The sequence below is a fragment of the Chlorocebus sabaeus genome, chromosome 7, assembly GCF_047675955.1.
Source record: "Chlorocebus sabaeus isolate Y175 chromosome 7, mChlSab1.0.hap1, whole genome shotgun sequence".
In the NCBI taxonomy this organism is placed as follows: domain Eukaryota; kingdom Metazoa; phylum Chordata; class Mammalia; order Primates; family Cercopithecidae; genus Chlorocebus; species Chlorocebus sabaeus.
Genome location: NC_132910.1, coordinates 16,942,634 through 17,014,722, shown reverse-complemented (window position 1 = coordinate 17,014,722; position 72,089 = coordinate 16,942,634).

The window sequence follows — 72,089 nt, the reverse complement described above, 5'->3', positions numbered from 1 at the left end:
GTATACTTTGGCTGTGCTGGTCTCATTCCACCTCTCACTGACTCTATAGACCTTTCTGGATCTAGGTGATTCACATTTTGCCTCTGCTGTGAAAGTCACTTCACCCCTACTTATGGTGCCTGAGGGCAAATCCATGGCTCTCAAACCCATGGCTGCTTTCAAAGACTCTTTTATGTGCACACAGGGCCCTATCTATGACACTAGGTGTGGAGGAGATTGCTGGTGGGCAACCAAAACCTGTTCTCCCTTTGTTCTATGATAATAGAATTGCTATTGTTGGGCAAATATGGCTCCCCAGTGATATTGCATTTCCCCACATTCTTTGTGGTTAGGTTTGCTCATGTGACCAAGTTCTGGCCAATAAAATATGAGAAGAGTTCATGTCTGCCACTTTTGGGCCAGAGTCTCATGATATTGGGTGTACTTCCTCCAGCCTCTTTTCCCTTACTACCAAATGGAACCCAGATATAGCAGTCCTGTATGGTTGATGACAAAGGCCCTCGGACTTATAGCAGAGAAACTACTAGGAAAAGAATCTGAGTTGCTTAATTAAGAAGAGCTCACCACCAGCCTGGAAAATCACCTCAGATTATTTTAGGAGAGAATTTCTTTGTTCTCCAAACTACTGTGTTTATAGCAGTAGTTTTCTAACAGCAGCTATAAGAAACTAAATGCAATCAGGGAAATCCACACCTGCCTTAAGCTAAGTAACCCAGATGCCTCACTTGGCCAGAAGTCCTCGATCCTTGGGTTCCTTTCATCCTATCTGACATATGCCACTGTCTCAGGGCAGGGAGGGTGAGCTCTGCCCATCCTTATCTTGCCTCTTTCTCTCTCCATAATTTATATGTATATGAATGTGAGAGATTTGGATTTTTTCTCCCCTATCCTGTATCTCCCTCCTTCTCTCAGTAGCAAGCCTGAGAATTATCATAGGAAAAAGGAATAGCTTCTCTATCTTTATGGAAAGAACTCTATAATCTGAGTTTTTAGGCTTGTTCTTGATAGCTAAAATAATTTAGAAAATCCTCCCTCTCTGGACAGAACCTAGCTTTCAGGCTTACTGTCTGAAAAATCCTATTTTGATTCATGAACATGGAAATGCAAAAGAGAAATGCTCATTAATAATTTTTGAAGAATTACCTCTCATTACATAGACCAAAAAAAAAAAAAAAAAAAAGATTTACACCAAGATGTTTGCAGTGGTTATAACTATATGATAAAATTATGTAATTTTTTTCAGCCTGGTGCAGTGGCTCATGCCCATAATCACAGTACTCTGGGAGGCAGAAGTGGGCAGATCGCTTGAGGTCAGGAATTCGAGACCAGCCTGGCTAACATGGTGACACCGTGTCTCTACTAAAAATGCTAAAATAATTTAGCTGGGTATCGTGGTACATGCTTGTACTCCTAGCTACTCAGGGTACTGAGGCAGGAGAATTGCTGGAACCCAGGAAGTGGAGGCTGTGATGACCCAGGATGGTGCCACTGCACTCCAGCCTGGGTGACAGAGTGAGAATCTGTCTCAAAAAAAAAAAAAAAAAAAAAAAAAAAAAAAAAATATGTGACTTTAAAAAAAATATTCTTGTTTTGATTTTATTTTCTGACTTTTCTACAATGAACATGTACCACTCGACTAAAATTTACAAAACAAATCAATAAAAGTTATTTTTAAAATATATCTGTAGTGCTATCAGTTGGGAGTTACTGATCCGTAGTAGGTAAGAACTCAATGCAAATTACAGTCTCTGTGGGAGCTAATTTAAACTTGTCAGACCAGTTAAATTATTAGGTCTTAACTGACATTTAGCAGCAAGGGTGGCAGACCTGACATCACACAGCAAGGACTTAGAAAATTAGGGATAATGACACACAGATTGTATTTCCGCAAAGCATGCTCAATTCAAAGTGCATGGAGTACTGTTCATAAAAAATGCCTCTGTATTTTAGGTTATTCTTTTCCACGAGAGTTGCATGGGTGGAAATATCTAAGGTGAAACACAAGCCTATTTTTGTTGGCATTTCTCCTTTGTATATTTTGACAAGGGAAGTATTTTAGGCTTTACTGGAACTCATTTGCATATGGATCATTGTTAATAAATCTTGCAGAACTTTCCCCCTGTGACAAAGAGGGATAAAGAGCTCTCTTCTTTGGTAAGTAAATGTTCTTTAAAAAAAATAATAAGTTACAAGAGTTATATTTGTAATGTCCAGGAGAAAAGATGAACTTCAGAGTTTCCAGGGAAGTGTGAAACAAACTTCCAGACTAGAAGGCAAGAGAGAAGCTTAGTTACCATCACAGCTGTTCACTTGGCCTGGCCTGGAACAAAGCTGGGTGAAGGGAGGAAGTGAGAGGAGACCAAGGAAAGGAACCACAACATACCTTGAAGAGTCAAGAACAGTGCAGCTGACTGTCCCAAGCAAGAAACTCAAACCCCAGCCTTCAGGAAAAGAAAAAGTTTAGCAGGAAATTCTAGACTCTGTATTTTTGCTTCAGGTAGGTCTGGAGGGAGCATCTACCCCTTGCATATATGAGGCAAAAAGAAAGAGCTCCCATCTCCAGAGTCCAAAGAAACTAGCCAAGCAGTTTTCATTTTTTACGTGGAAACCTCCACAGCCATGTCAGACACTGAATCAAAGTATAACAGAGGGGGTTCGCCAAACACTTCTAGGGCAAAGGTTTCTTTCTGCAGCTCTACCAATCCCAGACTATTACCTGTCTGCGGCCTCCCAGGCTGGGCCTTAATCACTTCCAGCTGTGCTGGCTCTTTACAGTCCCTTTAGCCCCTTCCCATCTGGCCTCCCTGCACTCTGCCTCTCATGTAGGAAAAATTAAGTGTTGCACCTAAATCCCCCCTTAGGACTTAGGGGGTCCCAATCAGGCGCCTCACCACAGTATCCATCACCAGCCACAGAGGACGGGCTGGCTTGCCTCATGTAGGGGTGTTTCCATTCTGCCCTGAAGCTGAGCTCTTCTCCTGGCTCCCCGCTAATCAGTTACAGCTATGCACACAAAGTAAAGGAGGCAGAGCACAGCTCCATTGGAGAGAACCTCTCCCCTCAAACCCCATCCTGGAACCCACATACCCCAAATTCCTAGCCAGTGGTGTCCTGATGGCCCCAGCTGCAGGGATTGGTTCCTTAGGACTAAATTTGTTCCCTAGGGCTAAACCCTCTCCAGGCAGTCATCTTCTGAAATATACATCTTTCTGCCTGGGTGGCATCTGCATTATATCAGTTTAAGCCTTGGTGATTTGCAGGGAATGAAAATCTCTGGCTAGAATTAGAACAGAAAGTGCCTGACACCAGGCAGCCATTACCCTATCTCTTACATGTTATTAATCAATTATGGGGCAAGTTATCCTGATAACTAAGACTGAGGCTTCATTATCTTCAACACATCATGTCAGGTAGCCACTAAACTCTGAAAAGAATTGGGGAATTCAGTGAAATCTCTTTGCCATCTCTGGGCTAAACCCTAGCCTGCATCTTGGGTTTAGTGGGCAAATGAATCTGGGCCAGCAGGCAGGGATTGCCTATAGCAGTGTTTCCTAACTTGACCTTACATCAGATTCATCTAGAGGGTGTTTTAAAACACAGATTTCTGGACCCCAGCCCCAGAGTTTCTGACTCAGTAAGTCTCAGATGAGGGCCTAGAATTTACATTTCTACCTTGTTCCCCAGTAATGCTGCTCCAGGCCTGGGGACCACATTTGAGAACCATTGTTTTACATCACAGCAAGGAAGTTGAACTTTATTCATCAGGCAATATAGGATCCTTGGAGGGTTTTAATCTAGGTGGGAGAAGGTCATGGGATCCAGTTTACACTTCTGAAAGCTCAGGTGGCCACAATATGGAGTATTGACTTGCAGGGACTGCAGCTGGGAGAGGATGGCTAACCAGAGGCTATTGGCAGAATCCAGATAATTTTCACTATGAGGTGTTTCATATAATGTTACAGTGTGAGATCCTGGCAACAAAATTGCACTGATTAGCCTCCAGGAGCCTGAGAAATGTACAAAGTTGAGAGAGATGATTTAGAAGAAAGATGAAGACCGGGCATGGAGGCTCACACCTATAATCCCAGCACTTTGGGAGGCTGAGGCAGGCAAATCACTTGAGGTCAAGAGTTCAAGACCAGCCTGGCCAACATGGTGAAACCCCATCTCTACTAAAAATACAAAAATTAGCCAAGTGTGGTGGTACACATCTGTAATCCCAGCTACTCAGGAAGCTGAAGCAGGAGAATCACTTGAACCTGGGATGCGGAAGTTGCAGTGAACCCAGATTGTGCCACTGCACTTCAGCCTAGGAGACAGAGCGAGACTCTGTCAAAAAAACAAAAAAAAAAAAGAAAAAAGAAAAGAAAAACTCTCTAAAAGGAGATATAGGAGGCCTGAAAGATAAATGTTGGCCATTTCACAATTTTGCCAACAGCCAATCTGGTTCCCAGTGGGCATGAGAGACTGAGACCTTGCAGAGAGGTCCACAGAAGTGACACTCACCAGGTGGATCCCCTAAATAGGTACAGCTGGCTCTCTCCCTTCCTTCCTCCCTCTCTTTCCTGTGGGGTAATATTATTAGGGGGAAGAGGGTGTAGAGTACAGATCGTGATAATTACTAGGAGACAAGCAGTTTCCCAGCTTCATTTTTCAAAGTCTCAAAAACACAGACTTGGAGTGCAGGCTTTCCTGGTTCAGTTCAACAATGTTTGGCTAAGCCTGGTCTTTCTGGCTGAGTGTCTGAGGTATAATTTTAGAAGAACATTAAAAATAATCTATATTCTACCAATAGTGCTTTTCTAAGGAGGATAGGCCTATGGTTATTAGCATACACATGATAAAAGAGAATTCAGAATTTTACTATACATTCTGGATATGTAAGTGAAGCTACTGTAAGGTTTGGACAAATCATCATAACACCCACAAACGGCATCATGGAAGACCTTACTTATCAACTTTCAGTGGATTCATGTGGCTTCCAACATCCCTTGACTCAGCTACAGGCCACAAAATTGGTTAGATTGGCCTTCTCTGAATCTGCTTTGCTTGTTTTCATCTTTGCTTCTGCCCAGAAAATTCTTCAGCTATAAGATTCCTGTCTCTTACCTCTCTAAGTTCCAACCTAACCTTAAGGTCTCTCTCAAATTTACTTTCCTTCCTCACTTTCTTAGAACACACCAACCCATCATCATCCCTCTCCACTCTGAAACCTTATGGCACTTAGAGGCTAAGCTTATCCTTTGGTCCTTGGATATTAGTTCCCTTTTTAGGAGTAAAAGTCTTGTCTTCCCAGACTGATAGTAAATTCTTTGGAGCCTGGAGTAGTTGAGTCCCATCTGTCTAAAAATGAGCCATTATACTCAATTATACTTGCATGGGTGACATGGGGAATGTATTGGCTCAGTTCCTAAATCCTTGGGCAATGAGGCCTGCAGTTGGGCCTCAGGCACAGCTAGAAGCAGGGACATAAACACTGCCAGCTCACGCTGTCTTCCTTTCCAGCTCTTGTTTCTGAAACCTGTTCTGTTTTCTTAAAATGTATCCTCAGCAGTGGGTGGGGAATTTGGCCATTGGCAGCTCTCCGACTCACATTTGACAGTCAAGCCACCAGAGAAGGGATGGCTCCCTTCCCTATTTACAAGTTCAAAAAAAATCAGACTGGTCTGGCTTTGGCACATTCCTATCCTTGGATCAATTAATGAATGACGGCTAGTGGGGAGGGGGAGAGTCCATTTCATGCCCCATTCTCCTTTCCAAAGAAGACCAATTTTGTTATCCTCCCTTTGGTGTATGGCTTCAAGGGGACCAGCTCCTGCTGTAGCCTCGAGGGTGAGTCTGAAAAGTCCAAGCCGAGGGTCAGCAAACTTTTTCTGGAAAGCACCAAATAGCAAATATTTAGGCTTTGCAGGCCATATCTCTATTGAAACTGCTCAACTCTGCCATTGTAGTCTGAAAGAAGCCATAAACAATATGTAAATAAATGACAGTGTACTGGTGTTCCAATAATATGTAATTTACTTTTGGACACTGAAATTTGAATTTCATATAATTTTCACATGCAATGAACTATTCTTCTTTTGATATTTTTAACCATTTAAAAATGTAAAAACCATTCTGACCTCTGGTTTAAGCTCATCTCCTGCCAATGTCTTGAATTGGACCACAAGATGTGATACAACTTGGGTCAGTAGTGTTACTTACTGGTGGTGGATCCTTACGGCTGTGCAGCAACCTCAATTTTTGCCTCTTCAGAAGAAAGAATTTGACCTAGGGACAGCCCGAGAGTGAGAGACCAAGGCAAGGTATAAGGCAGGAGTAAAAGTTTATTGAAAAGTTTTAGGGCAGGAATGAAAGGAGGTAAAGTACACTTGGAAGGGGACCAAGTGGGCATCTTGAGAGATCAAGTGTGTGGTTTGACCTTTTGACTTGGGGTTTTATACGTTGGCCTGCTCCCAAGGTCTTGTTACTTCCCCCCTGATTCTTCCCTTGGGGTGGGCTGTCTGCATGAGCAGTGGTCTGCTAGCACTCGGGAGGGGCCTCATGCGCAGTGTGTTTACCAAAATTGTGCGCATGATCACTTGAGGCTTTCACTTACCCGTCGAGTGTTCCCAAAGGAAGGTCATAGACCAGTTAAAAGCTACCATTTTGCCTCTTAGTGTGCATGCTCAAGTCCACTTGCCCACCTCCTGAGATCTTATTGGGAAGCTACTGATCACCAGTTTCAGATTTTTCTATTGGGAGACTGCCTTTCCCTGTCACTGGCTGTGGCCAAATACTATTTTGGAGAGATAGTTTAATACCACCTGACTATTACCTGATGGTTGCCTGACATTCCTGGTCAGGTGGGGGTCATCTCCTGCACTGTTCATGTCTGACTAGTTACCTACTGGAACAGCAGGATGTGAAGAGAAGTCTGCTGGGACGGTTTAGGGAAATATTTTCTCACACTCAAAAAGAAGCATGGGCTGGGCACAGTGGCTTGTGGCTGTAATCCCAACACTTTGGGAGGCTGAGGTTGGAGGAAGAGATAATCTCCTTTCTGCTTCTCAACCCTGCCTAGTCTAGATATGGCTGCTGCAAATCCTGGTCCATCCTTTCACCAGCAAGGGAGCTGGGCTGAGAGCAAAGCCCTCACACTGATGCTGGGAGAGCTGAGAGACAGGAAGAACCCGGTCTGTCATGGAGTCTGAGCCACTGAATTAACCACCTTGACACAGCCTTCCCTGCAGTCTTCTTGTGTGAGTTTATAAATATCTCTGTTATTTCAGCAGTTGAGTTGAAGTTTCCTGTTAATTGGCTGCAGAGTGAGTGTGGAGCAAAACACTCAAAGAATAGTCTGGAAGCCCATTTTATATGTCCTCATACCTTTATATACTACATCTTCAATATACCACCTGACTGACTGATCTTCACTCTCTCCCTCAAACCCCATCTCTTTCACATTCTTCTTAGTGTCTGACTACTACAACACTTGTGTTTCTAGTTCCTTCTAAGGACTAAAATATTCCCTGAAATTGCACCAAGTGCACATCTGAAGAAGCTTCAGGGAGAGGCTCATTGCGACCTTGGGTCTCTCCTCTGCTCACTCACCAAAGTACAGCTTAGAGTGTTTCCTCATATAATCTGTGGCTTGAATCATCATTCCCTCTGCCCTTCCTGATTCCAGCCTCACACCCGTGATGAATTCACCTATTGAGATAAACTTCTCTTCCCACAGTTCTGGCCACCTTCCCACCACATTCCTCCCACTGTACCCAGTGTCTGACCACAATAGATGGCACAGGCTCACAGCCCAAGAAAACACCCTGCTTTGCCCTCAGACACAGATTTGGCTAGCAGGTTACCTCCCTGTTTGCATTTCAGGCAGCTATGCAGCCCAGTCAGCTGCCTGAATTTTTCCACCAGCAGCTGCAAACGCCTATTCCTTTCTCTACTTGCTGCTTTTGTCTCTTTCTTCTCCGTATTTATTTTCTTTGCTTGCACACCTTGTTTTTCTTTCAGGGGACCTGCCATATGGTTCTCCTTTACACAAAGTGTGGAGTGTGCAGAGGCAGCTGGTGGGGTCCCTGAACATGCTGGTCTATGCAGGGGTCCCTTGGAGCTCAAGCTGCCACCCAGCAGAGAGAGGCTAAGCCCCAAATGTGGACAGGAGAAGAGAGGAGGAAACCAGAAAAAGGCCAAGGCAGGCCACACAGCTCATTAGTTCATTTTGATTAGTTGCTTTTATCCAGTTGTGAGGAATGGTGAACAGTGATAAATGAAGACAGTCCTGAGATTTTTATCCCCTGAATTACTTACAACTTGGCAATATTAGATAAACCGTGGAGACAGCAGATGGAAGTTGATGTGTGTATGACCAAATTGGCTTGTAAGATTTATAGAAGATGGTACGAAATCCTGATTCTACAGCCTGGAAGGTCTTCTAGGGGGCTTACACTTTGATAGTTTTCTTTGTCTTTTGCCTCCTTGTTCATTTATGCTGTTTTTTTGCTCATCAACTTGCACTGAGAGCCAGGACAGCTGTTCACCTGGACACAGAACCAGGTTAGACTCTGGGCAAGGTGACAACTAAATCCAGCTTCAGATCAGCTCTCCAAGGAGAGTTTAGAGAAAGGGGTGTTTTAGGTGATTCCTCCACCCAGAGGATGGGGTTGCCTTTTCTAATTTGTACAAAGATATCACATAGACTAGTTGAGGGTCAGACCTTAGTCCCTCACTGACTCCTAGGAGGGAGTATCTGCTCATACCAGACACAAGTGAGTTTCTTGTAAACTAAAGACTTGAGGGGTCTTGGGCAGAAGGTCACTTTGCACAATGTACAATCTCTCTCTCACTCTCTTGTTCTGTTCCTTTGTCCCCATCTCCTTCCCCAGAAGCTTAGTGTCATCCTTGTTGCTTAAATAGGCCATTGGAAGTCTTGTTCTCCATCTCCAGTGAGTTATCAAAGTATTTATTTCAAATAAGTGCAAAGCTCTCCCTACAGGGGTGTCTAGTGAATGATATTACCCCTACCTCAATATGTTGTTGATGACCAAAACAAAACAGTTTGTCTTTGCTAAGCACTAAATTGTTAAACATTATTGGTTGCAGAAGTAGAGCTCGTGAAGTCAAGAGCAGAAAGCAACTCAGTTATTCTCCCTTTACCCCCTCCCCTGACTCACCATTCAAACTTGTTTTATGGAATTATGCTTTCCTCAGGTCTCGCAATGTATCTGCTTATTTTCATTATAGTCTTCCTTCTGTAATTAAACTGTCTAGTCACATGAAATAGTAAAAACTTCAAATTTCCTTTAAAATGAAGGCTCCCCAACCCTACCAGCTCAGGTCTGCATGATGGTTTCACCTGCCCATGATTCCCTTTCCTCCCTGACTCTCTCCGGGTTGAAGCAGAAGAGGCCAGAGAACCAGGGACAGGAGACGTGTGTGTGCCTGGTACCCATGACAGGAGACGTGTGTGTGCCTGGTGTTGATTCTTTCAGACCCTGACAGAAGCTTAAAGCTGAGTTTCTTTGAGCTTGATGAGTGTTCAGATCTCTTCCTTTTACTTGAAGTGTATTTGTGGGCTCTCTGGAGTTTCTCTTGGTGGACCCCTTTGACCATCACTTCAGCTGGCTCCTTTTTTTTTTTTTTTTTTGACCAAGTCTTGCCCTGTTGCCCAGGGACTACAGGCACATGCCACAACACATGGCTAATTTTCACCTGGCTAATTTTTGTATTTTTAGTAGATATGGATTTTTGCCATGTTGGCCACGCTGGTCTCAAACTCCTGGCCTCATGTGATCTGCCTGCATTGGCATCCCAAAGTGCTGGGATTACAGACTTGAACCACCGCACCCTGCCAGCTGGCTGCTTTTGATCCCGCCTCAGCTTTGCTTCATATGAGACCTCTCCATCCTTTTTGTTGCGATTTCCCTGCTTTGGATAGGATCCATTTTAAGATGACTGCAGGTCTGCTGTGTCCTCTAGGCAGCCAAGACTGGTCCAAGGGAATGCCATCTTTGGCTCTGATAGTAGCCTGGGCACAGTTCTCATCACTGCTGTTCTCAGCTGCCTCAGCCAGCTTTTCCTGGAGAGTCATTTTTCCCGCATGGATCCACTGTGTCTCTTAAACGGTCTTGATGCTGTTCAATCAATCTTTGTCCAAATCATACTAACTTCAGCTGTTTAGTTTTTAACTTTTATTATGGAAAATTTCAAAATGCAGAAAAATTGAGAGATTATTATACTAAACTATAATAAACCCATGACCCAATCACCCAATTTAACAGTGATTAACTCAGGGCCAATCTTGTTTCATCTTTACACAGATGCACTACCCATTCCACTTCCCTACAAACACTGGATTATTCCCAAGCAAGTTTACTTTTCATGTGAAATTCTTTAGTAAATATCTCTAAAATTTAAGAACCCTGTTTATAAAGACAAAAGCACATACACCTAATATACCAAACCAACAATAATTTCCCAAAAGCATCAAATAAACAGTCTTCAAATTTCCTTTTCTCATCATTTTTTAAAACAGTTGGCTTATTCAACTATGCAGCCATAAAAAAGGATGAGTTCATGTCCTTTGTAGGGACATGGATGAAGTTGGAAACCCTCATTCTCAGCAAACTATCGCAAGGACAGAAAACCAAACACCACATGTTCTTACTTATAGGTGGAAATTGAACAATGAGAACACTTGGACACAGAATGGGGAACATCACACACCGGCACCTCTCGTGGGGTAGGGGGAGTGGGGAGGGATAGCATTAGGAGATATACCTAATGTAAATGACGAGTTAATGGGTGCAGCACACCAACATGACACATGTATATATATGTAACACACCTGTATGTTGTGCACATGCACCCTAGAACTTAAAGTGTAGTAATAATAATAAAAAAATAAAGATCCATTTTTTAATTTGGTCTAAAAAAAAAAAAACAGTTGCCTTATTCAAATCAGAACTTTGAAAGTTCATACTTGAAGTTGGTTGACATATTTCTTTTAATCTGTAGATTTCCCTACCCTCTTTTTTTCCCCCTTTGAGATCTATTTCTTGAAGGAACAGTGTCATTTGTTCTATAGAATTTTCTACAATCTGGATTGTTACTGATCGCATTCCTGTTTAACCAGTATTCTTATCAACATTTAATACGTTTTCTTTCTTCTATATTTCCTGTAAAATAGTATGGTACATAGAGTTAAAAGATTAATCAGAATCAGTTTCCGTTTTTTATAAGATTAGTTCTTGGAGATGTTGCAGACTTTCTATTGCATCATGTAATGTGTGGTTGTGTTTCTTTTCATGAGGCCAAGATTGATCACTGGGTTCAGGTGCTATCAGCTTGATCTAGACATCTGCCTTGGACCTAATAATGCTAGCAGTTATTAATGGTTACTTCCTAGATCCATTATTTCATTAGACTATTAGCCTTTATATCCACTAATTTTAAAAAATTGCATTCTAAATCTAGCATCCTTATGCATTCATTGGCTCAATTTCTCCTATAAAGAGAACTTTTCCTCACTAATTATGGGATATAATCTATACAGGAAAGGGAGGTTAGGTGTGAGGACTAAGCTCTGATTTTTTAACTTTCCCCAATTCCCCTCAAGCTGTCTCTTGTGGGGAAAATCTACATTCTATAGAGAATCCCCTTCCCTTTCTAAGTTTTCTTGATCCAGAAGATAATTAACAGAGTTTGGCATCTTTTAAGTCTGATAAGAAACATTTACACTCTATTCTGTCTGAAGTGTGCTATCTGAGGCTTCATCCACATAATAATAACCTTGGCTTCCACAGCTCTTTATCTTGATCTAGACACTCTCTTCTATTGATTCCAAGTCTTTAGATAAACTCTTTTAACCAACCGCCAATCTGAAAATCTTTGAATCCACCTACAACCTGGAAGCCCACTAATTCAAGTTGTCCTGCCTTTCTGGACCAAACCAGTGTACATCTTCCATGTATCAATTGATGTCTTATGCCTCCCTAAAATGTTTAAAACCAAGCTGTAACCTGACCACAGGATCTCCAGGGGCTGTGTCACAAGACATGGTCACTCATATTTGGCTCAGAATAAATCTCTTCAAATATTTCACAGAGTTTGACTCTTTTCATCAACAGAATCAATATTTCAAATATTATTAAAAGATTAAGAGTAATAATGGCTCCCAGTCAGAGAGGGAAGAATAAATTGGGAGGTGGCAACTCAGTAGGTCAACACCAGCAACTTTGCTGTCCTGGTTATTTTACTGAGGACTAAGCTCTGATTTTTTTAATCTTGCCCTAATTCCTATCTAAGAGGTCTAGGGAGTCATGCCCTACAATCCATAAATTCTCATCAGATGGATTTTATTTAGCCCTATATATCATGACTTACTTTCTAATTGGTCTCTGGCACAACATTATGTGACAAAGAAGAAAGTCAAAGTATTTTACCCTAAAACATACTTTTTTGCCATATTTTGAAACGGTCCTGCAAAGCTCTCCTTTGTGGGGGAAAATCTGCATCTGTAAGAATCTCTATTAACATACCTAGCTATTTTTCTTCCAGGCCTCCCCAGTCCTGAAAAGATTAAGTAAGAGTCTAGCACCTTTTAAAAGTCTGAATAGGAAACATTTGCCATCTATTGTCTCTAAGGGCAGCCACTATAAGACTTCAAAATAAACTTGCTCTCTATAATCTTTTATCTTAATCTGAACATATCATTTCTATTGATCCCAGGTCTTTAGACAAACTCAACCAATTGTCAGCCAGAAAATGTTTAAATTTACCTATAGCCTGGAAGCTCCCACCTACCTCCCTACCCCAGCTTTGAGTTGTCCCACCTTTCTGAGTTAAACCGATGTATTTCTTAAATGTATTTGATTGATGTCTCATGCCTCCCTAAAATGTATAAAACCAAGCTGTACCCTGACCACCTTGGGCACATGGTCTCAGGACCTCCTGAGGTCTGTGTCATGGTCCATGATCTTGGCACAGAATAAATCTCTTCAAATATTTTACAGAGTTTGACTCTTTTCACGACATTACAATGCCTTGGTTTCATATTTGAAAATAGTTTGCTCATTAACCACTTTGAGCTTCATTCAAGTTTTTAAAAAGGGAGTTATGCAAAGTCCTGTGGAAATTAGTGTATCCTCTACTGCTACAAAAGATAGAAGACACAAATATAGGGTCGGCTTTAAATATGAAAGTAATTCAATCAGCCCCAGTGCTCATTTGCCATAAATGTAGACATCAAGCAATGGAAACAGTGCTGTTTCCTCTTAGTTTTAATGTGTATTGCAGGTGCACATATCAGAAGATAATGAAATTCTAAAAGCCCCATGAGAGCCTAAAACCACACTGGATGGGCTGCATAACAATTCAAAATTGGAATAAGGGACAGATGAACTATAAAACTGACAGGATTCATTTTCGATATGAGGTTTAAAAGAAACATTCTTGCAACTCAAAGTTTGCAAGCTCTGCAATTTTTATACATTTTAGAATCAGTGTGTGAAGTTACAGACATTTTCATTCAATAAGGCACACCAGGAAAGGTGCAATAAAGCTAAAAATGCACAAACGCTTGCCCAGGGGCTCTGGACACTCCAGTCACTCACTGTATACCAGCCACCTATACTTTAAGACATCTCTGAAAACCCTGATCACCAGTAGAGGGGACTGTCTTACAAAGGAGAGTTCTCTTTCTCTCTAATTCTTTCACATATATACGTATCACTTCTCTTTTCCAGTTCTGTGTGCTTCCTTGCTGTCCCTGGGATCCCCCTGCACAATATGGACAAAGAACTCAGTACCTCTTTGAGTTACCCCAAAAGAATCCACTCACCCAAAAGCCTTAAATAAGTAAGGCAGTCTTTGCTAAACACTTTGCAAGAGAGACGAAGGAAAGTGTTTAAATTACTATCCTACAGTAAGCAACTTCAAAATTTCTTTATGCTGTGTAGGCTCTCTGGAGTCCTGTTTCAACATTACTCTTCACTCTGAATGACCTTTTCTCTCTCTCTCTCTGCTTCTCTTCCATGAACTGCCTGCCTATGCAAACGCCTGCCTATCCTATCTTGTTACTCTCTCACTCAGATTTCCTCAGGAACTTCAAATATTTGTAACCTTTATTATTAGACAGATCAACCTAGCTTTCTCTGTTCCTGCCCTCAAATTTACCTATGAAAACTCCTTGCAATGATTCAGTAAAGTAACAGATTCTCCAGTTAATACAGCCAATACTCCACAGTTCACACATTTAACAAATATTTCCTGTGTGTCTGCCATTTGCCAATGGTTGTCTTAGGAGGTTAGGATATGGCAGTCAGCGACCATCTTTTTCTGTTTGAGCATGCTTATGATGTCTCATCTCTACCCCAATTTTCTCATGAAAACATTTCTTCCAAACACACATAGTATTCTCTGAAGGGAATTCTGATGAATAAAGTTGTCTACACCTTGTTAAATTTATTAATGTAATACATATACAATGTTACATATATTCAAGTGACAAGTATTATGTATGAGTATTTATTAATGTTTCATATGTGAATCAGGAAGGAATTAAAAACCTGAACTGACCTATAACTAATAATATTGAATCAGTGATCAAAAACCTCCCAACAGAGAAAAGCTCAGGATCAGTTGGCCTCACTGGAGAATTCCACCAAACATTTAAGAAGAATTAACAATAATCCTTCTCAAACTCTCAAAAAATAAAAATTAAAGAGTACAGCTGGGTGCAGAGGCTCATGCCTATAATCCCACCACTTAGAGAGGCTGAAGCAGGAGGATTGCTTGAGCCTAGGAGTTCAAGGCTAGCCTAGGCAACATAGAGAGATCCTGTCTCTATGAAGGAAAAAAAAAAAAAAGAAAAATTGAACTGGAGATAACTTCCAAATTCATTATATTAGTTCATCCTTACCCTGTATTCAAAATCAAAGATACTATAACTAAACTATAGGCCAATATCCTTGATCAATGTAATATACCGCATTAATAGAATGAAGGACAAATACCAGGTAAATCATCTCAACTGACAGAGAAAAAGCATTTGACAAAAATCAGCACCCTTTCATGACAAAAACACTCAACACTAGGAATAGAAGGAATTTACCTCAACATAATAAAGCTCATATGTGAAATGCCCACAGCTAAAATCATACTCAATGGTGAAAACTAAAAGCCTTTTCTTTAAGGTTAGGGACAAGGTAAGCATGCCCAGTCCTACCACTGCTACTCAACGTAGTTCTAGAAGTCTTAGCCAGACAATTGGGCAAGAAAAATAAATAAAAAACATCTAGATATAAAAGGAAGAAGTAAACCTTTATGACATTGAGTTTATGTCAATGGGGAAAAGCTTTATGACATTGAATTTGTCGGTAATTTATTGGATATGACACCAAAAGCATAGCAATGAAAGCAAAAATAGACTAATGGACTTAGATAAAACTTCAAAACTTTGGTGCAGCAAAGGAATAATTTAACCCCTTTTCCCATTTTTCCTGAGAATACTTACCAGTGGTGCTTGCAGCAGCAGCGTTTACCATGAGATAACATTGCCACGAACTATCTTGCTTTTATTATTATTTTCTCATCACTCTAGCTATCGACTTTGGAAACAAAAGACATCATTCAATTTACAGTATTCTGTTGTTAGTAGTGGTATTTCTATTTACAAAATATAGTCATTCTCAACTGCCAAAAATGTCAAATCCTAGAAAATGTAGCATTCCTACAAATAATGTTAACATTGTTGTCAAATAGTTATAGGCCAAAGAGTCAATTAATGAATCTGATTTTCCTGAAAGAGATGATTCTGATGATTCAGATGATTCTTATGTGAGTTCTGTTTATAAATAACTCTAAAAGGTTTTTTTATTTTATTTTCACATTGAAAATCAGTCAGATTTGCATCACCCTCAAAGAGTGTGTTTATATAAAATTAAATAAGTGCTGGCAGTGAGCTATGCTTTCTTTTCCAAACAGAAAAAAGGTTAAAAAGTGGAAAGGCAACCTACAGAATGGGAGAAAATATCTGCCAATCATATATATCATAAGGGTTTCATATCCAGAATATAATCCCTATAAAGAACTCCTACAACTCAACAACAACAAAACAAATAATCCAACTAGGAAATGAACAAAATACCTGAATAGACATTTATTCAAAGAAGATATACAATTGGCCAAAAAGCCATAAAAATCTGCTCAACATCACTAATCATTAGGGACATGCAAATCAAAATTCCAATTAGATAATCACCTCACACCCACCTGATGGCCATTATAAAAAACACAGAAAATAATGTGTTGACAAGGATGTGGAGAAATTGGAACCCTTGTGTATTATTGGTGAGGATGTAAAATGGTACAACCACTATAGAAAACAGTATGAGGTTTCCTCAAAATTTAAAAATTAAAATACAGTTACTAGGAGCAGGTTGTATGTGGCCAAGATGGTCAAATAGAAGCAGCTAGTATGCACTACTCTCACAGAGAGGAATGGAAAGGTTGAGTAAATACAGCACCTTCAACTGAAACATGCAAGTACACCCACTGGGACTAATTAAGGAAACAACTTGACCCATGGAGAATTGAGAAAAGCAAGGCAAGACGACAGCCCACTCAGGAGCAACATGAAACCAGAGGAACCTCACCTGCCCAGGGAAGTGGTACTGAAAAATCCAAGGTGACTAGGGACTGGAGCAGACCCCCAGCATACTGCAGTAGCCCTGTGGAAAATTGGCCAGACTATTACGTGGGTGCCCATTCCTTTATCGTCTTGCTGGATAGGTCCTCCAGGCTTGGGCCTCCAGCCACTTCTTTCTGGGGCTATCGAGCCATTAGAAGCTCTATAACTTCCTAGCCAAAGCCCCAAGGCACAACTGAAAACCTTTTTTCTCAAGCCTTTGCAGTGGAACTGCCCTTGCTACCCTTGGACTAATGAAGGAGCACAGTTCCTAAGTGCCTCATACACACCTCCAACAAGCTGCAGTCACACTAAGGAGGCTGTCCATCTCGCATGGGTCCCACCCACCCCCTACTGCTCATCACCAAAGAGAGAACCCTCAGCTTGGGCCCACAGCACAGACCCTCCCTCCTTGGCTGATTGCACTGAATGATTGCTAACTTACATCTCTCAAGCAAAAGACCCTTGGCCACAACCACTACTAATGTCCCTTCTTCTGCTCCAGGTTGGGGAAGGAGCAAATACACTGATATCACCTCAGAGTTGCAGTGGGCAGCCCAGGAGTGCCAAGCTGTGAACTACAGCCAGCACTCAAGGGGGAGAAGAGCCCACACCTTCAGAGCATTGAGAGGGAACGTGGCCACAACTATGAGGAAACATAGGGGAGCCACACAATTGAGCAAGAATCTAGCATTTGACCAATAAGCCTAAGTGCCATCTACTTGATCACACTCCAAAACATCAACACTAACAATACCTTCCTAACATACTCCACTCTGAAACCAAAGAAGTCAGCTTCAAATAAAAGCATTGGCACAAAGCATTGGCTTTGTGAAAACATCCAGAAAAGAAGTCTGTTGATTGCACTCAATCTACTTTGCAGTTAAAGGAACACTCACATGCATAGATGAGAAAGAATCACCACTGCACTACAGCCTGGGCAACAAGAGTGAAACACCATCTCAAAAAAAAAAAAAAAAAAAAAAAAAAAAAAAAATTAAATTAAAAAGAATCAGCGCAAGAATTCCACTAACTCAAATGACCAGAATGTTGTGTGTCTTCCAAACAACTGCACCAGGTCTCCAACAAGAGTTCTTAACCAAGCTGAGCTGGCTGAAATGACAGAAATAGAATTCAGAATATGGATACAAACAAAAACCATCAAGATTCAGAAGAATGGCAAAACCCAATCCAAGGAAACTAAGAATCATAATAAAATGATACAGGAGCTGGAGTAAAAATATCAGGTATATAAAAGAACCTAATGAGTCTGACAGAGCTGAAAAATGCAATACAAGAATTTCACAATGCAATCACAAGTATTAACAGCAGAATAGGCCAAACTGAGGAAAAATCTCAGAACTTGAAGACTGGCTCCCTTAAATAAGACAGTCAGACAAAAATAAAGAAAAAAAGGATAAAAAGGAATGAACAAAACCTCTGAGAAGTATGAGATTATATAAAGGGCCAAATCTATGAATCATTGACATCCCTGAAAGGGAGGAGGAGAAATCAAACAACTTGGAAAACGTATTTCAGGATATCATCCATGATAACTTCCCCAACCTTGCTAGAGAGGCCAACAGTCAAATTCAGGAAATAGAGAGAACTCCTGCAAGATTCTACACAAGAAGATCATCCCCAAGACACATCATCCTCAGATTTTCCAAGGTCAAAATGAAAGAAAGAATGTTGAAGTCGGCTACAGAGAAAGGGCAGGTTACCTACAAAGGGATATCCATCAGACTAAAAGAGGACCTTCCAGCTGAAACCCTGCAAGCCAGAAGAGATTGGGGGCCTGTATTCAACATTCTTAAAGAAAAAAAAATCTTCAGCCAAGAATTTCACATCCAGCCAAGCTAAGCTTCTTAAGTGAAGGAGGAATAAGATCCATTTCAGATAAGCAGATAATTGAGGGAGTTTGTTACCACCAGACCTGCCTTACAAGAGATCCTTGAAAGGAGCACTAAATTCAGAAAGACAACTACCAGTTAATACAAAAACACACTTAAACACACAGACCAGTGACACTATAAAGCAACCACACAAACAAGCCAGCATAATAATCAGCTAACAACACAATGACAGAATCAAATCCACACATGACAATACTAACCTTGACTGTACATAGGCTAAATGCCCCCACTTAAAAGGCACAGACTGGAAAGCTGGATAAAAAAGCAAGACCCAATGGCATGCTGTCTTTAAGAGACCCATTTTACACATAATGACACCCATAGGCTCAAAATAAGGGGATGGAAGAAAATCTACTAAGCAAATGAAAACAGAAAGGAAAAAAAAAAAGGCAGGGGTTGCAATGCTAATTTCAGACACATAAGAATTTAAACCAACAAGGATCAAAAAAGGCAAAGAATGGCATTACATAATGGCAACAATTTCAATTCAACAAGACCTAACTATCCTAAATATATATGTACCCAACACAGGAGCATCCAGATTCATAAAGCAAGTGTTTTGAGACCTACAAAGAGATGAAGACTCCCACACAATTATAATGAGAAATTTCAACAATCCACTGACAGTATTAGATCATCAAAGCAGAAAATTAACAAAGATATTCAGGGCCTGAACTCAACATTGGGCCAAATGGATCTGATAGACCTTTATAGAACACTTCACCCCAAAACAACAGAATATACATTCTTCTTATTGCCACATGACATATACTCTAAAATTGACCAAATAATTGTATATAAAACAAACCTCAGCAAATGCAGAAGAACCGAAATCATACCAGACACATTTTCAGACTACAGTGCAACAAAAATAGAAGTCAAGACTGGGAGACTAACTCAAAACCATGCAATTACATGGAACTTAAACCACCTGATACTGAATGACTTTTGGGTAAATAATGAGATTAAGGCAGAAATCAAGAAGCTTTTTTAAATGGATGAGAATAAAGACACACCATACCAGAATCTCTGGGACACAGCTAAGACAGCATTAAGAGGGAATTTTGTAGCACTAAATGCTCATGTCAAAAAGCTGAAAAGATCTCAAATTAATAACCTAATATCACAACTGAAAGAATTAAAGAAGCAAGAACAAATCAACTCCAAAACTAACAGAAGACTAGAAATAACCAAAATCAGAGCTGAACTGAAAGAAATTGAGACATGAAAAACTATTCAAAAGATCAACGAATCCAGGAGTTTATTTTTGAAAAAAATAATAAGATTCATAGGCTGCTAGCAAGACTAATGAAGAAGAAAAGAGAAGATCCAAATAAACACAATTAGAAATGATGAAGGAGATTTTAACTCTGAAGGCACAGAGATAAAAATAAACATCAGAAACTACTATGAAAACCTCTATGGAAAACAAACTAGAAAACTAGAAGAGATTGATTAATTCCTGGACATGTACACCCTCCCAAGACTGAACCAGGAAGAAATTGATTCCCTGAACAGACCAATAATGAACTCTGAATATGAATCAGTAATAAATAGCCTATCAACCAATAGAAGCACAGGACCTGATGGATTCACAGCCAAATTCTGCCAGATGTACAAAGAAGAGCTGGTACCATTCCTACTGAAACTATTTCAAAAAATTAAGGGGTAGTGACTCCTCCCTAAATCATTCTATGAGGCCAACATCATCCTGATACCAAAACCTGGCAGAAACACAACAAATAAAGAAAACTTCATGCCAGTTATCCTTGATGAACATTGATGCCAAAATCCTCAACAAAATACTGGCAAACTGAATCCTGCAGCACATCACAAAGCTAATCCACCATGATCAAGTAGGCTTCATCCCCAGCATTCAAGGTTGGTTCAACATATGCAAGTCAATAAATGGAATTCACACAAAAACAGAACTAAGGACAAAAAATGCATGATCATCTCAACAGATGATGCAGGATAGACTTTTGATAAAATTCTACACCTCACCATGTGAAACACTCTCAGGAAACTAGGTATTGAAGGAACATCGCTCAAAATAGTAAGATCCATCTATGACAAACCCACGGCCAACATCATACTGAATGGGCAAAAGCTCGAAGCATTCCCCTTGAAAGGCACAAGAGAGGGAATGCCCTCTTCCTCCACTCCTATTTAACATAGTGTTGGAAGTCCTAGCCAGAGCAATAAGATAAGAGAAAGAAATAAAGGGCATTCAACTAGGAAGCGAAGAAGCCAAACTATCCCTGTTTACAGAAAACATAATTCTATATCTAGAAAACCCCATAATTTCAGGCTAAAATCTCTTTCAGCTGATAACTTCAGCAGTTTCAGGACACAAAATCAATGTACAAAAGTCACTAGCATTCCTATACACCAACAGCAGTCAAGTTGAAAGTCAAATCTGGAATGCAATCCCACTCACAATTGCCACAAAAAAAGAATAAAATACATAGGAATACAGCAAACCAGAGAGGTGAAAGACCTCTACAGTGAGGATTACAAAACACTACTCAAGGAAATCAGAAAAGATGCAAATGGAAAAGCATTCATGTTCATGGATAGGAAGAATCAATATCATTAAAATGACCATAGTGCCCAAAGCAATGTAGAGATTCAATGCTATTCCTATCAAACTACCAATGACATTCTTCACAGAACTAGGAAAACTATTTTAAAATTCATGTGGAACCATAAAAGAGCCTGAATAACCAAGGCAATCCTAAGCAAAAGAATAAAGTTGGAGGCACCCATGACCTGACTTCAAACTATACTATAGGGCTACAGTAACCAAAGCAGCATGGTACTGGTACGAAAACAGGTACATAGACCAATGAATTGGAAAAGAGAACACAGAAATAACACTGCACACCTATGACCATCTGGTCTTCAACAAAGCTGGCAAAAACAAGCAATGGGAAAAGACTCCCTATTCAATAAATGGTGCTGGAATAACTGGCTTACCATATGCAGAAGATTGAAGCTGTACACCTTCCTTACATCATGTACAAAAATTAACTCAAGATGGATTAAAGACTTAAATGTAAAACCCAAAACTACAAAAACTCTGGAAGACAACATAGGCAATATCATCCTGGATATAAGGATGGGCAAAAATTTCATGACAGACACAAAAGCAATTGCAACAAAAGCAAAAATTGACAAATGGAATCAAATTCAACTTTAGAGATTCTACACAGCAAAAGTACTATTAGTAGAGTAAACAGACAGCCTACAGAATGGAAGAAAATATTTGCAAACTATACATCTGACAGAGGTCTAATATCACTCATCTATAAGGAATTTAAACAAATTTACAAAAACAAACTATGTTAAATAGCGGAGAAAGGACATGAACAGACACTTTTCAAAAGAAGATATACATGCAGCCAACAAGCATATGAAAAAAGGCTCAATATCATTGATCATTAGAGAAATGCAAGTCAAAACCACAATGAAATACCATCTCACACCGGTCAGAATGGCTATTACTAAAAAGTCAAAAAATAACAGATACTGGTGAGGTTATGGATAAAAAGGATACTTACGTGCTGTTGATGGAAGTGTAAATTAGTTCAACCATTGTGAAAAGCAGTAAGGCAATTCATCAAAGGGGTAAAAGCATAACTACCATTGGACCCAGCAATCCCATTACTGGTTATATACCCAGAGGAAAATAAGTCATTCTTCCATAAAGACACATGCATGAGAATGTTCATCACAGTACTTCACAATAACAAAGACCTGGAATCAACCTAAATGCACATCAATGACAGACTGCATAAGGCAAATGTGCTACATATATACTATGGAATACTATGCAGCCATAAAAAAAGAATGAGGTTATGTCTTTTGTGGGAACATGGATGGAGTTGAAGGCTGTTGTCCTTAGCAAGCTACCTTAGGAACAGAAAACCAAATGCCACATGTTCTCACTTATAAGTGGGAGCTAAATTATGAGAATACATGGACACATGGCAGGGAACAATGGGCACTGGGGCCTACTGGAGGATGGAGGGTAGGAGGAGGACCCCTCGATAGGATCAGAAAAAAATAACTATTGGGTACTAGGCTTAACATCTGGGTGATAAAATAAACTGTATAACAAACCCCTATGATACGAGTTTACCCATAGAACAAACTTTCACATGTACCCCCAACGCTAAAATACAAGTTAAAAAATAAAATAAAATAAAATAAACCAGAATTATCACATGATCCAGCACTCACACTTCTGAGTAACTATCCAAAACAATTGAAAACAGGGACTCAAAGCGATATTTACACACCCAAGTTCATTGTATCTTTATTCACAATCGCCAAGAGGTAAAATAAACCTAAATGTCCATCGCCAGATGATTGGATTAACCAGATATACGTACAACGGAATATTATTGTCTTTAAATAGAGGAAACTCCTATTATATGCTACATTGAGGGGGAAACTTAATGTCATGTTAAGTGAAATAAGTCACAAAAACAGTTGACCTTTGAACAACACAAGTTTGAACTTCATAGGTCTACTTATACTTGAATTTGTTTTCAATAAAATTTACACTAAGTATGCCTGCCTCTCCTGCCTCTCCTTCCACTTCCTCTACCTCTTCTGCCTCTGACACTCCGAAACGGGAAGATCAGCCCCTCCCATTCCTCCTCCTTATTCAGTGTGAAGGCAATGAAGATAAAAACTTTTATGATGATCCTTTTCTTTTTTTTCTTTTTTTTTTTTTTTTAATTTATTTATTATTATTAAACTTCAAGTTGTAGGGTACATGTGCACAATGTGCAGGTTTGCTACATATGTATACTTGTGCCATGTTGGTGTGCTGCATCCATCAACTCGTCATTTACATCAGGTATAACTCCCAATGCAATCCCTCCCCCCTCCCCCCTCCCCATGATAGGCCCCGGTGTGTGATGTTCCCCTTCCCGAGTCCACGTGATCTCATTGTTCAGTTCCCGCCTATGAGTGAGAACATGCGGTGTTTGGTTTTCTGTTCTTGTGATAGTTTGCTATGAATGATGGTTTCCAGCTGCATCCATGTCCCTACAAAGGACACAAACTCATCCTTTTTTATGGCTGCATAGTATTCCATGGTGTATATGTGCCACATTTTCTTAATCCAATCTGTCACTGATGGACATCTGGGTTGATTCCAAGTCTTTGCTATTGTGAATAGTGCTGCAATAAACATACGTGTGCATGTGTCTTTATAGCAGCATAATTTATAATCCTTTGGGTATATACCCAGTAATGGGATGGCTGGGTCATATGGTACATCTAGTTCTAGATCCTTGAGGAATCGCCATACTGTTTTCCATAATGGTTGAACTAGTTTACAATCCCACCAACAGTGTAAAAGTGTTCCTATTTCTCCACATCCTCTCCAGCACCTGTTGTTTCCTGACTTTTGAATGATCGCCATTCTAACTGGTGTGAGATGGTATCTCATTGTGGTTTTGATTTGCATTTCTCTGATGGCCAGTGATGATGAGCATTTTTTCATGTGTCTGTTGGCTGTATGAATGTCTTCTTTTGAGAAATATCTGTTCATATCCATTGCCCACTTTTTGATGGGGTTGTTTGCTTTTTTCTTGTAAATTTGTTTGAGTTCTTTGTAGGTTCTGGATATTAGCCCTTTGTCAGATGAGTAGATTGCAAAAATTTTCTCCCATTCTGTAGGTTGCCTGTTCACTCTGATGGTAGTTTCTTTTGCTGTGCAGAAGCTCTTTAGTTTAATGAGATGCCATTTGTCAATTTTGGCTTTTGCTGCCGTTGCTTTTGGTGTTTTAGACGTGAAGTCTTTGCCCATGCCTATGTCCTGAATGGTACTACCTAGGTTTTCCTCTAGGATTTTTATGGTATTAGGTCTAACATTTAAGTCTCTAATCCATCTTGAATTAATTTTCGTATAAGGAGTAAGGAAAGGATCCAGTTTCAGCTTTCTACTTATGGCTAGCCAATTCTCCCAGCACCATTTATTAAATAGGGAATCCTTTCCCCATCTCTTTTTTCTCTCAGGTTTGTCAAAGATCAGATGGCTGTAGATGTGTGGTATTATTTCTGAGGACTCTGTTCTGTTCCATTGGTCTATATCTCTGTTTTGGTACCAGTACCATGCTGTTTTGGTTACTGTAGCCTTGTAGTATAGTTTGAAGTCAGGTAGCGTGATGCCTCCAGCTTTGTTCTTTTGACTTAGGATTGTCTTGGAGATGCGGGCTCTTTTTTGGTTCCATATGAACTTTAAAGCAGTTTTTTCCAATTCTGTGAAGAAGCTCATTGGTAGCTTGATGGGGATGGCATTGAATCTATAAATGACCTTGGGCAGTATGGCCATTTTCACGATATTGATTCTTCCTATCCATGAGCATGGTATGTTCTTCCATTTGTTTGTGTCCTCTTTGATTTCACTGAGCAGTGGTTTGTAGTTCTCCTTGAAGAGGTCCTTTACATCCCTTGTAAGTTGGATTCCTAGGTATTTTATTCTCTTTGAAGCAATTGTGAATCGAAGTTCATTCCTGATTTGGCTCTCTGTTTGACTGTCACTGGTTTATAAGAATTCTTGTGATTTTTGCACATTAATTTTGTATCCTGAGACTTTGCTGAAGTTGCTTATCAGCTTAAGGAGATTTTGGGCTGAGACAATGGGGTTTTCTAAATATACAATCATGTCATCTGCAAACAGGGACAATTTGACTTCTTCTTTTCCTAACTGAATCCCCTTGATTTCTTTCTCTTGCCTGATTGCCCTAGCCAGAACTTCCAACACTATGTTGAATAGGAGTGGTGAGAGAGGGCATCCCTGTCTTGTGCCAGTTTTCAAAGGGAATTTTTCCAGTTTTTGCCCATTCAGTATGATATTGGCTGTGGGTTTGTCATAAATAGCTCTTATGATTTTGAGGTACGTTCCATCAATACCGAATTTCTTGAGCGTTTTTAGCATGAAGGGCTGTTGAATTTTGTCAAAAGCCTTTTCTGCATCTATTGAGATAATGATGTGGTTCTTGTCTTTGGTTCTGTTTATATGCTGGATTATGTTTATTGATTTGCGAATGTTGAACCAGCCTTGCATCCCAGGGATGAAGCCCACTTGATCATGGTGGATAAGCTTTTTGATGTGCTGCTGAATCCGGTTTGCCAGTATTTTATTGAGGATTTTTGCATCGATGTTCAACAGGGATATTGGTCTAAAATTCTCTTTTTTTATTGTGTCTCTGCCAGGCTTTGGTATCAGGATGATGTTGGCCTCATAAAATGAGTTAGGGAGGATTCCCTCTTTTTCTATTGATTGGAATAGTTTCAGAAGGAATGGTACCAGCTCCTCCTTGTACCTCTGGTAGAATTCAGCTGTGAATCCATCTGGTCCTGGACTTTTTTTGGTTGGTAGGCTATTAATTATTGCCTCAATTTCAGAGCCTACTATTGGTCTATTCAGGGATTCAACTTCTTCCTGGTTTAGTCTTGGAAGAGTGTAAGTGTCCAGGAAATTATCCATTTCTTCTAGATTTTCCAGTTTATTTGCGTAGAGGTGTTTATAGTATTCTCTGATGGTAGTTTGTATTTCCGTGGGGTCGGTGGTGATATCCCTTTATCATTTTTAATTGCATCGATTTGATTCTTCTCTCTTTTCTTCTTTATTAGTCTTGCTAGTGGTCTGTCAATTTTGTTGATCTTTTCAAAAAACCAACTCCTGGATTCATTGATTTTTTGGAGGGTTTTTTGTGTCTCTATCTCCTTCAGTTCTGCTCTGATCTTAGTTATTTCTTGCCTTCTGCTAGCTTTCGAATGTGTTTGCTCTTGCTTCTCTAGTTCTTTTAATTGCGATGTTAGAGTGTCAATTTTAGATCTTTCCTGCTTTCTCTTGTGGGCATTTAGTGCTATAAATTTCCCTCTACACACTGCTTTAAACGTGTCCCAGAGATTCTGGTATGTTGTATCTTTGTTCTCATTGGTTTCAAAGAACATCTTTATTTCTGCCTTCATTTCGTTATGTACCCAGTAGTCATTCAGGAGCAGGTTGTTCAGTTTCCATGTAGTTGAGCGGTTTTGATTGAGTTTCTTAGTCCTGAGTTCTAATTTGATTGCACTGTGGTCTGAGAGACAGTTTGTTATAATTTCTGTTCTTGTACATTTGCTGAGGAGTGCTTTACTTCCAATTACGTGGTCAATTTTGGAGTAAGTGCGATGTGGTGCTGAGAAGAATGTATATTCTGTTGATTTGGGGTGGAGAGTTCTATAGATGTCTATTAGGTCTGCTTGCTGCAGAGATGAGTTGAATTCCTGGATATCCTTGTTAACTTTCTGTCTCGTTGATCTGTCTAATGTTGACAGTGGAGTGTTGAAGTCTCCCATGATTATTGTATGGGAGTCTAAGTCTCTTTGTAAGTCTCTAAGGACTTGCTTTATGAATCTGGGTGCTCCTGTATTGGGTGCATATATATTTAGGATAGTTAGCTCTTCCTGTTGAATTGATCCCTTTACCATTATGTAATGGCTTTCTTTGTCTCTTTTGATCTTTGATGGTTTAAAGTCTGTTTTATCAGAGACTAGTATTGCAACCCCCGCTTTTTTTTGTTCTCCGTTTGCTTGGTAAATCTTCCTCCATCCCTTTATTTTGAGCCTATGTATGTCTCTGCATGTGAGATGGGTCTCCTGAATACAGCAGACTGATGGATCTTGACTCTTTATCCAGTTTGCCAGTCTGTGTCTTTTAATTGGAGCATTTAGTCCATTTACATTTAAGGTTAAGATTGTTATGGGTGAACTTGATCCTGCCATTATGATATTAACTGGTTATTTTGCTCGTTAGTTGATGCAGTTTCTTCCTAGCCTTGATGGTCTTTACATTTTGGCATGTTTTTGCAATGGCTGGTACCGGTTGTTCCTTTCCATGTTTAGTGCTTCCTTCAGGGTCTCTTGTAAAGCAGGCCTAGTGGTGACAAAATCTCTAAGCATTTGCTTATCTGTAAAGGATTTTATTTCTCCTTCACTTATGAAACTTAGTTTGGCTGGATATAAAATTCTGGGTTTAAAATTCTTTTCTTTAAGAATGTTGAATATTGGCCCCCACTCTCTTCTGACTTGAAGAGTTTCTGCCGAGAGATCTGCTGTTAGTCTGATGGGCTTCCCTTTGTGGGTAACCCAACCTTTCTCTCTGGCTGCCCTTAAGATTTTTTCCTTCATTTCAACTTTGGTGAATCTGGCAATTATGTGTCTTGGAGTTGCTCTTCTCGAGGAGTATCTTTGTGGCGTTCTCTGTATTTCCTGGATTTGAATGTTGGCCTGCCCTACTAGGTTGGGGAAGTTCTCCTGGATGATATCCTGAAGAGTGTTTTCCAACTTGGTTCCATTTTCCCCCTCACTTTCAGGCACCCCAATCAGACGTAGATTTGGTCTTTTTACATAATCCCATACTTCTTGCAGGCTTTGTTCATTTCTTTTTCTTCTTTTTTCTTTTGGTTTCTCTTCTCGCTTCATTTCATTCATTTGATCCTCCATCGCTGACATTCTTTCTTCCAGTTGATCGAGTCGGTTACTGAAACTTGTGCATTTGTCACGTATTTCTCGTGCCATGGTTTTCGTCTCTTTCATTTCGTTTGTGAGCTTCTCTGCATTAATTACTCTAGCCATCAATTCTTCCACTTTTTGTTTTCAAGATTTTTAGTTTCTTTGCACTGGGTACGTAATTCTTCCTTTAGCTCTGAGAAATTTGATGGACTGAAGCCTTCTTCTCTCATGTCGTCAAAGTCATTCTCCATCCAGCTTTGATCCGTTGCTGGCGATGAGCTGCGCTCCTTTGCCGGGGGAGATGCGCTCTTATTTTTTGAATTTCCAGCTTTTCTGCCCTGCTTTTTCCCCATCTTTGTGGTTTTATCTGCCTCTGATCTTTGATGATGGTGATGTACTGATGGGGTTTTGGTGTAGGTGTCCTTCCTGTTTGATAGCTTTCCTTCTAACAGTCAGGATCCTCAGCTGTAGGTTGTAGCTGTAGGAGATTGCTTGAGGTCCACTCCAGACCCTGTTTGCCTGGGTGTCAGCAGCAGAGGCTGCAGAAGATAGAATATTTCTGAACAGCGAGTGTACCTGTCTGATTCTTGCTTTGAAAGCTTCCTCTCAGGGGTGTACTCCACCCTGTGAGGTGTGGGGTGTCAGACTGCCCCTAGTGGGGGATGTGTCCCAGTTAGGCTACTCAGGGGTCAGGGACCCACTTGAGCAGGGAGTCTGTCCCTTCTCAGATCTCAACCTCTGTGTTGGGAGATCCACTGCTCTCTTCAAAGCTGTCAGACAGAGTCGTTTGCGTCTGCAGAGCTGCTGCGTTTGTTATTGTTTACTGTGCCCTGTCCCCAGAGGTGGAGTCTACAGAGACAGGCAGGTTTCCTTGAGCTGCTGTGAGCTCCACCCAGTTCGAGCTTCCCAGCAGCTTTGTTTACCTACTTAAGCCTCAGCAATGGCGGGCGCCCCTCCCCCAGCCTCGCTGCTGCCTTGCCAGTAGATCACAGACTGCTGTGCTAGCAATGAGGGAGGCTCCGTGGGTGTGGGACCCTCCCGGCCAGGTGTGGGATATGATCTCCTGGTGTGCCTGTTTGCTTGAAGCTCCGTTTTGGGGTGGGAGTTACCCGATTTTCCAGGTGTTGTGTGTCTCAGTTCCCCTGGCTAGGAAAAGGGATTCCCTTCCCCCTTGCGCTTTCCAGGTGAGGCAATGCCTCGCCCTGCTTCAGCTCTCGCTGGTCGGCCTGCAGCAGCTGACCAACACCGATCGTCTGGCACTCCCCAGTGAGATGAACCCAGTACCTCAGTTGAAAATGCAGAAATCACCGGTCTTCTGTGTCGCTCGCGCTGGGAGTTGGAGACTGGAGCTGTTCCTATTCAGCCAGCTTGCTCCGCCCCCTGGTGATCCTTTTCTACTTTTAAATTGTAAATATATTTTCTCTTCCTTATGATTTTCTTTTTTTTGTTTTTTAAAATATTTATTCTCTTCCAACTTTTATTTTACATTCAAAAGGTACATATGCAGATTTGTTACATGGGTAAATTATATGTCACAGGGGTTTGGTTTTATCACCTAGGTAATCGGCATAATAGCCAATGGGCAGTTTTCCAGTCCTCACTCTCTTCACACCCTCCTCCCTCAAATAGGGCCCAGTGTCTATTGTTCCCTATTTGTGTCCATGTGTACTCAATGTTTAGCTCCCACTTACAAGTGAGAACATCTAGTATTTGGTTTTCTGTTCCTGTGTTAATTCACTTTAGGAGTATGGCCTCCAGCTCCATCCACGTAGCTGCAAAGGCCATAATCTCTCTCTCTCTCTTTTTTTTTAATAGCTGTGTTGTATTCCATGATGTATACATACCATATTTTCTTTATCCAGTCCACCAGTGATGGACATCTAGTTTGATTCCAAGTCTTTGCTATTGTGAATAGTGCTGAGGTGAACATAACATACATGTTCATGTGTCTTTATGGTAAAATGATTTATATTTCAGTGGGTATATACCCAGTAACGAGATTGCTAGGTCAAATGGCAGTTCTATTTTAAGTTCTTTGAGAAATCTCCAGACTGCTTTCCACAGTGGCCAAACTAATTAACATTCCCACCAGCAGTATATAAGTGTTCCCTTTTGTCCACAAGCTCCCCAGCATCTGTTAGTTTTTGACTTTTTAGTAACAGCAATTCTGACTGTTGTGAGGTGGTATCTCATTGTGGTTTTGATTTGCATTTCCCTAATAATTAGTGATATTGAGCATTTTTAAAATCTGCTGTTGGCTATGTGTGTGTCTTCTTTTCACAGGTGTCTGTTATTGTCCTTTTCCAATTTAAAAATGCATTTTAATAGTTTTTGGGTTACAGGTTGTTTTTGATTACATGGATAAGTTCTTTAGTGGTGATTTCTGAGATTTTGGTGCACCTGTCACCCAAGCAGTGTCCACTGTACCCAATATGTAGTCTTTTTATCCTTCACCCTCCTCCCACCCTTCTTCCAAAGTCCCCAAAGTCCATTGTATTATATCATCCTTATGCCTTTGTATCCTCATGGCTTGGTTCCCACTAATAAGTGAGAACATATAATGTTTTTCATTCCTGAGTTAACTTAGAATAATGGCCTCCAGCTTCATCCAAGTTGCTGCAAAGGTCATTATTTCATTTCATTTCACAGCTGAGTAGTATTCCATGGTGTATACATACCACAATTCCTTTATCAATTTGTTGCCTGATGCATATTTAGGTTGGTTCCATATTTTTGCAATTGTGAATTTTGCCGCTATAAATGTATGTGCATGTGTCTTTTTCTTATAATGACTTATTTTCCTTTGGGTAGATAGGCAGTAGTGGGATTGCTGGATCAAATGGTAGTTCTACTTTTAGCTGTTTAAGGAATCTCCACGCCATTTCTCATAGTGGTTTTACTAGTTTACATTCTCACCAGCAGTATAAAAGTGTTACGTTTTCACCACATCCACGCCAGCATCTATTATTTTTTGATTTTTAAATTATGGTCATTCTTGCAGGAGTAAGGTGGTATCTCACTGTGGTTTTAATTTGCATTGCCCCAATAATTAATGATGTTGAGCATTTTTTCATATGTTTGTTGGCTGTTTGTATATCTTCTTTTGAGAATTGTCTATTCATGTCCTTTGCCCACTTTTTGATGGGATTATTTACTTTTTGTCTTGCATATTTGAGTTCCTTGCAGATTCCAGAGATTAGTTCTCTGTCAGATGTATGGTTTGCAAATATTTTCTCCCAGTATGTGGGTTGTCTGTTTACTCTGCTGATTATTTCTTTTGCTGTGCAGAAGCCTTTTCATTTAATTAGGTCCCATTTATTTATTTTTTATTTTGTTGCATTTGCTTTTGGGTTCTTAGTCATGAATTCCTTGCCAAAGCCAATGTCTAGAACAGTTTTTTCAGTGTTATGTTCTAGAATTCTTATGGTTTCAGGTATTAGATTTAAGTCTTTGATCCATCTTGACTTGATTTTTGTATAAAGTGAGAGATGAAGATCCAGTTTCATTCAACATGTGGCTTGCCAGTTTTCCCAGCACCATTTATTGAATAGGGTGCTCCTTCCCCACTTTATGATTTTGTATGCTTTGTCAAAGATAAGTTGGCTTTATGTATTTGGCTTCACTCCTGGGTTCTCTATTCTTTTCCACTGGTCTATGTTCCTATTTTTATACCAGTACCATGCTGTTTTGGTAACTACAGCCTTGTAGCATAATTTGAAGTCAGATAATGTTATGCCTCCAGATTTGTTCTTTTTGCTTGATATTGCTTTGGCTATGTGGGCTCTTTTATGGTTCCATATGAATTGATTTTCTTAATAACATTTTCTTCTTTTTAGTCTACTTTATGGTCAGAATATTTCATATAAAATACATGTTAATCAACTGTTTATGTTATTGGTAAGGCTTCTGGTCAACAGTAGGCTGTTAGTGGTTATGTTTTTGGGGAACCAAAAGTTATACACAGACTTTTGTGCAGGGAGTTGGTGCCCCTACATTGCTCAAGGGTCAGCTATATTGTATGATTCCACTTTTATAAGTTATCTAACAGAGTCAAACTCTTAGAAACATAAAGTGGTGGTTGTCAGGGGCTGGGAGGAGATAGGAAAAGGAAAGTTGTTCAATTAATATAGATTTTCAGTTTTGCAAGATGAAAAATATGTAGAGCTCTGTTGTACAATAATGTGCATATAATTAACACTATTGTATTGTATATAAAAGTTTAAGATAGTAAACTGTATGTTGTGTTTTTTACCACAATAAAAAAATTACTGGTAGAAAACCCTCCCTCATGAAAAGAAAAAGTATATACATACACATATATACATATTATGTATGTAGGTATGTGTGTGAGTTTCTTTATTGTATTTTGGGGGTTTTCTTTTTCCAAATTTTCTTTAATGAGTATTCATTGTTTTCATAAAAAATAATTTGGAAATTTTAGTTCATGAAAGAAATTCTGTCCCCAAACCCTACTTATTCCATGAAACTATCCTTGTTTAATATCATCCATCTCTTTTCAATTTTCTGTTCTTTCCACACCTCTATTCTTACTTTCACATTGGTTTTCAGTATTTGTGGATATTCTCTATGTATGTTTCAGTATGGACTCCTTATTAGATTGAAAGTTCTTCAACAGGAAAAAAATTTGTCTTCAAATTCTTCGATATTTTGTTGCCTACCTATAAACTACCTTTTTGTGTGTGAATGCGCAGATTAGATTTCAGTAGGACAGCATTTCTCAAATTATGTATCACGGGTCTCTAGTTTCCTGGAGATGCTCCACAAATGAAGAGTTTCGTAAAGAAATAACTTTAGGAACATTTCATGCTTTCTGTGCCTGTTTAGAATTCACAATGCATATAAGCATATTAAAGGTTCTGAAAAATCCTGCTGTATATAAACCTGCTTAACTTACTTTAACTCAGCACTTCCCAAACAAATGTGATATACAGCACTCTTTAAAAATAAAAAAGAAAACCTATTGACATTGGCTGCTTTCTGGAATACTTTGTAGAAAATCATTTATTGGCTGGGCATGGTGGCTCACGCCTGTAATCTCAGCACTTTGGGAGGCTGAGACCGGCAGATCACCTGAAGTCAGGAATTCAAGACTAGCCTGGCCAACATGGTGGAACCTCATTTCTACTAAAAATACAAAAATTAGCTGGACATGGTGGCGGGCACCTGTAATCCCAGCTACCTGGGAGGCTGAGCCAGGAGGATCACTTGAACCCAGAAGGCAGAGGTTGCAGTGAGCCGAGATCATGCCATTGCACTCCAGCCCAGGTGATAGAGTAAGACTCTGTCAAAATAAATAAATAAATAAACAAATTTGTTTTTAAAAAAAGAAAATCAAGTATTAACTCCTAGAAGACAGGGGCAGATAATATATTTTATTCCTCTTTGTACTTGCCATATCGTGATGTCTGACACATAATAGTGTTGAACAAAGTAAGTGTTTTTGTGTGAATAAAGAAGTACCAGAAAGTGAGCTTCTATGAAGACCACAGTTATATGTGGCTACATAGTTGTAGTTAAGGACAGGTTGATCAGGTTTTAAAAATACATTTAGCAATTTTTTAAATTGAGTACACAAGAAGCTGGTCAATAGAAAAATCTATGAAAATGTCCCAACCTCAGGATGAAGGCAAAATTATAGGCCTGGAAGATTAGCTAAGGACAGCACAGCTTACATGCCATGAACCATGTATGCACAGAACATTCAGACAACATGCAACATTTAAGATCATCTGGTCCAATTCTTCTCAAACATTTGCATTGGCATATCCCTATTGGCCAAAGATAGTGAACACATACATTGAAAGAGGTCTGTAGAAGTCTAACTGGCCAGATACCAACAGGGAGTTTCACTGAAGTTTTATATTTTATTTCAAAAGAAAAAAATCAGTTCTATAATTGTTCCATAATATTCCTGAGTTTATTTTAACATAAAAATAATATTTTACATGTATTAGTTGACTGGCACAGTACTTCTGTTTGAGATGCAAAGCCTATTCCAACTCCTCCATTTAACAGTGGGAAAACTAACATCCACAGAGAGAAAGTGACTTTTTCAGGATCACACAGCAAATCACTGGCAAATCTCATCAGGCCTCCTGACTGCCAGTTCTGGGCTCTTTCCTGGCTAAATACAGCTCTCCCACCTCACACAAGACTCACAAAATAGAAATCGACTCAGCAATTCCACTCCTAGGTACCAATCCTAAAGAAATGATTGCAGACAGAAAGAAAAATCCAAAGATGTTGTTTATATTAGCATTAAACTGTAAAGGCTCTAGATTTCTAATAATGGGAACATGGCTAAATAAAATCCATGTGATAGAATATTTTGGAACCATTAAAATGATGCTTATAAGGAGTTATACAGTATTAAACTAAAAAATATGAAAACAGGCTTTTCTACCCTGTAATATATATATTAACTATCTACTATTTTTCTATCTCAAATGCAGTGCTCAAAATATTACAAGTGACCATTGTTGAGCAATGGGGAAATGGACAATTTAAATTTACTTTTTTATACTTTTCTGTTTTCCACATTCTCAGCAATGAACATACAACTTTTATAATTAGAATTAAGTAGAGTATTATTTTAAATTTATTTGTAATTTAAAAAATATTTATGGGAAGTTAAACATAATGCTTGGCTCTTTTAGTTATCTGATGCTGAATTTCTTTCCAGACCCTTCTTTCTCTGTCTGGAAGAGCTACCACAAGTTGTGTGTTGGTTGCACTGTTTTCACCCAAAGGTTCTAAGCCCACTGGTAAACACAGGGAAGATGATAACAGAGAATGCCCTCTACACATATAGCGCATGTCTGAGCTGCCAGGATGAACTTTGGACAGAAATCCCCTTGTGTGGCTGACTTTGTCCTGATACTTCTCTTTTCCACCTTTCTTCCTGGTTCCCTTGCTGGATTTTTACTCTAGAGAGAGCCATCATGCAAGTCGTGCCCAACCTGTGAGCACCTGGGCAGTTCTTGCTCACTGTAGCATTTGTCAGTGAGAAAACAACATCCTCGGAGGCTGCAGACACTTGTGTAATGCCATCAAATGAAGCTGGACTCTTGTTTCCAAAGGGGAGGAATACGGTATCCCGAAAGGAAAATGTCTTGAAATAAACCAGTATAACACATCGTTCTAACACAGTGGTTCTCAAACTCTTGAGTGTGGGTTAGAATAGCGTGGAGGGCTTGTGAAAACATCCAGCTGGGTCCCACCCTCAGAGATTCTGATTTTGTATATGGAAAACAGGGCTGGGAAGATGAAAATTTACCTTTCTGCCAAGTTCCCAAATAACGCTGATGTTGCTGGTCTGGGGGTCACACTTTGAGAGCCAATGCTCAGGCAGAATCAGAGTCCTGTTTAAAACCAGGGAAAGAAGGGTCCCTGTGGCTGTGGACCTAAGGCTCTTAGCAGAAGAAACGTTTGATTCATGAATTTCTTTCCTTTCTTTAGCCTCGTCATTCTCTCCTTCTGTCCCTATTTAGGAGCTGTTCATTCGCTCATCCAGCAACTTAAAGAGCACCCAGAATACACTAGACAATAAACACAGAGCAATAACCAAGACAGATAAGGTCTAACTTGGGGAAACCTCTAACCCAGTGGGAATGGTCAGCATTGATCCAATTGTGATGTGCATTTCCAGTGTTGTTTAAGAATGTTCTACTCTATTACGGTAGATGTGAAACTGTTGTGATGTGTTAACTATAGATAACGAGTAAGCAAGCATCTCGTGAGACAGTCAGGATTCATAAGATAAGTAAATATAAATAAGTAGAGCACATTAAGAGAAATCTGATATTCTTGAGGCACCAAATATTTGTGAAATACTAAATATACATGAGGCATCTGAGGCATTTAATATACAGTGTTAACTTAGCCACCCTTGGTGAGACTCTGGCCCCATGTGTCCTCTGCCCAAGAAACACAAGTAAAACCCAAAGGTGCTCATCATGCTAGTTGGCCAAAAGTACTTGTTCCTGCATCTTTCATAGAGCAGGTATGCGCCTGGGGTTCCAGGTATCTTCCACTTTGAGGGGCCCTTAGTCAAATCTCAACTCTGGTCTTGTAACCATACCATCCATGTGAAAGGCTGAGGTGGCAGAGAGAGAAACAGAGCATGTGCACTTGGCTTAACCCAGGATTCTGGTGGTAGTGTGGTCCTTCCACCCTACTTGCACCCATCCTTTGTGTGTTATTCTGTCCCATCCCTGTCCCCTAACTTCTTGCTGTATGTTTTAAATTGGTTCAAACATTTTAGTTTTATCTGTGAGACCTTCTGCTCCATGACCTCTGGGATAGCTTGCCTTGTAATATACAGCATCGATGTAATTTCCTACAATACCCTAATAATCATGCAAACACATTACAAGCATATCTTACTACATTTGCTCTCTGCTTTTGGCATTCCCTCCACCCTTTACCGCAGCTTAACCCTTAAGCTTGTCTTTGGAAAGAGAATGAACACAAAACAGACCTGGGTAACAACTATCTGGCAGGTTTACTCCAAAAATCAGAATAAGTATGTGTGAGTGTCTGGGGAAGTGTCTGGTTTGCAGTGTGTTCCCCACAAAAGTAACTATTAGTGTTATGCTTCTATGCTTCTACGCTTCTACCTTCTACAAGATAATACTGCCTTCTAAAAAACAATACAAAATCTCAAAACCTTCTTCAATTCTTCAAGGCCTTTTTTTGTTGTTGTTTGTTTTTTTTGTTGTTGTTGTTTTTTTTGTTTTTTTACAAAGCAGCACTAAATTATGCGGCAAAGTCACATCATATCATATAATGAGCTTGGTCACAGCTTTATTTCTGTTTCTTTCCCCAGAGCACAGGCTCTCCCTCACTCTCTGTTTTAAGGGACTGCTTCTCATATTGCTTGGGTATAATTACTCTGCAACCCACAAAACAGAGGCCATGTCTGGGGTTCATCCATTGACACTATCACTTTGTCCCTACTTGAAACTCCTATCACTTAATGACAAACATTATATGTTTCTTCTGTAAAATCAATGCTTTGTAATTCATCAACCCCCCAACAAAGCGAGCCCTCCTCTCTGAGAAATCATGGGAACTCCCTTCCTATTTGAAACGTTCTATAGCACTGACTTCCATGAACTCCACAAAACAGCTGTCTGTATCAAGACAGGAAAAGCTGGGACACATTTAGTAAGGTTTTGTTTAGGATTTTTAAAATGTAGCCTGGAGGGATCTCCCTTCTGCTAGAGCTGAGAAATGAAGCTGCAGAACCCGACTGAAAGCAGCCATTCGGAGGAGCAGCTGAAAGTTATTTCACCATGAAGCCGGCCTTGGCAGGCCTCCGACACTCCATATGGTGGCAGCTCTGGCCTCTAGGAAGCCCCCAGATCATTCTCCCCCCTTGGTTTGCATTGTTTATAATCCCAGCATGTGTGTTTGAAAGGCAATTATATAGAAAAGATGCCTCACTCTGAATTTTTTCCCCTATTAACTTTTATGTGAATAATCCACTGAGCTGTAATTTAATATTTATTCCATGTATGTATTCTCTGTTCATCTAAGTTGTACGACAATTAAACATGACTTGAACCAAGAAAGACTCAAGGAAGCAAATGAAGTTGTTACCCTCAAGGGGCTAAGGTGTGAAAAATATGTATACTGTCTTAGTCAGTTTGGGCTGCTATAACAAACTACTATAGACTGGGCAGCTTATTAACAATAGACTTGTATTTCTCACAGTTCGAGAGGCTGGCAGTCTGAGATAAAGGTGGAGCATGGTTGGGTTGTGGTGAGGGCTCTCTCTTCCAGGTTGCAGACAGCTGACTTGTTCCTGTGTCCTCGCATGGCAGAAAGAGGGCTAGTGAGCTCTCTGGAGTCTCTTGGATAAGGGCACTAATCCCATTCATGAGGCTTCCACTGCCGTGATGCAATTTCCTCTCAAGGCCGCACTTCCTATATCATCACCTTGAGGGTTAGAATTTCAACATATGAATTTGGGGAGGACACATTCAGTCCATAACATCCATCTTCCTGTGCACTCTAGAGGCCTTTGAAATACCAAGTCCTCCTTCATTCCCCAGCTCTACCCTCTGCTTCCCTAGAAAGCTGCACACAGACTCCTCCTTCAGCCCCAAATTCAAAGCTTTTATGCATAAAGAGGTCAGCTCTGTGACCGCATCAGACCCCACAGAAACAAGGCAGTTTCTCTCCTGGCTCAGCCCATGTGAAAGGCACCCTGCTAGGGAAATGCTGATACTATGAATTTGCTTAGAGTGAGAATCTGCTGTCACTTTTTATCGCTTGATGGAAAAGTAGAGAACTATTAGTCCTCCTTCCCTGCTGAGCTCAAGAGTAAGGTTCATGCTGTCCAACAGAAATATAATACAAGCCACAAATGCTTGCCGTCTTCAGATATATGCAATTTAAGATATGCTAGTAGCCACATTTAAAAAAAAGAATTATAATAATAAATTGTATTTAACCCAATATATCCCAATTCTATCATTTCAACATGTAATCAATATAAAAATTATTAATAAAAAATTAAGTTATCTTTTTACAGTAAATCTTCAAAGCCTACTGTGCATTTTGTATTTACAGCACATCTCAATTTGAACTGGTACCATTTCAAGGACTCACTTGCCACATATGACCAGTGGCTACCATATGGGACTACGTAGGTTTACAGGCTCGAAAACAAAGTGAGTGGCAGAAAGAGAACCTCTGAGTGAGAAATCTCCATGGAAATCACATTCTCTTTCACATTTTTGGGAATTTTCTTCTGTCTGATGAGTGCAGCATAGCTGCTGAAGAACACTTCCTCTGGGATGAGGCTCACCTGTATCTATACCAAGAAAGTTTCCTTCTTTACCCGCCCCTCTTCTTCAGAGCATTGCTATTCCCACTCCCTGTGCACACAGATCCTCTGGTGCTGAGTCAATAGATCTAGAGTCTCCCCTCCTCATTCCTCTCCAATTGTGCCCTTCTAATCAGCTCCCTAGTGACTCTGCTCCTGCTGGTCCTTGAATCCCACTTTGAATAGCGAGGTGCTGGATACTGATGCTCTCCAAAGCTGTGCACAGTTGATCCAATGGAGGCAGTGAATGTCATGGTGGGAAGAATGTGAACTTGTACTCACACCACCAGGGCATAAGCTTCAGTCCACCATGTGCTAGCTGTGAGCTGGGCAAGCTACTCAACCTCTCTAGGTCTCAGTCTCCTTTTCTATTAAAATGGAGGCAATAGTAGGGCTAACACATTGGGTGGTGCTAGCACATAAGGAATGGTCAGCAAAGCTCAGACATTTTAGCTTTATGACATTCAATTCAGCCTAATTCAGACATGGAGAAAAGGAAGGAATTACATTTTCTTGATTTAAACAGAAATGTGTCTAGCTTAATCGTTTCCTCAAGGAAGCCTTCCCTAACCATCTAGTCTGAAGTAGATGTACAGTCATGCATTGTTTAATGGTGGGGATATATTCTGATAAATGTGTCATTAGGCAATTTTTTTGTTGTGCAAATATCATAGGATGTGCTTACTAAACCTAGATGGTACAGCCTACTACACACCTAAGCTTTATTGTTGTTAGGCAATAAACCTGCACAGCATGTGAGTGTACTAAATACTATAGGCAATTGTAACTCAATAAGTATTTGTGCATCTAAACATGTTTAAACATAGAAAAGGTAAAACAAAAATATGATATAAAAGATAAAATATGATAGAACTGTGTAGGGCACTTACCGTGAATGGAGCTTGCAATACTGAAAGTTGCTCTGGGTCAGGCAGTGAGTGAGTGGTGAGTGTATGTGAAGGCTGGGACAGTACCGCACACTAGTGCAGACCTTATAAACACTGTACACTTAGGCTACACTAAATGTATAAGAAGATTTTTTTCTTTCTTCAATAATAAATTAACTTTAGCTTACTGTAAATTTTTTACTTTATAAACTTTTTAACTTTTAAAAACTTTTTGACTGTTTTGTAATAATGCTTAGCATAAAACACAAACACATTGTACAGCTGTCCAAAAATATTTTCTCTTTATATCCTTATTCTGTAAACTTTTTTCCATTTTTAAACTGTTTTTTAACTTTTAAAACTTTTTTGTCAAAACTAAAACACATTAGGCCTACATAGGGGCAGGATCATCAATACCACTGTCTTCCCCTTCCACATCAGGTCCCACTGGAAGGTCTTCAGGGACAATAACACGAATGGAGCTGTCATCTCCTAGGACAACAATACCTTCTTCTGAAGGGACACCTGTCTAAGGCTGTTTTACAGTTAACTTAAAAAAAATAAGTAAAAAGAGTATCATCCAAAATAATGATAAAAAACATAGTCTAGTAAATACATAAACCAGTAAGATAGTCATTTGTTATCATTATGAAATATTATGCAACTGGTAAAGTGGTAGGTTTTTTTAAACCAGCATCACCACAAACACATGAGTAATGGGTTGTGCTATAATGTTGTGAGACCTATGATATCACTAGTTGACAGGAATTTTTCAGCCTCGTTATAACCTTATGGGACCACTATTATATATACAGTCCGTCATTCACTGAAACGTAGTTATGTGCATGACTGTGGATGCATCCCCTGTTCTCAGATGTGTATATCTCCAGCATAGCCTTTATCACAAATTACCAGTTTTAGTCCGTTTGGGCTGCTATAACAGATTATTAGAAACTAAGTGACTTATAAATCACATATATTTGCTTCTTATAGTTCTGGGGGCTTAGATGTCCAAGATCAAGATGCTGGCAGATTTGGTGTCTGGTGGCAGCCCATTTCCTGGCTCACAGGTGGAGCCTTCTCACTGTGTCCTCATAAAGTGGAAGAAAAGAGGTGGCTCTCTGGGGACTCTTTTAAAAGGTTGCTAATTCCATTCATGAGGGCTCTGTCCTTATGTTCTAATTACCTCTCCAAAGCCCTCACTATCTAATACCATTGCCTTGGGGGTTAAGATTTCAACATACACATTTTAGGGAGACACAACACTCAGCCGATAGCAGTACTATAATTATTAACTTATTTCTCTGTCTCCCACATAGGAATTTCAGTAGTTTGAAGGCAGCAAGGGCAGCATCTCACTCAGTGTTTTCTTATTGCTGGAGACCTAATGCTGGTTTGGCTGCGTAATGGTTTGGCACCTGGGGAATTTGTTAATGATATCAATTCATAGGCTCCACCTCCAGATAGTCTGGTTCAGTGGGTTCCATTTGGACCCAGAAATCCAGATTTTTTAAAAAAGCACCTCATAGATTCTGCCACCTAGTCAGCTTTGGAAACCAGTGGATTTTCCCTCTTTGTATCTGTGGTACCCACCAGTGCCTGGCATGTAGTCGGATCCAAATAAAATGTTTGCTGATTGAACACATCAGCCTTTCCATTGACACAGCAAGTCATAATCTCCAAAGGGTTTGCTTATATATAAAATCTTACCTGCAGGGGTGGATCAGGTTTTGTGGAACCCAACCCTTAGTCAATCTGAGGGGCCTCCTTAAAAAAGAAATATAAAAATTAGAAGTGAACATTAATATTTACTTAAAATGAAAAAAAATCACAACAAATTACAAACTGAAAAAAAGGACAAATGCTGCATTATAAAAACTACTTACTACCTTTACTAATTGCCTGATATGCCTCTGTAGTACTTTTTACCTTTTTTTTTTTTTTTTTTTTTTGGAAAGGGAGGAAATACTATTTTATCATTTATGTATTAATGATTTTATTATGTTATTGATAACAAAATTTTCAATAGTGAAATAATGACATTGAGTCATTTCTCTAACATAGTTCATCACATTTTGTTTCCCTTAAAATCTGTAGTTTTTACACACTTACTATTTGTAGTATTTCTACCAGTGTGTGTTCTACAAACACAGAAATCTTAAAAATCATATTTCTTATAACTGCCCTAAAACTATGTGTGGATAATGTGTATTTGTGTATTCTCCATTATCAAGTATAATCCTAGCAGAATCTTTCTTAACTAGATGTTGATGAACTGAATTATCCAATCACAACATTATACAGCAGATGAGTTTGTGTCCTTTGTAGGGACATGGATGCAACTGGAAACCATCATTCTCAGCAAACTATTGCAAGAACAGAAAACCAAACACTGCATGTTCTCACTCATAGGTGGGAATTGAACAATGAGATCACTTGGACACAGGAAGGTGAACATCACACACCGGGTCCTATTGTGGGCTGGGGCAGGCGGGGAGGGATAGCATTAGGAGATATACCTAATGTAAATGACGAGTTAATGGGTCCAGCACACCAACATGGCACATGTATACATACGTAACAAACCTGCCCGTTGTGCACATGTACCCTAGAACATAAAGTATAATAAAAATAAAAAAGAAAAAAAAAAAAGAATTTTCCACAAACCACCGTCTGGCTCCAAACCTTGTTTTTCCTCTTCTACCTACGTATTTCCAGTGTTGGGGCTGTAGGAGGCCTCATATCACAGTGTGGCTTCTGTCTCACACCTTTGGGTCACAACACCACATGAGTCAACACAGTGACTACTATGAGGTAGTAGAATGATCCCTGGAAGCCTTTTTTAAACTGGAACGACTAGCAATAACTTTACCATATCTGAAAATGACTGACAAATCTAATGATTCCATCACACCCAAACTAAATGTATCTCCAACTCAGCTTTCTCTAAGCTGGATTCTCAAAATGCCTTTAGCGAGTCCATTAACAACCATCACAAGGGGAAATACAATAAAGGGGAATGCAAACTGGAAAGAAACAGCAATCTTAAACAATAGCTATTAAAATCTTACTTTTGCAATGTAATTTAAAGATATGACCGTGTGAACACATTGCCTGAACTCCTCCCAGGGTCGTGTAAGGGACTTATGTACGTATAAGTCTCAATATCCAATCTCAGAGAGCTTCACAGTCAATCTACCTCTGCCCATTTGATCCTCACAATTCCTGCATTAGATAGAGTTACCTGGTTGTGGTAACCCAGAAACAACTCTGGGTCAGCAGGAATGCGTTTACTGGAAACATAGCAGTCCCAAGAACAGAAGGAAGAGCTGAAAAACCATTTCTCTGAAAGCAGCTCTTGGATCCAGGAAGCAAAAACACATCAATACGCTTTTCAGATTTTCCCCCTTAGGATAAGTGGGATTCAAATGTTTTTCAGCCATTGCTTCAATAGTTCAAAAATGTGATTCCAGGGACATAATGAGCATGGCTCATGGGCCGACCTCCTTGTCCAGGGAGGAGATGGGTGACTTGATTGATACTTCCACCAAGACTGGGTCCAATCGGAAGATGCCTGGTTACCCAAAACTGGATCAGGTGCTGGTATCAGAATAAGGGGAACATGGAGCCAGCCTCTCACTCAGAGACAGTGAAGCCCACAGTCTTCTCTGCTATGAGAAACTCATCAGCCAAAAAGCCTAATCAAAACTGAGTGTGTGCCAGCCAGCAGCATTGCTCCCTCCAGGTGGTTCTCAGTAAGGAGTCTTATAATGACATTTGCTTTCTGCAGCTAGGAGTTGCCTAAGCTCCTTGAAGCATAGCAGAGCTAACAGGGAGAGCCCTGGGATAAAAATCTTGCCAGGAGTTCCCACAGTTGGACCCAAACTAATGCTTTTTCCAAGTGCAGAGCAGCAAAATCTGAGTTGTGGCTATCATTGGCAATGGTTCTCAAACAACAGCATGCGTTCGAGTCCCTGGAAGGGTTTCTTATGATGCCGATTGCTGGGGTCCATGACTTCAGCAGGTCTGGGGTGGGATTTCAGACTCTGCATGTTTAACATGCTCCCAGAGGATGATGATGATGCTTGTCTGAGGACCACATCTTGGAACCTACTGGTTTTAGAGACTTCTCTATCTTCTCCACATGATTACTGCAAGGGATTCCACACCCTCTACCTGGCTCAGCTATCAAGGAGAAGCCTTCAAGCTTGCTATCAAAGGATAAGCAGTGTATCAAGTCATCCAGCAACTGATCACTGGCTTTAAGACACAGCATAGAAGCTTGTGTACACACCAGAGGTTCTAATTTTGGACCAGATAATTATTTGATGTGAGTGGTGTCCTGTGCACTGTAGAATGTTTAGAAGCATCTCTGGCCTCTACCTTTTAGATGCCAGTAGTATCCTGTCCCCCTACCCATGGCCAGCTGTGACAATCAAAACTATCTCTAGACATTGCCAAATGTCACTTGGGGAGTGGGGGGAGCAAAATCGCCTCCAGCTGAGAACCACTAATATGTATGAGAACATGCTTCTGCAGCATGAGTGTGTTCTAGGGGACAGCATTCAAGATTTCTCCAGCTGGGCTCTATGCAGTCCCTTAGAGCAAACTGTAAGTTGACATAAATCATAATGATGCCTTTCCTTTCGTGCACATATTTTTAGGGCTATTTCACTTACTCAAGTTCCTCTGATTCCTGACCTGTGTGATTGGTACGCAAATAGTACCATCTTCCCCATTTTAAGAATCTCATACTCTGCTGACTGAGCGAGCTAGCCAGGTGCTCTGTTGTCTCTCTAAAACTCAGAAAGTCTCAAAGAGGTTTCAGATTTGCCCAAGTTTTCCCAAGTTTACACAGATAATAAATCTCAGAAAATGACCAGAATACATGCCCTCTAATTTCTAGGCCGATGAATTGTCCATCACATGATGCAATCTGCATTCATTCTATAAACATTTCATAAATAGCACTAGGTAACAGATTTTCATAGTTTTTGGTGGTCAAAAAGCCAGAAAAGACATGAAAACATTGGTTTGTACAGATGGAGGCCTTTGAAAATCCCAACCAGGCCAGTGAAATCTATGCATTACAGGTTAGTTGTTGTTGTTGTTGTTGTTTTGAGACTGTCTCACTCTGTTGTCCAGGCTGGAGCAAAGTGGCGAGATCCTGGTTCACGGCAACCTCAGTCTCCTGGGTTCAAGTGATTCTCCTGCCTCAGCCTCCTGAGTAGCTGGGATTACAGGCACCTGCTACCACACCCTGCTAATTGTTTTATTTTTAGTAGAGAAGGGGTTTCACCATTTTGGCCAGGCTGGTCTCGAACTCCTGACCTCAGGTGATCTGCCTGCCTCGGCCTCCCAAAGTGCTGGGATTACAGGCATGAACCACCATGCCCAACCTATGACTTAGTTCTATAAGCTCCTCCTAAGGACAAGTCGATAGCCACGGAGGCTTCTTGTTATATAGGATCAGGTAAACTTAAAGTTCCCTTGGAAATGTACCTGATCAAGCAAATGAGATTCTTCTGATGGCTAGTCTAGGCCCTGTAGCCATAAGCAGAGCAAGGACACCTTGCCTCAGATTTATCCAAGTTACCTCTACTCTTTCTAGTATGTCAAATAATATAAAATGTCAAATAATATAACATGTCAAATAATATTTTCAGTGGATAATGTCCAGGCCTAAGTCACCTACGTAACAATCTCTCTCTCTCCTTCTCTCTCTCTCTCTCCCCCTCACTGTCACCCTGAATTTATTCCAGAGAGGATCTGAAGCCAAAGCTCATAGCGAAACATCAATCCACACAAAGAGTTCAATAAATGCTAGAAATTCAGGGTTAAGGCATCTCTACATGCACGCTATTTCCACCTCCCATCATACCTACCAGCTTGCACTGCAGTGTATGACTCTGGTTTGTTGGAATGAGTGGTTGGGCAAAGACAAACCCTCACAGGCTACATGTATTTATGTGAAATATTTTTCCTATTACTTTAATTTAGCCTCCCCACCTTTCTAATTTGCTTGTTTACTGTCCTAAAGAGAAAGCAATATTCACTTCAGTTTGAACATACAACATGCCAAGAAATTACAGACAAGAACAAATCCAGGAAATTAAGAAGATAGCCCAGTAAAATGTAAGTATGGGAAACAACCCATAGCCTTTAGGTTTTTATGCTAATTTGAAAGCATCCCTAGTAAGGGAGTGTGTGTGTGTGTGTGACCATTATCAGGGTCTTACTAGTGAGAAGACTAATAAACAACACACAATTTGTCTGGTTTTCAAAGCTGATTGTCATTTTTGTCTTCTGCCTCTTAGGCTCAAAAAAAAAAACTTTCAATATGAATTTAACATGGTTGAGGGTTGCTGAGTGAGCCAGCAGGGCTATCCCAGAGAGGGCAATGGACTTCACTCCTAGTGAGATCAAAACAGAGCTCTCAGCTGGAAAGAACCACCTAAATAAGCCCTAAAGTAAACTAATAATGAAAGCTTGGATTCTCCTGATCCCAGCCTCCCTCTCAGTGTGAGATTGTCTCAATGTTCCAGCATGCTGTTGGAGGCTCTGGTGATGCCAGGCAGATGGAGTTACAAAAATAATCGCCCAGCCAGAATGTTCACTACCAAGTGGCAATGAATTCGTGTCATGACTGCACATGCCCGAGTGATTTCACCATCCAAACAAGATGAAGTTACTCTAATGGCTCCCACTGGCTCCATATGGCCTCTCGATGTTCTATTCCCTGCAGTGGGATTTCCTTTGGTCTTATTTCTTGCTGTGAAATTTATTAAGAGGAAGAAAGGGAATAATAATGAAACACAAAACCCTTACTTACCTGAGTTTGTCTGAAGAAAAGGAAATTCTATGGAAAATACATGGAAAGAAAAGACCAAATGAAACTGTAGCACCTCTTCAGTCTTTGACCACATCTTCAATAAAATAAAATAAGAACTTCTTGAACTAAAATTTTATGATGCTATTTGTTCTGGGTATATTGTGTGTTTCTGTTAATACTCTTGAAGACAGTTGTGTCAACATCTATAGAGATTTGAAGTAATTAACAATATCAATTTCACCAAAAATATTCAAATAATTGAATAGAAAGTTAAAAGCATGCGTATTGGGTTATCAGTTTATTACCTTCTAGCTGTGGAAGTTTGGGCAAATTACTTAACAGCTCCACTTCATTTTTCTCATCTTTAAACTAGCCATACAAATGATGGTCTTGTTGAGTTTTATGAAAATTCTATATGTAAAGGGAAAACTAAAGCATGTTATCAAAAGTTGGTGAAAAAAGTAGGGAATGTAGAGTTATAAAGGTAAATATTAGAAACTAAAATTGTTAATATAAATATCAAGTTTTAGGAGGGCAGGAGGAAGAGGTATAGTGTGTGAGAACTTAATCCTCACCTTTTTATTGAAAAATTAACAAAATGTCATTTGTAGGTGATAGATTTAAAAATGGAAGTATATAAATATTAACTAAATTTAGTGTAAACCACCATAAAAGCAAAGGACAGCAATGTTAAAGGGTGATTCTGGGATGTGGGGCAGGGATGAGTGAGTGTTGTATGCAAGGCTATTACTTTTTATCATAGTCTCTTCTGTATTCTTTGATTTACTTCCACATGCAAACATATGCTTCTATTTAATAAAAACTAAAGCATCATAAAATTAATAAGAATCAAAAATACAAAAAGGTTTAAATCAAAATAATACTGTGAAAAATATTAACATAGTTTCTTTTTTTACAAGTCTAATATTTTATTAATTATACAATATAAGAAAACTTTTCAACTATTTTTCATGTGTTATAATTAACCATAGCACATAATTTAAAATATTAATCAAATATGAGGGAAAATACTTTCATCAGATATACATCCAGTTATTGCCTATCATTTGATGCCTAATGAGACACATTTCTTCAGCTCTATTTTGAAGCATGTTTAATCAACATTGATTCAGAGAAGTACAGATATAACTATTTCAGTAAACATAATACACATAGTTATGAAACATTATCTTAAAAAATTGTCTTTTACTCTAGGCAAGAGAAACTTTTCCAATTATCCTTTAAACTTAGTCTTCCAATTATCCTTTAAATACTTAGTCTTAAAACAAGACAAAGTGTTTATTATCTAATGTAATAGTACAGGTATATTACAGTATATGAGTAGGAGGATGTGATCTGGAACTAGGCTGCATAGCTTCAAAACTTAGCCCCTTATGTGTTTCTGTACAAGCTATTTAGAATCTTAGAAACACTTTTCTTTTCTGTAAAATGAAAATAATATTGACTACCTAATAGAGTTTTCATGAGAATTAAATATATTTAATACCTGGAAGCTCTTAGAACATTGTCTCTCCCTATGCCATTGGCAAGTATCAATAAATGTCAGCTATTATTATTACTACCTCCTATTTTCAGCAAAATTTATCTTTTTAATTTTTTTTATTATACTTTAAGTTCTAGGGTACATGTGCACAATGTGCAGATTTGTTACATATGTATGCATGTGCCATGTTGGTGTGTTGCACCCATTAACTCGTCATTTACATTAGATATTTCTCCTAATACTATGCCTCCCCCATCCCCCACCCCACAACAGGCCCCACTGTGTGATGTTCCCCACCCTGTGTCCAGGTGTTCTGATTGTTCAATTCCCACCTATGAGTGAGAACATGCAGTGTTTGGTTTCCTGTCCTTGTGATAGTTTGCTCAGAATGATGGTTTCCAGCTTCATCCATGTCCCTACAAAGGACATGAACTCATCCTTTTTTATGGCTGCATAGTATTCCATGGTGTATATGTGCCACATTTTCTTAATCCAGATCTATCATTGATGGACATTTGGGTTGGTTCCAAGTCTTTGCTATCGTGAATAGTGCCACAATAAACATACATGTGCGTGTGTCTTTGTAGTAGCATGATTTATAATCCTTTGAGTATATACCCAGTAATGAGATTGCTAGGTCAAATGGTATTTCTGGTTCTAGATCTTTCAGGAATTGCCACAGTCTTCCACAATGGTTGGACTAGTTTACACTCCCATCAACAGTGTAAAAGTGTTCCTATTTCTCCACATCCTCTTCAGCACCTGTTGTTTCCTCACTTTTTAATGATTGCCATTCTAACTGGTGTGAGATGGTATCTCATTGTGGTTTTCATTTGCATTTCTCTGACGACCAGTAGTCCTAAGCTGAGCCAGAGTATATGGGGACTCTAAACCTTCACCCCTCTAACACTCGCCCTGTGTACAGTTTCTGCGGGTACCTGGGGTGAGAAACCAGCTTAGTATGTGTGCCCCAGGCCTGTACCCTGGGAACAGAGAAGACAAAAAAATCTAGAAGATATTTCTCTCGAGTAATTTCTGGGCCGTTTGGGGATCCACATATCATAGCTTAATGGGAAATGAGGGAAGGGGCATGCTGCCATTGCTTTGAGGAATTCCGTAGGGCCCCAGCTCAGGAAGCACCAGAGCCTGGAGGAGGATGTGGCGGAGAGGGGTGGGATTTACAGTTTGGGGAGCACTGGGAGTCACACCCTAAAGTGGGAAAGTGATGTTCCCATGGACAGTAGAACCACAGTGGCACGTTATGGAGGGCTCACAGGTCACAGGCCACAGTAGGGTACATGGGACACAGCCCTGCATTACCTGAAGTATTTGGGAAAACTTTAAGGGTGGTGTTGAAGTTCTGAAGGTTTATAGATAGGGCTCTGAAATAACAAAATTTAGGAACCCATTTTAACATGACCCCATTAGTGTCCACAGGCCTGAGGAAAGGTGTATTTCATAAGTAGTCCTGACTGAGATAAAGATGGAAGCTGACGCTTGTTCTACATCCTTCCAATTAAAGATGGATTCATATCATTTTGTTGATGGGTTAAGAGTGCACCTGCCTAGAGGCATTGCTGGACAACAACTTCCCATAGTCACTAATAGTTCCTGTTTCTACAATTATGTGGCAACTTCTTCTTTTAAAATGTCTCACAGCCTCTCTTTAAAATGTTGTTGGCCGGGCATGGTGGCTTATGCCTGTAATCTTAGCACTTTGGGAAGCTGAGGTGGGTGAATCACGAGGTCAAGAGATTGAGATCATCCTGGCCAACATGGTGAAACCCCATATCTATTAAAAATACAAAAATTAGCTGGGCGTGGTGGTGCGTGCCTGTAGTCCCAGTTACTCGGGAGGCTGAGGTAGGAGAATCACTTGAATCCAGGAGGCACAGGTAGCAGTGAACCAAGATTGTGCCACTGCACTACAGCCTGGCAACAGAGGGAGACATTTGAAAACTGGCACAAGACAGGGATGCCCTCTCTCACCACTCCTATTCAACATAGTGTTGGAAGTTCTCGCCAGGGCAATCAGGCAGGAGAAAGAAATAAAGGGTATTCAATTAGGAAAAGAGGAAGTCAAATTGTCCCTGTTTGCAGATGACATGATTGTATATTTAGAAAATCCCATTGTCTCAGCCCAAAATCTCCTTAAGCTGATAAGCAACTTCAGCAAAGTCTCAGGATACAAAATCAATGTGCAAAAGTCATAAGCAGTCTTATACACCAATAACAAACAGAGAGCCAAATCATGAATGAACTCCCATTCACAATTGCTTCAAAAAGAATAAAATACCTAGGAATCCAACTTACAAGGGATGTGAAGGACCTCTTCAAGGAGAATTACAAAACTGCATAATGAAATACAAGAGGACACAAACAAATGGAAGAACATTCCATGCTCGTGGAGAGGAAGAATCAATATCGTGAAAATGGCCATACTGCCCAAGGTAATTTACAGATTTAATACCGTCTCCTTCAAGCTACCAATGACTTTCTTCACAGAATTGGAAAAAAAACTACTTTAAAGTTCATATGGAACCAAAAAAGAGCCCTCATTGCCAAGACAATCCTGAGGCAAAAGAACAAAGCTGGAGGCATCATGCTATCTGACTTCAAACTGTACTACAAGGCTACAGCAACCAAAATAGCATGGTACTGCTACAAAAACAGAGATATAGACCAATGGAACAGAATAAAACCACACATCTCCAACCATCTGATCTTTGACAAATCTGACAAAAACAAGAAATGGGGAAAGGATTCCCCATTTAATAAATGGTGCTGGGAAAACTAGCTAGCCATATGTAGAAAGCTGAAACTGGATCCCTTCCTTACACCTTATACAAAAATTAATTCAAGATGGATTAAAGACTTAAACGTTAGACCTAAAACCATAAAAACCCTAGAAGAAAACCTAGGCAATACTATTCAGGACATGGGCATGGGCAAGGACTTCATGTCTAAAACACCGAAAGCAATGGCAACAAAAGCCAGAATTGACAAATGGGATCTAATTAAACTAAAGATCCTCTGCATGGCAAAAGAAACTACCATCAGAGTGAAGAGGTAACCTACAGAATGGGAGAAAATTTTTGCAATCTACTCATCTGACAAAGGGCTAATAACCAGAATCTACAAAGAACTTAAACAAATTTACAAGAAAAAAACAAACAACCCCATTGAAAAGTGGGCAAAGGATATGAACAGACACTTCTCAAAAGAAGACATTTATGCAGCCTGCAGACACATGAAAAAATGCTCATCATCACTGGCCATCAGAGAAATGCAAATCAAAACCACAGCGAGATACCATCTCACACCAGTTAGAATGGCGATCATTCAAAAGTCAGGAAACAACAGGTGCTGGAGAGGATGTGGAGAAATAGGAACACTTTTACACTGTTGGTGGTAGTGTAAACTTGTTCAACCATTGTGGAAGACAGTGTGGCGATTCCTCAAGGATCTAGGACTAGAAATACCATATGACCCAGCCATCCCATTACTGGGTATATATCCAAAGGATTGGGATCATGCTGCAATAAAGACATATGCACACGTATGTTTATTGCAGCACTATTCACAATAGCAAAGACTTGGAACCAACCCAAATGTCCATCAGTGATAGACTGGACTAAGAAAATGTGGCACATATACACCAGGGAATACTATGCAGCCATAAAAAAGGATGAGTTCATGTCCTTTGTAGGGACATGGATGAAGCTGGAAACCATTATTCTCAGCAAACTATCGCAAGGCCAAAAAACCAAACACTGCATGTTCTCCCTCATAGGTGGGAATTGAGCAATGAGAACACTTGGACACAGAAAGGGGAACGTCACACACTGGGGCCTGTCGTGGGGTGGGGAAAGGGGGGAGGGATAACATTAGGAGATATACCTAATGTAAATGACGAGTTAATGGGTGCAGCACACCAACATGGCACATGTATACATATGTAGCAAACCTGCACATTGTGCACATGTACCCTAGAACTTAAAGTATAATTAAATAATAATAATAAAATAAAATAAAATATTATTGTTCCTTAGTGTTAAGTATAAAATGTTTGACAATTATCTAATCAATAATAGTAGTTAAACTATATGTATATTTCTAACTAATAATTATACTAAGGCTATACATATCAAGAATCCACAATGCATGCCTACATTTTAAATGTCTTAAAATATGACCTAAACTTTGATTTGTTCTATATATTTATCAAATTCCTCAGAGAATTCTAACAAAATATTTGTTAAGACAGAAAAGCTATAGTTATGTCATTTCAGGAGATAAGAAATCTAATTCCATTGATAGAAAATATTGTAAATTACATTTTAAATTTCTTAATACCTATTAAAAATAAGAAAGTTATGCTTATTTTATTATTATCATTCAGATATATGACAAATTCATTCCAGAGATATGCAGATCAAGTTTGCGGTATATATATTTCAGAAAAAATCAGATTATGTGGCCTTGAGTAAGTTACTTAACCTCTCTTAGCCCCAGTTACCTAAACTAGGCATTCATTTATTCATTTATTTGTTCATTCAAGAGGTATTGATTGGGTTCCTACTGTGTGCTGAGCACTATTTTGAGCATCCTCAGTGAGTACTGAGTACTGAGGATATACTGAGTACTGATGATACAGTCTTTCAAGAAAGACAAGTTCCTTGCTCTCAATGGAGTTGACATTTCTAATGGGAAAGAAAGACAATTAGAATATTGAAAATTCAATAAATCAAAAATAATACCTGCTACCTAATAATAGCTCTTTCTGGCATCCAGATCACAGCTAAAATATCACCCCCTTAGAAGAACTCCCTGTCCATTCAGTTGTTCCCTTTGTATGTAATCTAACTACATTTGATCCAATACAAATAGAAGGATTGAATGACAAGAAAAAGCAAGCCATGAAAATGTTAGGGGAAGAGCATTTGAAGTGGAGAGAATGAAAACTACAAAGCCACTTCGATGGAGGAGAGCTTGGTGTGTTCAAGAATGAAAGAAAAATTCTGCCTGGCTGGAGCCTGATGAAAAGGGAAGAGGGTGTTGCCAGAGTTGGCTCGCTGGATAGGTAGGTAAAGGAGAATTTGAAAGGCTATGATTAAGTAAAGAAATTAATTTAAAAAATAAAACCATTAGAGGTTTTATTCTGAATGTGATGGAAAGTTTATCTATTGCTGTGTAACAAATTAAAGGTTGCTGCAAAAGATTTGAAGTTTGTCGCAAAGCCATTTCTTAATTTTATCATCCTTTGCCATTAGAAGCAGCTGAGAATTTTCAGAACCTCCAAGTCCAGGCTGCTTCTGTTTACAAGTACTTCTTTAATCTTATCTCTTTGCTCTTGCTTTTTAATGTAAGCAGGAAGAATAAACCAGGAGTCACCTTTAACACTTTGCTTGCAAATCTCTCTTACCTAGGAAACGTAGCCTGTTAGGCACATTTTCTGCTTTCTACATTATCAACCAGGCACGATGGCTCACAGCTATAGTCCTAGCACTTTGGGAGGCCAAGGCAGGAAGGTCACTTGAGCTTAGGAGTTCGAGGTTACAGTGAGCTATGATTCCACCACTGTACTCCAGCCTGGGTGATAGACACATTAACACAGTTTAGTGTTGCTAAACTTTCTGCCCCTATATGGGAAGGATGATCCTCTATCCTCTAATTTCCAATACCATTTTCTTTTTGAGTCTTCACCAGTACCTCTTTGAAAGCCATTGGGCTTCTGCTAACACTTAGTCAAAACACCTTATGCTTTCACTAACACACTTTCTTAAAAGTTCTTTCTACTTCCACCCACTGCTGGATTCCAAAGCTACTCCCACAGTTTTTGTTATGGTAGCACCCAGTGTTCATGTACTAACATCTATGTTAGTTACCAACTGCCATGTAACAAATTGCCCCAAAACTTAGTTCAAAAAGCAACAGATATTTTTAATTTCTAAGAGTCAGGATCCTGGGAATAGTTTAGCTGGGTGGTCTTACCCTGAGTAACTCATGAGATTTTAATCAAGGTGTTAGCTAGTAGGGTGTAGTCATCTGAAGTCTTGACTGAGACTAAAGTATCCAATTCCAAGATGCTTCATGTAAATAGCTGGCAAGTCTGTGTTGCTGGTTGGCCGTGACTGCTTGTCATGCAGTCCTCTCCATGGGGCTGCTTGAGTGTCATGACATGACAGCTAGCTTCTTTCAGAGTGTGTGACATGGGAAGAACAAGATTAAAGCCACAATGTCTTTAATGTTTGAGCACTGAAAATTTCAAATAATCAGTTCTACGATATCCTAGTGTTTGTACAGTTCTAACCCATTTAGGGCAAGATGGGAATACACAAGCGCATGAATACAAGGAGGCAGATATTGGGACCATCTTTTTTTTTTTTAAGATTCAAGGGTTTCATGTGGAGGTTTGTTACATGAGTATATTGCATAATGGTGAGGTTTGGGTTTCTAGTGTACCCATCACTTAAATAGTAAACATTGTTCCCAATAGATAATTTTCCAACCTTCACCCACTTCCTTTCTGTTCCCTTTTGGAGTCCTTGTGCCTATTATTTCCATCTTTATGCCTGTGTGTACCTATTGTTTAACTCCTGCCTATTAAGTGAGAACATGCAGTATTTGATTTTCTGTTTCCAAGTTATTTCACTTAAGATAATGAGCTCTAACTCCATCCATGTTGCTGCAAATGACACGATTTCATTCTTTTTATGGCTGCATAGCATTCCATGGTTTATATATCCCACATTTTCTTTATCCAGTAAACCATTGATTAGACACTTAGGTTGATTTCATCACTTTGCTATTATGAATATTGCTACGATAAACATACAAGTGCAGGTATCTTCTTTAAAAAATGATTTCTTTTCTTTTGGCATATACCCAGTAGTGGGATTTCTGGGTTGAATGATAGTTCTATTTTTAGTCCTTTGAGAAATCTTCACACTGTTTTCCACAGACATTGTACTAATTTACACTCCCATCAACAGTGTATATGCATTTTCTTTTCCCTGCATCCATGCCAACATCTGTTATTTTTTTTTTACTCTTCGATAATCCATCCTGATTGATGTAAGATGATATCTCATTGTGGTTTTAATTTGTATTTCTCTGATGATTAGTGAAGTTGAGCATTGTTTTCATATGTTTGTTGGTCACTTACAGATTTTCTTTTGAGAAATGTTTATGTCCTTAGCCTAACTTTTAATGAGGCTGTTTGTTTCTTTCTTGTTGAATTTTTGAATTCTTTGTAGATTCTGGATATTAGTCTCTTGTCAGAGGCATAATTTATAAATATTTTCTCCCATTCTGCAGGTTATCTGTTCACTCTGTTGATTATTTATTTTGCCGTGCAGAAGCTTTTTAGTTTAAGTCCCATTTGTCTATTTTTGTTTTTGTTTCATTTGCTTTGGGATATTAGTCATAAATGCTTTGCCTGAGCCAATGTCCAGAAGAGTTTTTTTTCTGGGTTTTTTTCTAGGACTTCTATAGTTTCAGGTCTTATTTAAATCTCTAATCCTCCTTGAATTAATTTTTGTGTATGTTGAGAAATATAAGTTCAGTTTCTGCATATGGCTAGCCAATTTTCCCAGCATGGTGTATTGAAAAGGATGTCCTTTCCCCTTAGTTTTTGTTGACTTTGTTGAAGACCAGCTGGTTCTAGGTATGTGGCTTTATTTTGAGGTTCTCTATTCTGTTCCATTGATCTATGTGTTTGTTTTTTGTACCAGTACCATGCTGTTATAATTATTATAGCCTTGTAGTATAGTTTGAAGAGAATGTGATGCCTCCAGCTTCATTCTTTTTGTTTAGGATTGCTTTGGCTATTCAGGTTCTTTTTTTGGTTCCATATGAACTTTGGGATTGTTTTTCTAACTCTGGGAAGGATGACATTGACAACTGGATATAAATTATATTGAATCTGTAGATTTATTTGTGCAGTATGATCATTTTAACAGTATCAGTTCTTCCAATCCATGAACATGGAATGTTTTTCCGTTTGTTTGTGTCATCCATAATTTCCTTCATCAGTATTTTGCAGTTCTCCTTGTAGAGATCTTTCATCTCCTTGGTTATATTCATTCCTAGGGGTGTGTGTGTGTGTGTGTGCACGCGTGTGTGTGTATTGCAAATGGGATTGAGGTTTTTTTGTTTTTTGGATTTTTTTTTTAAAGCAAAGTTTCACTCTGTGACCCAGACTAGAGTGCAGTGGTGAAATAATGGCTCACTGTAGCCTCAACCTCCCAGACACAAGTGATCTTCCCATCTCAGCCCCCTGAGTAGCTGGGCCTACAGGCACTCGCCACAACACCCAATGAATTTTCTTTCTTTTTGTAGAGATGGGAGTCTCACTATATTGCCCAGGCTGGTCTCAAACTCCTGGGTTCAAGCAGTCCTCCACCTTAACCTCCCAAAGTGCTGAGATTACGACAAGGGTCACTATGCCCAGAAGAATTGAGTTCTTGATTTGGTTCTCAACTTGAATGTTATTAGTATATAGAAATGCTACTGATTTTTATACATTGATTTCTTATCCTGAAACTTGACTGAGGTTGTTTATCAAGTCTAGGAGTCTTTTGAAAGAGTCTTTAGGATTTTTTAGGTATTAAATTATATCATCAGTGAGCAGAGATAATTTGACTTCTTCCTTTCCAATATGGAAACCTTTTATTTCTTTCTCTTGCCTGATTGTTCTGGCTAACACTTTCATTACTATGTTGAATAGAAGTGGTGAGAGTGGACGTCCTTGTATCATTCCAACTCTTAGGAGAAATGCTTTCAACTTTTGCTCATTTAGTATGATGTTGGATACAGGATTGTCATATATGGCTCTTATTATTTTGAGATATGTTCCTTGAATGCCTAGTTTGGTGAGGGTTTTTATCATAAAAGGATGTTTGATTTTATAGAATGCTTTTTCTGCATGTATTGAGATGATCATATGGTTTTTGTCTTTATTCAGTTTATATGGTGAACCACATATATTGATTTGCATATGTGGAACCATCCTTGCACCCTTAGAATTAACCTCAGTTTACTGTGATGTACTATCTTTTCAATGTGCTGTTGGATTTGGTTTGCTAGCATTTTGATGTGAATTTTTGCATCTATGTTCATCAGGGATATTTGCCCGTATATTTTTTTTTTTTGGTCATGTCCTTTTTTTGGTTGTGTACTGGTTTATTGTCTAGTCTTCTGCCTTCTACTCTTGCCCCTCTACAATCAGTTCTCTCCACAGCAGCAAGTGAACTTTTAAAGACACAAATCAGATCATGTCACTCTCTTGCTTATAAACCTAATGGCTTTTTGTAGTAGCCAGCCTTTAAGATGGCTCCAAGGAAGGCCTATGTTTAGCCTCCTTAAGGAAAATAAACGGGCTGGGTGCAGTGGCTCACAACTATAATCACAGCACCTTGCAAGGCTGAGACAGGAGTATGGCTTGAGCTCAGGAGCTCAAGACCAGTCTGGGCAACAAAGATCCCCATTTCTACCAAAAGAAAAAAAAAAAAAAAAAAAAAAAAAAGCCAACCAGGCAAGAATTTTATATTCTGCCAAACTAAACTTTATAAATGAAGGAGAAATAAAGTCTTTGCAAGGCCAGAAAATATTAAGAGAAATCATCATCATGAGACAAGCCCTACAAGAAATGCTCAAAGTTGTTCTAAACATGAAAACAAAAGGACAATACTCACCAACACAGAAGCACACATGAGTAGAAAGCTCACAGATCCTGTAAAGCAGTTACACAATTGAGACTTCAAGACAACCAGCTAACAGCACTATGACAGAAACAAAATCTCATATATTAATATTAACCTTGAATCTTATATTGATTTGGGTAATATTACTATCTTAACAATATTTAGTGGTCTAATCCATGAACATTAGATGTTTTCTAATTACTTAGGTCTTCTTTAGTTGATTTCCACAATATTTTATAGTTTTCATGGTAAAAGTCTCACATTTGTTTTATTAAACTTATTTCGAATTATTTTTTAAATTTTTGACACTATTATAAATGGGATTGTTTTCTTAATTTTATTTTTGGACTTTTCATTGTTAGTGCATAGGAATAAAATTTATCTTTGTATGCCAGTCTTACATCCTGCAACCTTGCTGAGCTCAAAAGTTCTTTTGTGGATTTATTAGAATTTTCCACATATAAGATAATGCCATCTGAGAATAGCTAGCACTTTCAACATTATGTTGAATTAGTGGTGACAGCAGACATCCTTGCCTTGTTCCAGATCTTAGCAGAATATTATTCAATTTTTTACCATTAAGTACGATTTAGCTGTCAATTTTTTGTAAATACCTTATCAGTTTGAGGAAGTCCCCTTCTATTTCTAGTTTGATACATGTGTTTATTACGAAAGGGTCTTGGATTTCATCAGATACTTTTTCTTCATCTTTTGAGACAGTCATGTGATTATTGTCCTTTATCCTATTAATATGGTATATTACATCAATTTATTTTTCTGATGTTAAAAAATCAAACTTGTGGAGTTTTTTTGTTGTTATTAAATCCTACTTGGTCAAGTTGTGTAATCCTTGTTTAAATATGTTCTTGAATTCACTTGACTACAGTTTTCTTGGGAATTGTTGCATGTATGTTTATAGGGAGATTAATCCATAGTTTTTTTGTGATTTCTCTGTGTGGCTTTGGTCACAGGATAATATTGGCTTCATAGAATATGTTAGAGAGTATTTCCTTCTCTTCTACTTTTTGGAAGAGCTTATGAAGTGTTGGAATTAATATTTTTAAAATGGCTAGAATTTGAGGGTGAGGCATGTCATCTGGGCCTGAGGTTTCTTTTTATGTAACATTTCAAAATTACTAAGTCAATCTTTTTTTCTTGTTATAAGTCTATGTATTAATACATGTTCCAATTGTTATTCAGTCAGTTTAGGTAGTTTGTATTTTGTAGAAATTTCTCCAGTTTATATAGATAATCCATAGATAATCAGTTATTTACAATATTTCTTTGTAATCCTCTTTTTTTCTGTAAGGTCAGTATTAATGCTCTCTCTTTCATTCCTGACTTTAGTAATTTGAGTCTTCACTCTTTTGTTCTTGCCAATCTAGCTAAAGTTTTTCGATTTTGTAGATCTTTTCAAAAAGCTAACTTTTGGTTTTTTAGATTTTTTTTTTTCTATTGTTTTTGTATTCTCATTGGGAGAAGCTCAGAGACTCCAAACTTTGACCTTCAAGAGAGATCCAAATATACAGCATCGCGATGTATATAGCACTAGAGACTTAGCAATCAATCTTTTATGGTTATTCCTCACAGCTTGTATATGAGGTCAAATCGAAAGAATTTGTTTTGATCTGCTCAGAGGTCAAAAAAGATTTTTAGAAGTCATTGGGAGAAATGGATTTCCATTCCTAACTTCATTCCACGCATCTTGAATGCTCCCAGTTTGTAACAGTTAAATATTTCCAATGGGAATCCTTGTTCACTTCAAAGTAATCATTTTTCCAGACAATGGCTATAAAGCTCCCTCTAATAAAAATGTAGTCCCATCCAACATTTAAGATAAAGTTAACATGAGACAAAGTTTTAATTTAAGATTATCAGGTGCATATTTTAACAGTAGGAGCCAATACACAAAATCTGTGGTGCTGCGAAAATAACTGGAACTGTGATTACCCTTGAACAAATATTAGCATGGTCACACTTTTTTGCATAGCAGGTGTTTTTAATTATCTTACCCATTCACAGACTGTCTCTCTGCAGAGTTCATAAGAATTTTTATGACAAAATGCTATCATACTTGCACCTACAGTTTTTGGCTTGCTCTCCTACTCTAATTCCTGAATAGTTAATTAAAACTCTCAAATTTTGTCAGGAGACTGGAACATTTATTGAGCATTTACTGTATGCATATAGGATATTGGATTAGGCACAATAAGAAAGAAACCTTAAATAAATCAAACACTGCAACAATAAATGTCGTATTTTGGGGAGATGGTGTACTGGAGGATAGATTCAACATGTGCTTCTCTTCAACTGCAGAAAGGGAAAAAGTTTGCAACCCATGGAGGCATCCTAGAACTGTCAAAAGTATATTAAATCTATGAATGCTGTGATAAATAAGGACTTGTTTTATTTGTTTCTTCAACAACGTGAAAAATACAAATTGTTCTTGGAAACAGAATAAAAACACAAGTAAACTAGTTGTACTTTGCTATGACAACTGACAGTGAAACTTCTTTTGAAACACATTGCGAAAATAACCAGCATTACAACTTCTGACAAGGCTGTATGCCCTAGTCCTTATTGGCTTCTTCCCTAATCCGCAAATATTTTCTTCACCTGTGCCCAGGACTGACCCTAGTGTTAACATACATCCCTGGAAGAACTTATTTACAATGCACATTCTTGCTTCTATGCTGTTAATATGGTATAGATCCCGGATTCTGCATTTTAAACAAGTATCTATATTTTTTTATTCTGGTAGAACCAGGACCACACCTTTAGAAACTTGGACCCATTGTGTTTCTGCTCTATGCAAGGCAGAATCTGTACTGGAGAAGCTTAAAATTTAGTCAGAGAGTCAAAACACAGTAACAAAACAAAGCAAACTGCAGAAAGAGATAGCAATATTCATTCATTCAACAAAATTTATCAAGTGCCTACTATGAATCTAGGAGTTTACCAGAAAAATAATAGAGTGTTTAAACTTTTCTTGTTTCCAGTTTGAAGTTTCAAGATATGGATACCACATTTTAAAGTGAGACTTGAAACCATCAGGCAGGACTTGCAATAGAAGGTTGTGGGAAACTGGAATTTTCCATAGCTGATTGCCAATCTTCAGCCTTCAAGGCTGAGGAAAGATTTGGAGGTGTGAGAAAGAGTGTCCAAGAGAATAGCTGGTGGGCTGTGTGTCCCACCCTCTTTTATGGGAATGGAAAGGGAATCTTCCTTTTTTACTGAAAATCAACACAGAGGGACTCTAAAGTAGGTTAATACGAGTCCCCCACAGCTGGGGGACAAGACGCACTGATTTCTGACTAATGACTGAGGAATCTGTGGGGTAGGAGAGGAATATCTGGTTTGCTAGAGGGATTTTCCCATCATATTGCTCTGCCTTTTCTGCCAAGGGGGGTTCTTTGTCCTGACTGAGTTTCATGATGTTTTTCTTTTTTTTTTTTTTTTTTTTTTTTTTTTTGGAGACGGAGTCTCGCTCTATCACCCAGGCTGGAGTGCAGTGGCCGGATCTCGGCTCACTGCAAGCTCCGCCTCCCGGGTTTACGCCATTCTCCTGCCTCAGCCTCCCGAGTAGCCGGGACTACAGGCGCCCGCCACCTCGCCCGGCTAGTGTTTTTTGTATTTTTTAGTAGAGACGGGGTTTCACCGTGTTAGCCAGGATGGTCTCGATCTCCTGACCTCGTGATCCGCCCGTCTCGGCCTCCCAAAGTGCTGGGATTACAGGCTTGAGCCACCGCGCCCGGCCTCGATGTTTTTCAACTAAGGGCCACAAAGTGATTAATTGTTGAACTCCTCAACACCCTGGTGAGGTAGTTAGGTATCATTATCCCTGATGTCCAGCTAGACAAACAGAGAAGGTTGGCTGCATTGACTTAGATCACACAGTGGGCAGGTTTAGGAAGAGAAATGGGTTGTAGCCTCCTGAAACCAGAGTGAGAACTTGGTCTGATCTCCCTAGGAAGATTCCCAGTTGGCCAAAATGTTCACTATGCCTCCTTCAAGTGCAACAATGTGTGGGGCATTTTGCAATTGTCAGTGTATGTGAACTGAGAGCAGCTGTGTGATAAAATATGAGGGAGGGAAAGCTTTTCTGAAATGTCTGGTTTCCAATTTGTGCTTGACTGGCAGTCAGAGAAAATTGTGCTGATTTAATTGGCAAGGGAAATGTGCACCCAAGGCACTTGCTGGGGTTTCTTTGCAAGGAAAATATATATAAATGTATATTATATAAATATTTATATATAAATATATATATTTATATATTGTATAAATATTTTATTTTTCAATTTAAAAATATGTTTTGAATGAGTGCTACACATCTTAGCATGCAAGCCTTTGGCAGCAACAAACTGTTCTCAGAGCTCTCTGGAAGTGCTGCCCTATGCAACAGATGGTTAATAACTACAAAACCATTCAATCGGACAAACATTGAATTAGCCTGGGAGCAGATTTGGGAGGTAGGTGCACAAAGAGATAAATATAATACAGTCCCCACCCTCTAGAAGATTACAACCTATCCTGAGAGGTGGAGCTGGATGGTAAAACACACAACCAAATAAACAAAATGCAAAAACAGAAGTTTACAACCTAAGCATTGATAAATATAGCAGAGTTCCCTTTTAATTGGGGTTGGGTTCTAAAATCAGAGAATAAATAGAAAATCTCATTTATTCAAAATTACCCTTGAAGGTTTCATTAACTTGTCCATAAAGTGTTACATATATGGGTCATAAATATAAGTCTGTGCAATAATTCTTATGTCCTTTAAATTTTTAAGAATCAATGGAGTTAAAATATAAGGAACATAAACAAAGGGCAGGTGCTTTGTGTGAACATTCAAACTTGCCCACCAATGAGATGATTATTGAAGACCTAGCTGGGAATGGAGGTTGGAGTGTAAAATCATACAGTGCATCTGCTTGATTTTTCTGCATAAGAAACAACTCCAAATCTCAGTGGCTTAATATGACAATCGTTTATTCTCATGGAACTGTTGGTCAGTTGAATGTTAGCTCTCTTGCCTGGGCTTGGCTGGGACAGTTCAGCTTTGCTCCACAGTTTCTCCATTCTCCCTGTAATACTATTGAGCTATCCTGGACGTGTTTTTTCCATGGCAATTACAGAGACTCAAAATCCCAAGCCTGGCCGGGCACAGTGGCTCATGCCTATAATCCCAGCACTTTGAGAGGCTAAGGTGGGGAGGATCACTTGAGGTCAGGAGTTCCAGACCAGCCTGGCTAACCCCATCTCTACTAAAGATACAAAATTAGCTGGGTGTGGTGGTGGTTGCCTGAAGTCCCAGCTACTCAGGAGGCTGAGGCATGAGAATTGCTTGAACCCAGGAGACAGAGGTTGCAGTGAGCCGAGGTCATGCCACTGCACTCCTGCTTGGGCAACAGAGTGAGACCATGTCAAAAACAAAACAAAACAAAACAAAAACAGTCAACAAAATCCCAAGACATTTCACTCAAGCGCCTTTTAAGATTTTGCTTGGTTGGGTGCAGTGGCTCATGCCTGCACTCCCAGCACTTTGGGTGGCCAAGGCGGGTGGATCATGAGGTCAGGAGTTTGAGACCATCCTGGTGAAACCCTGTCTCTACCAAAAATGCAAAACTTAGCCAGGTATGGTGGCGGGCACCTATAATCCCAGCTACTCAGGAGGCTGAGGTAGGAGGTTGCAGTGAGCCAGGATTGCACCACTGCACTTCAACCTGGGCAACAGAGCACGACTCCATCTCAAAAAAAAAAAAAAAAAAAAAAAGACCTTGCTTACCTCACACTGGCTATGACTGAAGGAAGTCACCTGACAAAGACCAAAATCAAGTGATGGGGAGATAAGTTCTGCATCTTTAGTGATTGGAACTGTAAAATCACATGGCAAACAGTATAGACACAAAGGAGGGTGGATTCAATCCATCACTGGAATTTATTTCATTTCACATTTCAGAGTTTAGTCTCTAGCCTTCTTATTCATAAAGCAAGCTACTTTCCCATAAGTTCCTTTTCTGCTTGAGTTGTAAACAGTGTTAGTTTCTCATAGCAAGTGTAGGGGCAAAGGGGATTTCCTTTCACCCCTAGAAGATTTGAGTCTTTAAGTCTGCTGAAAAAAGCAGGAGGAAAAGCATACAAATTTATTACCATGAATGAGGACATCACAGGGAGGTGAGTACCCAGTAACCCAATGAAGATCAGAAGCTTAGAGACCCTTCTTCATAGGCGAGAGGGAAATGGGAAGTGTAGGAAATAATCAATTTTAGAGGTGTAAAAAGTGACTTTTACGGTAGATATGGGCCCAAAAAAACAGACAGTAGCCTCAGAAAAAGTTTGTCTTGGCTCTAGGTATAGTGTTTGGTTTTTAGTCTCTTCTTCCGTGATTCGTGTTTAATCTTCCCTGGTTAATGAAATTGCAGTAAGAAGGTTGAAGGCAATTCTGTGCCTTTTTAGCAGATTTGATCTTTAGGTTGATAAGAGAAAAGCCTCATGTAGCATCTACTGATCCCCATGTGCCTTTAATTTTAAATTGTCAGCATACCAGGTTGCTATATTTTGGGGTGACTTTTCTAGGACTTCTTCAGAAGCAGCTCCTCTGCCAGGCAGACTGTGAGATACACATAAAGTGAAATGGAGACACGTTAATTTTAGCAGGGAGAGGACATCCAAGAAGACTTTTTAGAAAAGTTGGGATTTATCTTGAATTGTGGGGAATGGGTAGGATTTGGATATTCCAGGCTGAAGGGAGGTTTCAGAGAGAAGGTGAGAATCTCACTCTTCTGTTTGGAAAGCAAGTCCTTTTTTTTGTTATCTATATAATCACCTGTAGCTCTGGTCTCAAATTATTTCTATAGATAGAAAATAAGCACTTTAGAAATCACCACTGTGTGCATATAAAGTAACACATGTCTCCTACAAACATGCCAGAGCTCAGCTCAATCAAGCTTTCCTCTCAAAGCACAGTCAAAGCAGACATCAGGAAGGATCCAATGTGGGGACTGAAGGAAAGTAAAGCTGGCTTCATTGTACTTAGCTTATGCTGCCCTGAAACACAGTTCAGTTTTCACAGAGCCTCGGTTTCCATGCCTCTGTGCTTGACAGCATTGCCTAAGCTTGGGTCATGGGGAGATTTGTTCCCAGAGAGAAGCTTGACGTCCACCTTCACATCAGAATGGGACCATCTCCAGTGCACAGTACTAAGAATGGAACTAAACTTTGATGACTACAGAATTTAGCTAGACTTTAAACAAGAAGAGGGAAAGGATGATGGCTTTGGGAGATGGGGAGAGTCAGAATAAAAGGATTCTTTTTCACTCAAATGGTGAAAAAGAGTAGATAAGGGAGGAAAATTCTAAAGAATGAATACTTAGAAAGTCAGGAGTGGGAATTCATCAAGGTTTTGGAGAAGGGAAGACTAAGTTTTATGAAGACCCAAATTATCTGTTTTGTTCATTGTTATTTTCCTAATATCTGGCATATGATACAATTATACAAAGCAATAATGAAATATATAAATGAAAACAATTATATAGATACACATATACATATGTTCATATAGGTATATAAACATAGTTCAAAATTTTTACTTATGTCAATAGTATACAAATTGATACCTGCAAAAAAGTCAATTAAAATGTATGTAAAGCAACAGTGAAAGCTGTTTTTCACTAACCCTGCAATTTCACTCTCTTCCCCAGAAGTAATTGCAGCTGTGAATTTGATATGTGACCTTTCAGATAGTTTTCTCTGACTAGATGGCCTACAATGTGAAATGTAACTCACCCTCTACTGGATTGATCTAAATTACTGCTTAAATAATGTCAAAAGCAGTACATTTACTTGTAATCTACATTCATTCTTTCTTCACTCATTACATGAAACTTTCTCATTCTAAGTGGAGTGATATGCCAAATTCTAAGAAAGTTGTCTAACTTAAGGTGTTCAACCCCCATTTAAAAGGCTGTACCAGAACCACTTAGGCTTTTAGCCAACCATAAACATCGTGTGTGTGTGTGTGTGTGTGTGTGTGTGTGTGTGTGTGTACTCCACAGTTCTTCCTCTTCAATTCAGAAAGAGTTGCTCCCAAGGCAGCTCCTAAATGCTGGAAGTATTCCTTCGCTAGGGCTGCTATAAGAAAGTACCACAACTGGGTGGCTTAAACCAGAGAGATGTATTGCCTCATAGTTATGGAGACTAGAAGTCTGAGACCAAGATATTGGTAGGGCTGGTTCCTTCTGAGGGCTAGGAGGGAGTGATCTGTTGATTACCTCTCTTCTTGGCTTATAGATGGCCATCTTCTCCTAGTATCTTCACATTGTCTTCCCTTTGAACATGTCTGTGAATGTGTCCACATTTTTCCCTTTTATAAGGACATGAGTCATATTGGCTGAGAGCTCACCCTAATGACCTCATTTTAACATGATTACCTTTGGAAAGATTTTAGCTCCAAATAAGGTCACATTCTGATGTGTTGGATGTTAGGATTCCAACATATATTTTTTGTAAGGACACAATTCAACCCATAACACTCAATTACTAGGGATTATATTCATAAAACACTCTCTCAGGAATCATTCTTTTAGTTGCTTTGAATTATTTTATTTGGAGGAAGCCAGACCATTAAAGATCCTAAACCATATTATTGTGGCCACTTGTACATTTGTTGTCGGTGAGGCAGTTCGGGTTCTTGAGTTTGCTGCACAAAATAATTTGAGAGTGAGTCCAAGATAAGGGTAGCACAAGAAGTTTATTGCAAAACAAAAGTACACCTTCAGAGGCAGAGCAGGCTGCTCAAAGGGTGAGACAGTCCCTAGTGTCTTAAGGGAAACTCCCTTTATGCAAACTGTACATACATATTCATAAAATACTGGTGAGGTCAAGCATGCAAAGGTGGACCTGAAGCTGATGCATGTACTCAGCATCTAGATGCTCTAATATGCATCACATACATCATTGGCATCTAAAATCTTTATCTAGTGGTGTGTTTTTTTCTATTGAAATGAGGAAAAGTTCACTATAAGTTAAATCTTGAGCCTAGCTGCACAGATGGGACCCAGAAAAGTCCCTGCCTCCCCAAGGCGGGAATTTGTAGCTAATAGCTTCTTGGGCTTTTGGTGCTGATTGGCTGGAAATTAGGGAAGCCACATCATGAATAAGGGGTTCTTGTTTTCTTTCCCAGGCTATTTTGGGTGTCAGGAGCTTGAAACCATCTGGCAGTCAGTCGGTTGACATCCTGTAGGATTGCTTATCATGCAAAAGAGTTAGGTGTTGAGGCAGAAGGGTGTGAGGATGTGAGACAAGCCCGCAAGGCTTCACACAAGGGGACAAGTCAGTGTAGCCTCCTAACTTTACTTATCCTACCTCGAGTTGGCTTTTATTGACCTCTCTCACACATTACCAACATTTTACTTATCAGACTTTTTCATGAAAAATGCGAATGCAGCTTAGCTGATGAATAAACTTAGCAAATAAGATGGGTAGAAAAGCTCAACCCTCCACTCCCCTACTTTAAGATAGAGAATGCAACAATTCTTTGGGAAATAGGGACAACTTCATAGACTCCAGGTGGACATATTTTCTTGGGTGCCACCACTCAACATATTATACTAGCATATGAGAAAGAAGAGGCAAAATAGGTGGGTGTGGGATTCAGAAACGATCAGGAGAGAGTGCCAAGGATCAAATTTGCTGTCTTTGTAATCCTGCCTTGGAATTGGAAGCAGCTGATGCACCCTAGAACACTGCTGCCAAAAGCTGTTGATGCCCCATTAAGCTACTAGAACTGGCTCAGATAGTTGAAATTAAAGGTTCTCTAATTTTGCCTAATTTTTCAGCATTCTATTTGTGGCAGAGCCACAGTATGTATTAGCCCTCAGTATCTTCTTTCCTTCTTTCTTTTAGTAATAGAATCTCCAACTCAAGTATTTTTCATATTTTTATTGTTTTATTTTGTTTTAAATTGCCGAATAATCAATGTACATTTTTATGGGGTAAAGTGTGATGTTTCAATACATGAATACATTATGTAATGATCAAATCAGAATAATTAGAATATCCATCACCTCAAACATTTATCATTTATTTGTCGTGAGAGCATTCAAAATCCTTTTTCACTATGTTGAAACATGCAATACATTATTGTTAACTATAGACATCCTACTATGCAATAGAACACCATAACTTATTCCTCCTAACTGTAATTTTGTACTTGCTGACCAGCTTTTCCTATCCCTACTGCTTCCTCCCCTATCCAGTCTGTGGTAACCACTATTCTACTCTCTACTTCTATGAGATCAATTTTTACAGATTCCACATGTAAGTGAGATCATGTGATATTTGTCCTTCTGCTTGGCTTATTTCACTTAACATAATGTCCTCTAGGTTCATCCATGTTTTTGCAAATTGCTGGATTTTGTTCTTTTTTATGGCTTAATAGTATTTCATTGTGTATATATACCACATTTTCTTTATCTGTTTTTCTGTTGATGGGCACTTAGGTTGATTCCATATCTTGGTTATTGTGAATAGTGCCACAATAAACATGGGAGGCCAGATATCTCTTCAACATATTGATTTCCTTTCCCTTGGATATACACTCAGTAATGGAATTATTAGGTCATATGGTAGTTCTATTTTTAATTTTTTGATGAATGTGCATACTGTTGTCATAAGGGCTGTACTAATTGACATGCCTACCTATAGTGTATAAGAATTCCCCCTTTCTCTACATCCTTCCCAGTATTTTTAATGTTTCTGCCTTTCTGATAATACTCATTCTATCTGGGGTGAGGTGATATCTCATTGTGGTTTTGGTTTGCAATTCCCTGATGATTAGTGATGTTCAGCATTTTTCCATTATATCTGTTGGCCCTTCTCATGTCCTCTTTTGAGAACTGTCTATTTAGGTTTTTTGCCTGTTTTTCAAATTGGATTATTTCTTTGTTGCTATTGACTTGAGTTTCTTATAAATTCTGGATATTAACCTCTCATCAGATGCATAGTTTGCAAATATTTTCTCCTGTTCTACAGGTTGTGTATTCTGTTGATTGTTTGTCATGCAGATTTTTGTATGACATAATCCCATTTGTCAAGATTTGCTTTTCTTGCCAGTGCTTTTGGGGTGCTATCCAAAAATTTCTCACTCAGACCAGTGTCATAAAATGACATGTCTTCCGGTTTTTTTTTTGTTTGTTTTTTTTTTAGTAGTTTCATAGTTTGGGGGTTTTAGATTTGTCTTTAATCTATTTTGAGTTGATTTTGTACCTGGTGAGAAACAGGGATCTAGTCTTATTCTTCTGCATGTTGATATCCACTTTTTCTAGCACGCTTTATTGAAGAGACTGTTGTTTCTCCAATGTTTTGGTACTTTTCTCAAAAATAAATTGTCTGTAAATGCCTGGATTTATTTCTGGGTTCTCTATCTCTTCTATTCGTCTGTGTGTCTGTTTTTGTGCCAGGACCATCTTTTTTGGTTACTATAGCTTTGTAGTATATTTTGAAGTCAGCTAGTGTGATGCCTATAGCTTTGTCCTTTTTGCTCAAGTTTGTTTTTGCTATTTGGGTTATTTTGTTGTTTCATATGAATTTTAGAATAGCTTTATCTATTCCTGTGAAGAATGCCATTGGTATTTTGATAGGGATTGCACTGATTTGGTAGATCACTTTGGATAGTATTAATATATACATTTTAATAATATTAATTATTCCAATCCATGAACATAAAATATCTTTCCATTTGTGTCCTTGTCAATTTCTTTCATCAATATTTTATAGTTTTCTTTGTAGAGATTTTCACCTTCTTAATTAAATTTATTCCTACTTGTTTTGGTAGCTGTTGTGAATGGGATTATTATCTTGATTGCCTTTTTAAATAGTTCACTGCTGGCATATAGAAATGCTACTGATTTTTGCACGTAGATTTTATATCCTGCAAGTTTACCAAATTTATTAGTTCCATTAGTTTTTTTGGTAAAGTCTCTAGGGTTTTTTATATATAAGATTATGTTGTTCCAAAACAGGGCTAATTTGACTTCCTCCTTTCCAATTTGGATGTTCCTTATTGTTTTTTTCTTGCCTGATGGCTCTGGCTAGGAGTGCCAGTACAATGTTGACTAGGTATTAAAAGTTGGCATCCTTTTCTAGATTTATATCTTACAGAAACCTTTCAGCTTTTATCCATTCAGTATGATGTTAGCTGTGGGTTTGTCATACATAGACTTTATAGTTAAGTACATTTCTTCTATACCTAGTTTATTGAGGATTTTTAATTATTAAAGGCTGTTGAATTATCAAATGCCTTTTCTGCATCTAATAAAATGATCTTTTGGTGTTTCTCTTCATTCTGTTAATGTAATGTATCATGTTTATTGATGTATGCATGTTGAGCTATCCTTGCCCCCCTGGGATGAATCCCATTTGGATGTGGTGAATGCTCTTTTTAATGTGCTGTTGAGTTTGGTTTGCCAGTATTTTGTTGAACATTTTTGCATTTATATTCATCAACGATATTGGCTTCTGATTTACTTTTTTTTTGTTGTGTCTTTATCTGGTTTTGTCATCAGGGCAATGTGCTGTCCTCAAACAATGAGTTTGGAAGAATTCTTTCCCCTTCAATTTTGTTGAATAATTTGAGAAGAATTTGTGTTAGTTCTTCTTTAAATGTGAGTAAAGCTGTCAGGTCCTGGACTCTTCTTTGATAGGAGACTTTTTATTACTGATTCGCTCTTGTAACTCATAATTGATCTATTCAGATTTTCTATTTCTTCATACTTCAGTCTTGGTAAGTTGTATGTGTCCAGAAATTTATTATCCATTTCCTCTAGATTTTCTAATTTGTCAGTATGTAATTTTTCATAATAGTCTTTTATGATCTTTTGTATTTCTGTGGTGTCCATTGTAATGTCTCCTTTTTATCTCTTATTTGAATTCTCTCTTATTTTTAGTTAGTCTAGCTAAAATTTTGTTAATTTTGTTTATCTTTTCAAAAATCCAACATTTTATTTGTTTATTTTTTGTAATTTTTTAGTCTTTATATTATTTATTTCTGCTCTGATCTTTAGCATTTCTTTCTGACTACTAATTTTTGATTATTTTTCCTTGTTTTTCTAGATCCCTGAGGTACAACTTTATTTATTTGAGATCTTTCTACTTTTTTGATGTTGGCATTTATTGCTATAAAATTCCCTCCTAGAATTGCTTTTGCTGTATTCTCTAGGTTCTGGTTTGCTATGTTTCCATTTTCATTTGTTTCAAGAATTTAAAAAAATTTCTTTCTTAATTTCTTTATTGACCCATTGGTTATTCAGGTAAATGTTGTTTCATTTTCATTTATTTGTACAGTTTTGAAAGTTTCTCCTGTTATTGATTTCTAGGTTTATTCTACTGTGGTCATGAAAGACATTTGATATTATTTTGATTTTTTAAAAAATTGTTGAGTATTGTTTTGTCACCTAATATGTGCTCTATCCTGCAGAATGTCTCATGTGCTGTTGAGAAGAATGTATATTCTACCCTGTTGGATGGAATGTTCTGTAAATGTCTTTGGTCCATTTGGTCTACAGTCTGGTTTATTTGGCATGTTTCTTCATTAATTTTCTATCTGGATAATCTGTTCATTGGTGAAAGTGGGGTGGTGAAGTCCCCTACTATTATTGTATTGCACTGTCTCTCTCCCTTTAGATCTACTAAAATTGGCTTTTACATTTAGGTGCTCCAACGTTGGCTGTATATATACTTATAATTGTTGTATGCTCTTGTTGATTCACCCCTGTATCATTATATGACATTCTTCTTTATCTCTTTTTACAGTTTTGGCTTAAAGTATATTTTATCTTACATAAATATAGTGACACCTGCTATTTTTTTGGTTTCCGTTTGTATAGAATATCTTTTTCCATCCCTTTACTTTCAGTCGTGAGTATCCTTACAGATGAGGTGAAACTCTTGTAGGCAGCATATAATTGGGGCCTTTTGAAAAAAATCCATTTACCCACTCAATGTCTTTTAATTGGAGAATTTAATCAATTTACATTGAAGGTTAGTATTGTTAGGCAAGGGCTTCTTCCTGCCATTTTGTTACTTGTTTTCTAGCTGTTTTATAGATTGTTTCTTCCTTTCTTCTTTTCTAACTCTTTTTCTTTGTAGTTAAGTGATTTTCTCTAATAGGATGTTTTGATTCCTTTCTTTT